At 44.5% G+C, this 72,089-nt stretch overlaps 1 protein-coding gene and 1 non-coding gene across 4 annotated transcripts; one reads left to right on the top strand and one right to left on the bottom strand.

The window, feature by feature from the left end:
* The first annotated feature begins 15,922 nt into the window (after window positions 1-15,922).
* On the top strand, window positions 15,923-51,862 carry LOC121581254 (bromodomain-containing protein 1-like). Of its 3 annotated transcripts, none has more exons than XM_041896756.2 (14): window positions 15,928-16,451; window positions 19,881-20,455; window positions 21,712-22,535; window positions 24,047-24,212; window positions 24,507-24,638; window positions 28,619-28,747; window positions 29,446-29,758; window positions 31,658-31,960; window positions 38,994-39,545; window positions 41,366-41,504; window positions 41,829-41,959; window positions 43,137-43,246; window positions 49,815-49,969; window positions 50,233-51,862. In XM_041896756.2, the coding sequence occupies exons 2-14, from the start codon at window positions 19,898-19,900 to the stop codon at window positions 50,414-50,416; spliced, it is 3,696 nt and encodes a 1,231-aa protein (XP_041752690.2). In that variant the 5' UTR covers window positions 15,928-16,451; window positions 19,881-19,897; the 3' UTR covers window positions 50,417-51,862. The 3 variants fall into 3 exon arrangements, with proteins under 3 accessions (XP_041752691.2, XP_041752690.2, XP_041752689.2); XM_041896755.2 differs by having other exon boundaries at window positions 15,929-16,451; window positions 41,826-41,959; XM_041896757.2 differs by lacking the exons at window positions 43,137-43,246; window positions 49,815-49,969; window positions 50,233-51,862 and having other exon boundaries at window positions 15,923-16,451; window positions 41,801-41,890.
* Window positions 51,863-69,923: 18,061 nt separating this feature from the next.
* Window positions 69,924-69,999, bottom strand: trnae-uuc. The gene has a single exon. It is a non-coding gene; the product is annotated as a tRNA-Glu (tRNA).
* Between the last annotated feature and the right edge of the window lie 2,090 nt (window positions 70,000-72,089).

Genomic DNA, 72,089 nt, shown 5'->3' on the forward strand with positions numbered 1-72,089 from the left:
CGCTCGAAAGTCGCACCAAAATAATAAGTCCCAGAAAAAAGTATTTATTACTAAACAGGGAATTTCTTATTTTTCTACCATAGGAAATAAATATTCTAAAGAGGTCCGTGAATTAACGGGGGATGAAAGATATATGTTAGGAAGGGATTGAATAAATATGTTTTATGGATCCATTTGGGAGAAGAGGTATGGATTTATTGGGCATCTCGATGTGGAGAAGTTAGAGGTTATGATTAGGAAGAAGCATATAAACTGTGGAACGGATTTAAAGAAACAGCGAGGGGAGGGGCTAGAGACAGCGAGGGTATGGCTTTTGGAGACTCGGAAGAGAGGAAGGACAGAAAAAAAAAAAAATATGCAGAGAGAAAATGAAGTTAAAATTGAGGTTTTAGTGCCTCCCCCAGAGCAGAGGGCAGAAAGGTTATATCTGCTCAGGCTCCGGACTGGAGCCGCTGACCGGAGCTGGATTGGGCACCGGTGGAGCGGACTGCTCTGGCTCCGGAGTGGAACAGCTGACCGGAGCTGGATCAGGCACCGGTGGAGCGGACTGCTCTGGCTCCGGAGTGGAGCCGCTGACCAGAGCTGGACTAGACCCCGGTGAAGCGGATTGCTCTGGCTCCAGAGTGGAGCAGCTGACCGGTGCCGGACCAGGCACCGGTGAAACAGGCACATGCCGTGCCGGACTGGACACACGCACCACTGCCTTGGTGCGAGGAGCAGGAACAGGCCGGGCCGGGCTGGCGACGCGCACCACTGGCTTGGTGCAGGGAGCAGGAACGGGCCATACCGGACTGGCGACGCGCACCACTGGCCTGGTGTGGGGAGCAGGAACAGGCCGGGCCGGGCTGGCGACGCGCACCACTGGCTTGGTGCAGGGAGCAGGAACGGGCCGTACCGGACTGGCGACGCGCACCACTGGCCTGGTGCGGGGAGCAGGAACAGGCCGGGCCGGGCTGGCGACGCGCACCACTGGCTTGGTGCGAGCAGCCGGAACAGGCCGGACCGGGCTGGGAACACGCACCACTAGTTTGGTGCGGGGAGCAGGAACAGGCCGGGCCGGGCTGGGAACACGCACCACTGGTTTGGTGCGGGGAGCAGGCACGGGCCGGGCCGGGCTGAGAACACGCACCACTGGTTTGGTGCGGGGAGCAGGCACGGGCTGTACCGGACTGTGGAGGCGGACTGGAGGTCTGAAGCGGAGAGCTGGCACAACCCGTCCTGGCTGGATGCCTACTTCTGCACAGTATGTGTGAGGCATTAGCACAGGACGCACAGGGCTGTGCACACGCACTGGCGATACAGTACGTAGAACCGGCGCAGGATATGCGGGACCGAGGAGGCGTACTGGAGACCAGGAGCGTTGAGCCGGCACACCCCGTCCTGGCTGGATGCCCATCTTCGCACGGCACGTGCGTGGTGCTAGCACAGGACGTACAGGGCTGTGCCGGCACACTGGCGACACAGTACGTAGCTCCGCATAACACGGAGCCTGCCCAGTCACACGCCTCCTCGCGTAAGTACGGGGAGTTGGCTCTGCTCTAACATTTTCTTGGGGCTGTCTCTCGGGCTTCTTCCTCGGCCGGCGCCTTCTGCGTTGCCGCTGCTCGTCTCTATACCGCGCCTCCACTGTCTCCTCCCAAGGACGGCGATCCATCCCGGCCTGAATCTCCTCCCATGTCCAGGAACCCTTTCTTTCCAGGATCTCCTCCCATGTCCAGGCTGTCTGCTCCTGGACACGCTGCTTGGTCCTCGTTTGGTGGGATCTTCTGTCACGTTCGTTCATAGACGGGTCAGACCAAGGCGCAGCGTGATATGCATACATGCTTATTTCCACGAATAAACACACGACAAAACAATAAACTAACGACACGTGAAGTCCTAAGGTAACACAACAAACCTTATACAGAACAATATCCCACAACTCAATAGTGCCCATAGGCTGCCTAAGTATGGTCCCCAATCAGAGACAACGAGCGACAGCTGCCTCTGATTGGGAACCACACCGGCCAACATAGAAATACCCATACTAGAACCTATAACATAGAACAACACAACATAGAATATACACACCCTGACTCAACATATAAGCGTCCCCTGAGTCAGGGCGTGACACCCTGTGACTTTACAACATGAAGATTCAGGGGGAGAGGTATGCATACCTATACTTGTATCAAGCCTGTGTCCAGTCAATTTACTAGGAAGGGATGCCATGACTCAGTTGAACGTAGCTGTGAAGCCGACCATGAGGGGTATGAAGGCATATGTAGTAAGGGAATATATGGTAGTGAGCGGAGAGGGAGAACCATGCTATTGGTATAGCCAGGATCTGCTAAGAGGGGGACTTACAGACATACCGAAATCACTAATAGACCTAGCAAATGATTTAGTGATTGGATCAACCAAGATGACAGTAGATTACTTACACTGTACATTATGGTGTAATGAGCACCCGGGCCCTAACCCAGATTATGAGGAAGAATTGTTAAAAACCACAGAAAGAACAATTGGGTTAAAATGGGTTCACTATGATAAAAAACGTGCAGCTGTAGAGGTGGAGTTGGGACCACAGAGCCAGAGACTGTACAGAGAAAGGTGGAGCCCCCATGTTTCCCTAGTGAAATAACCTTCAGAGGAATGGTTATCACTAGGTAAATGGGTAAAACAGGGGAAAAACATCACTGACCAGCAGAATACACCAAATGGGGATCAGTATAGCCACTCCACTGGAAGATACAGTAGAAAGTTGAATTGGAGAGCAAAAACCCAGCCCGGGGTCCACCTGGAGACAAGTTTTAACGAATGACAGGAAGATATTTTCTTAACTCAGGAACAGGAGGATGAGTTAGCAGCAATTCCGTTCAAATTATGGTCACAAGGACCAGCCGATGTGGGACTAATTAAGGGGGTAACTCCAGTACAAGTGGTTCCTTGATCCGATCACAGACCATACCAAAAGCAATATCCTATGAAACCAGAAGCAATAAAAGGGATAACACCTACATTTGAGCATTTACTTAAGGGAGGGGTGATCATTCCTGGAGATGAGGCACAATGCAACTCTACAGTATTTCCTGTTAAAAAGGCGGCACCTAGCGCCGACTGGAGGATGGTCATGGACTTGCAGGGGGTTAATAGAAATATAATTCCCAGAGCTCCATGTGTACCAGATCCACATACATTGCTGAACCAATTGAAACCAGAGAACTCCTATTTTACGGTGATTGATTTAGCTAATGCTTTCTTTAGTATCCCAGTTCATCCAGATAGTCAGGGGTGGTTTGGCTTTACATTTCAGGGAAGGAAATGGACTTACGCTAGGATGCCACAAGGCTACTCGGAAAGTCCTACAATCTTTGCCCAGGCTATAACTAGGAATTTGGGAAAGTTTGAACCTCAGGAAGGAAGCCAAATGTTAGTTTATGTAGATGATATTCTATTAGCTAATCCCACTCAGGAGGGACGTTAGAGGGATACAATCCAATTGTTAACCTTCCTGGCAGAACAGGGACACAAAGTGAGCAAAAGGAAACTTCAACTTTGGCAGAGCGAGGTGATTTACTTAGGACACACCATAACTCAGGAGGGGATTGCACTAATTCGACGATTAAATCACGTCTGAGAAAAACGCACATGAGTACAGGAAGAAATTGGGTACAATGTCTACCAATAGTATTAATGACGATTAGGGTAACACCGTATAAAGATGGGTTATCCCCCTTTGAAAAAGTGTTTGGGAGACCATATAGAATGCCAGAGTTAGGCAGACTAGAGCAGGCAGATATAAAAGTAGAAGGGACGTTGGCAGGACATATGAGAAGACTGTTCATTAACCAAACACGTATGTCAAATATTTTGTGCCCCACAGGAGAACTAAAGGAGAGGGTAACCCACTCTATGCAACCAGGTGACTGGGTGTGCATACAATCCCTAAAGAAGAAAGACTGGAAGCAGTCCCGTTGGGAAGGCCCCTATCAGGTTTTATTGGTCACCGCCTTTGCCATTAGAATAGCAGAAAGAGCAACCTGGGTCCACGTTACCCACTGTAAAAAGGTAAGAACACATACAAGCACCACTGAACACATGCAGAGTTAGAGAGAAGAACTGCACCAATAGGGTCCGGGGATCACCTCTGTAAATGAAGATCTCCTACCCCGACCTATCATCACTGTAGTGTGTTCTTAGGGTGTGAGTATGGGGTGGTACCAAGCAGAAGGACTAAGGGCAGGAGAGGGTTGGCGGTTTTTGGGAATATAGGTGACCCTGAGCTGCATCATAGTCTCGGCAATAGTCTTGATATGTCAAGATCTACCACCACCCCGCACCAATTACACTATGCCCTTACCATTATTAAGAAATAAAATGGAAGCGACCCGACATACTGACCATCAAGGACGAGTGATCTATAAAATAGGAGTCAGAGAAGGGTGGGGAGTAAGATTCAAAATTAGGATTAGGGATCTTATCAGGGCGGGTAAGCAAGCATTGTGGGATTATAGAATCCCATTGTATTTATGTTCAGCTCCCTCAGCGGATTGTTCCTGGGCTCAGGTGTTTAGACATACTGGGGGACGGAGATATGAGATGGGGGGCTGGACGTCCAGATGGAGGATAAGAAGGTATAACGACATCCCCACGGAGATGGTAGTAACAATAGTAAAGGTCACTAAAGAGGACATGAAAATAACTTACTGGGCTTGCGCGGACGAATACGGACACGATACCTGTCTACGATTACATTTGGTGGAATCGAAAGAGATGGAGGGCCCAGGTCCTGTATTTAATCCATTAATAGCGATTGACCAAGTAAATCAGTCAAGGGATGACGGAGTCAATTCAACTAACCCGTCCACTATGAAAGATTTTCTCCTCCAAGAATGGAACCAAGGGGAAGTAGAGGGAGTCCCGGATGAAAATCTCTGGTTAAAGTGGATGAAGTACACTGCTAGGGCCTTGGGGGAGACCAATTGTTATGCATGCTCCATTGGGCGACCGACAATGTTGACCGCCCCAATGCCAAAGGCAATGTTTCCCTGTGTATTAGACCTGGGGTCCAATCAAAAAGAGCACAATTGCACAGGAATTGGGCTAGCAAAGTTGACTTACTCGGCTAGCCCACCTAGGTTCACTTTAACTCCTGGCGAATACCAGTGTTACAGACATAGAAATGGCACCCGTAACTTGGGTGATTTTGATGGCTGTAAGGAGATAATTAATGTGACTGATTTAGATAGGGGGAATTATGAACCTTACCATCCCTCTGACTGATGTGTGGTGGGCATGTACTAACAAAGGGAGCATTCGACAGACATTACCAGAAGGATGGGTGGGTACTTGTGCCCCAGTATTGTTGGTCCAACCTGTAAGAATTAGTCATCAAAGACCAGTGACAGGAAGAATAATCAGGAGGAGAAGAAATATAGGTCAGGAAGGAAATAGCCCAATTTGGATAGATGGTATAGGCATCCCCAGGGGTGTTCCAGACGAATACAAAGCTATGAATCAAATATGGGAGGGTTTTACCACAACATTTTTTCTGGTGGGTGACAATAAACAAGAATGTGGATTGGATTAATTATATATATTACAACCAACAACGATTTATTAACCAGACTAGAGATGCAGTAAAGGGGATCTCCGAACAATTATCTGCCACTTCACTCATGACTTTGGAAAATCGGTTGGCTCTGGATATGTTGCTGGCAGAACGGGGCGGAGTCTGTAAAATGGTGGGGTGCCATTGTTGCACATTTATCCCTAACAACACCACACCGGAGGGGATGGTAACCAGAGCTCTTGCAGGATTAACTGTTCTAAGTGAAGAATGGGCTGAAAACTCAGGAGTTAGTACATATTGGACAGGGTGGTTTGATACCATGTTGGTAAATGGAAAACCATAGCAGCCACCATCTTAGGGGCAGTCAGCGTTTGTATGAGTATTCTTGTATTATGTGGTTGTTGTTTTGTTCCCTGTGTCCGAGGATTGGTGAGTAAGGCTTTGATGAATGCAGTATCTCACCAAATGATGAGAGATGGACCGACTCCGGACTCTGACGAGGAGAGTGGGAAATGCGATCCTCCAGGCTTGGGGGATAACAAGGACTTTGACCCTGAAAGACCGCAATTGGATGAAACGTTTATTGGTTCTGACGTATGAAGGTCATAGGGAAAATCTTAAAAAGAAGACCTATGATTGGAAGTAGATAAATATAACTAATCTCTGAGATTAAATCATACTTGTATATACATTTATTCTGAGTGTGAAAACATTTAGTCAAAGGGGTGGATTGATAGATTAATTTGTATTTTAAGAATAATGACTAAAGGATTTCACCCCAAATACAGTATAAATGTGTGAACGGTGTTAGTTATAATGTAGTGTCAACCCACTAACAGAGGGGGGAAGTTAGAAACTGTTGAGAAAGCATTCCAGGGTGAAGGGGACTAAGAAACGGTTTAAAGGTGGGCGGAGCAAAGTGCCTTTGTGTGTCAAGGGATGTAAAAGCCGTATGTTTTTTGGCGCCAGAGCTCTCCATGATTAAAACATACAGATCATTCTTGTTGGTTGCGGACCTTCGTTTAATTCATGATTAAAACCAGAGCCTTACACCCTCTGGGAATTATTTTCGTGACACTAATCCTCTCCTCATCACCCCCCTGCATCCTCATTAAGAGTGGTGTGGTAACCTCCCTGATTAGACCTGACCCTAGCGGGCGACCATCTAATGCGTGGACATGGAAGGGCACCTTAACACGAACAGTAGGAATCCCTAACCTATAAGAATATTGACGATCAATAAAATTCCCAGCTGCACCTGAATCTACTAGCGCCTTATGCTGGGAATGAGGAGAAAACTCCTCTATACACAACTGACCACCAGGGAGCTCTGGGTGAGTCGGGTGCCTACTCACCTGAGATGGTCGACCAGTGCTCTGCTTACTGCCTCGACTCCCTGGGGACCCTCCCCAGCACCGGCCCGCAGTGTGTCCTCTGCGTCCACAGTTGGTGCAGGGGACGGCCCCTCTCCTGGTCTCCCTAAGCGCAGTACCTCCGAGCTCCATGGGGGTAGAGTCGGAGGTGCTGGGGGATGGAATGAATGGGCCCCGATCAGAACATCCGCGGGTCTCCAACAGGTTATCCAGCCTGATGGACATCTCCACCAGTTGGTTCAGGATGAGATTGGTATCCCTGCAGGCCAGTTCCTTCCGAACGTCCTCCCGTAGGCTGCACCGATAGTAGTCGATCAGGGCCCTCTCATTCCATCCGGCGCTGGCTGCCAACATCCTGAACTCCAGCGCAAATTCCTGGGCGCTCCTCTTCTCCTGTCGTAGGTGGAACAGACGCTCGCCCGCCGCTCTCCCCTCCGGTGGATGATCGAATACCGCCCGGAAGCGGCGGGTGAAATCCTCGTAGCGGACCGATGCAGCGTCAATTCCTCCCCACTCGGTGTTGGCCCACTCGAGCATCTTCCCCGACAGACAGGAGATGAGGGCGGACACGCTCTCGTATCCCAAGGGCGCCGGGTGAATAGTTGCCAGGTAGAGCTCTACCTGGAGAAGGAAACCCTGACACCCGGCTGGTGTACCGTCATATGCCCTCGGGAGCGAGAGCCGAATCCCACTGGGTCCAGGTGGCGAAGGGGTGGACTGTGGTATGGGTGGTAGAGTGGTTGGAGGAGGTGTGGGCCACCTCTCTCCCAACGGTCCATAGTATTCATCACCCTCTCCATTGCAGTGCCGAGAGCCTGGATGATACTCTCCTGTCGTTGAAATCGTTCCTCCATCGATTCGGACTGACTGGCTGTACCTGCCAGGAGTGTCAGTGTAATGCGGTGGGTCGAAATCAGGCGTAGAACACAGAACTCGAAGAAACGTACTTTACTGAGAAATGAGTAAAGAATACAATACAGAAATCTCTCCACACAGGGAGGAACTAACCCGCTCAAAAACGACACACGAAACGAAAACAACCACGCACAAAACACATTGGGAGCCACTGGGTTAAATAGGGAAGGCGTGATTACAATAATGGGCAACAGGTGTGTGACAATTGACAACAGGTGCAACATAGAAACATAAAACATAGATCGGCAGCAGCTAGTATTCCGGTGACGACGAACGCCGAAGCCTGCCCGAGCAAGGAGGAGGGGCAGCCTCGGCAGAATCCGTGACAATGGGGAAAAGTACTCAATGAAACTGGCATTAAATGTGGAGAATGATACATTTGCATCTGTTGGCCACCAAGAAGCCTATTAATTTATATGCCATTGTAGGCTACTTTAGGCTACCATTTGATACAATAAATATGTTGATGTTGAAATGACTATATCACTGGAGTCATTGCAAATCAATTTGTGCCACTTGTGTAGCCTACCTGGAGCTGGGAAACGGATTAAATAAATTGCCTATAACATCAGTGTATTGTTGTTGTAGCCTTGTGTTATTATGCAATTATTAATAGCCATGTTTAGTTAATTAAATTGGAAGTTATCAAAGCTCTATGGCAATTGCCGATCAGTTGTTAGAACTCATTAGATTGACGGTAACAGTCAGTCAGATTAGGCTACAGATAAAACAAATTACACACTGGCTGTTGTTGACAAGCATATTCAGTTCATATACATATTATTCATATTTAATTCAGTTATTGAAATTACGACCCCATCCTCAGTAGCCTATTCCAGCAGGCTATTGAGAAACACGAGCACTTCTTACCTCGAAATCGCCAAACTGTTCATGTTGAATAAACTAGTCTGTTAATTTGAACTAAGCAAGCTGCTAAATCGTTCAGTTTACATCTTGCCTACATTTTGCTTAGGCTACTGTAGACCATCTGAAAAAAGATGTAGGCCTATAAGGGGCTATAGGCTACCTGCTTCTACACTATATACAGTGCATTCGGAAAGTATTCAGACCACTTCCTTTTTCCACATTTTGTTAAGTTACAGCCTTATTCTAAAATTGATTAAATTGTTTTCCCCCCTCATCAATCTACACACAATTCCCCATAATGACAAAGCGAAAACAGGTTTTTAGAAATAAATATAAAAACAGAAATACCTTATTTACATAAGTATTCAGACCCTTTGCTATGAGACTCGAAATTGAGCTCAGGTACACCCTGTTTCCATTGATCATCCTTGAGATGTTTCTACAACTTGATTGGAGTCCACCTATGGTCAATTCAATCGATTGGACATGATTTGGGAAGGCACACACCTGTCCATATAAGGTCCCACAGTTGACAGTGCATGTCAGAGCAAAAACCAAGCCATGAGGTCGAAGGAATTGTCCATAGAGCTTGGAAACAGGATTGTGTCGAGGCACAGATCTGGGGAAGCGTACCAAAACATTTCTGCAGCATTGAAGTTCCCCAAGAAAACAGTGGCCTCCATCATTCTTATATGGAAGAAGTTTGGAACCACAAAGACTCTTCCTAGCTAAACTGAGCGATCGGGGGAGATGGGTCTTGGTCAGGGAGGTGACCAAGAACCCGATGGTCAATCTGACAGAGCTCCAGAGCTCCTATGTGGAGATGGGAGAACCTTCCAGAAAGACAACCATCTCTGCAGCACTCCACCAATCAGGCCTTTATGGTAGAGTGGCCAGACGGAAGCCACTCCTCAATAAAAGGCACATGACAACCCCCTTGGAGTTTGCCAAAAGGCACCTAAAGGACTCTCAGACCAAAAGAAACAAGATACTCGGGTCTGATGAAACCAAGATTAAACACTTTGGCCTGAATGCCAAGCGTCACGTCTGGAGGAAACCTGGAACCATCCCTTACGGTGAAGCATGCTGGGGGCAGCATCATGCTGTGGGGATGTTTTTAGTGGCACGGACTGGGAGACTAGTCAGGATCGAGGGAAAGATGAACGGAGCAAAGTACAAAGAGATCCTTAATGAAAACCTGCTCCAGAGCACTCAGGACCTCAGACTGGGGCAAAGGTTCACCTTCCAAAAGGACAATGACCGTAAGCACACAGCCAAGACAACACAGGAGTGGCTTCGGGACAAGTCTCTGAATGTCCTTGAGTGGCCCAGCCAGAGCTCGGACTTGAACCCGATCAAACATCTCTGGAGAGACCTGAAAAAGCTGTGCAGCGACGCTCCCCATCCAACCTGACAGAGCTTGAGAGGATCTGCAGGAAATAATGGGAGAAACTTCCCAAATACAGGTGTGCAAAGCTTGTAGCATCATACCCAAGAAGACTCGAGGCTGTAATCGCTGCCAAAGTACTGAGTGAAGGGTCTGAATACTTATGTAAATGTGATATTTCAAAAAACTGTTTTTGCTCTGACATGCACCGTCAACTGTGGGACCTTATATAGACAGGTGTGTGCCGACCCAAATCTTGTCCAATCAATTGAATTTCCCAATTGAATTTAAATGGAAACAGGATGTACCTGAGCTCAATTTGGAGTCTCATAGCAAAGGGTCTGAATACTTATGTATATAAGGTATGTCCGTTTTTTAATTTTTTTCTAAAAACCTGTTTTCGCTTTGTCATAATGGGGTATTGTGTGTAGATTGATGAGGGGAAAATAACAATTTAATCAATTTTAGAATGAAGCTGTAACATAACAAAATGTGGAAAAAGGAAGAGTCTGAATACTTTCCGAATGCACTGTATACAAAAGTATGTGGACACCCCTTCAAATGAGTGGATTCGGCTATTTCAGCACACTCGTTGCTGACAGGTGTATAAAATCGAGCACACAGCCATGCAATCTCGATAGGAAAAGATTGGCAATAGAATGGCCTTACTGAAGATCTAATTGACTTTCAACGTGGCACCATCATAGGATGCCACCTTTCCAACAAGTCAGATTCGTCAAATTTCTGCCCTGCTGAAGCTGTCAACTGTAAGTGCTGTTATTGTGAAGTGGAAACCTGCCCCGGTCAACTGTAAGTGCTGTTATTGTGAAGTGGAAACGTCTAGGAGCAACAACGGGTCAGCCACGAAGAGGTAGGCCACACAATCTCACAGAACGGGACCGCAGAGTGCTGAAGCACATAGTGCGTAAAAATCGTCTGTCCTCAATACCGAGTTTCAAACGGCCTCTGGAGGCAACGTCTGCACAATAACTGTTTGTCGGGAGCTTCATGAAATGGGTTTCCATGGCCGAGCAGCCGCACACAAGCCTATGATCACCATGTGCAATGCCCAGCATCGGCTGGAGTGGTGTAAAGCTTGCCACCATTGGACTCTGGAGCAGTGGAAACACGTTCTCTGGAGTGATGTATCACGCTTCACCATCTGGCAGTCCGACGGACGAATCTGAGTTTGGTGGATGCCAGGAGAACGCTGTCTGCCCCAATGCATAGTGCCAACTGTGAAGTGTGGTGGAGGAGGAATAATGGTCTGGGGCTGTTTTTCATGGTTAGAGCTAGGTCCCTTAGTTCCAGTCAGTGGATGCTCCTCAGAGGAGGAAGGGGAGGACCATCCTCCTCAGTGAAATAAATAAAACAATTTACACATTTAAAAAGTTATCCTTTTTAGATACAACTATACTGAATATATTCACGTCATCAAATAATTGATTAAAATACACTGTTTTGCAATGAAGGTCTACAGTAGCCTCAACAGCATTCTGTAGGGTAGCACCCAGGTGTAGCCGGAGGACAGCTAGTTTCCGTCCTCCTCTGGGTACATTGACTTCAATACAACACCTAGGAGGCTCATGGTTCTCACCCCCTTCCATAGACTTACACAGTAATTAGGAACACTTATGGAGGACGTTCTCCAACCTATCCGAGCTCTTGCAGCATGAACTGACATGTTGTCCACCCAATCAAAGGATCAAATAATGAATCTAGTACTGAAAGCATAAACTACAGCTAGCTATCACTGCAGTGCATAAATGTGGTGAGTAGTTGACTGAAAGAGAGAGAAAGACAATAGTTGAACAGTTTTGAACAAATAAATGTATTCCAAAATGAAGAAGAAGCAAGAGAGTTTCACTTACTTAGCTAGCAAATGCAGCTAGCTAGTTTAGCCTACTCAAACACCCTACTCAAACAGAGGGATGCTATGTTAGCTAGCTGGCTATGACTATCCAACAAGCTTTTGGTTTTACTAATTTATTGCCACAGGGGCCCACCGTTGTAAGTGCTAAACTGCTTACTGACTGTACACTGTAACATTACTGCATGATTGTAGCAGATTTACTATTGCATTAATTCTATTAGCTATGTTGACCATGACGTTACGTTAGCTAATATGGTGACAACGATGTAGGCTGTGTGTAGTGGTTTGGCTTGGAAAGTTTTTTTTGCCTGGTCACATACAGCTGATGTGTTGTGCATTGAAGTCCACAAGAGAAGGGAAGAGGTGAGAGGAGGAGAGTGCATAGATGTGAGAAGGAATACAACGTGGCTGCTATGAAAGTGAACTGTGTTTATGTGTGATCAGGGGTGTATTCATTCCGCCAATTCTGTTGAAAAACATTTCTTAAACGGAAGCAAACGGAACAGAACGGGGATAAACATACTGTACCTGAATTTGTCCAACGAAAACTATTGTTTGCAACTGTTGGAGTAATGATTACACCATAGATCAGCTAGATGCAGACAAGAGTGTGCAAGGCAGTATTGAATGTGTCACTGTCTGTCACCTCACATTTTTCTCTCAACCTGTGTACACGTACAGCATATTGTAAACTTTCATTCATAGGCTGTTACATTGAACTGGGTGAATGGAATATGAATGACAGTCATCCAATATGCTGTAATAGAAATAAGGCCATGCTTATGAGAAAGAAAAAAAACGTCCTCTCTCATCTTAAACGGCACCGACCACCACTGGTTCCAGTGAAGGGAAATCTTAATGCTACAGCATACAATGACATTCTAGACGATTTTGTGCTTCCAACTTTGTGGCAGCTGTTTGGGGAAAGCCCTTTCCTGTTTCAGCATGACAATGCCCCCATGCACAAAGCGAGGTCCATACAGAAATGGTTTGTCGAGATTTGTGTGGAAGAACTTGACTGGCCTGAACAGAGCCCTGACCTCAACCCCATCGAACACCTTTGGGATGAATTGGAACACCGACTGCGAGCCAGGCTTAATAGCCCAACATCAGTGCCTGACCTCACTAATGCTCTTGTGACTGAATGGAAGCAAGTCCCTGCAGCAATGTTCCAACATCTAGTGGAAAGCCTTCCCAGAAGAGTGGAGGCTGTTATAGTAGCAAAGGGGGGACCAACTCCATATTCATGCCCATGATTTTGGAATGAGATTTTCGACGAGCAGGTGTCCACATACTTTTTGTTGAATTTCGCAAATTGGCCATTTATAACTGTTTTTAGTCTTAATATCTGGCACATAATAACTGCTAAATTTTCTGAAAATAGCCTAACATTTGTTTTTTAAAGTTTGTCCAAGTGTTTGTTTCTCAGAGCTTTCGAGATCCTCTGTCCATCTTTCATCACTCAAACTCTCCTGTCAGATTTATCTATAGTTATGCACATGTGCAAAAGGGATTTATTTACAATTATAAACTGGGTTCGAACCCTGAATGCTGATTGGCTGAAAGCCATGGTATATCAGACCGTATACAATGGGTATGACCCCAAAAAATGTTTTACATTGGTAACCAGCTTATAATAGCAATAAGGTACCCTGGGGGTTTGTGGTATTTTGCCAATATACCACAGCTAACAGCTGTATCCAGGCACTCCGCCTTGCATCATGATTAAGAACAGCCCTTAGCACCATACCCTCTCGTTCCTTATTGCTTAATCATAGCAGTCAAACGACTTAAATCGACATCCATTGATGGAAAATGATCAGGGAAATTTATTAAATGCAAATTATATTTTCTCTTGCGACATATTCAAATTAGTTTATTATGTCATAGTTCGCAATTATTATTATTTTGATGAAAACCAAATGTTGCGTCTAACGTAGTTACAAGTTACGTCGATATTCCTTCTTAATTTGCTCCATAACATTATGTAAAACATTTTTTTTTGTATAAATGTGGCAACACCTCTCTTGCTGGGAATAAAAAAATTGGGCTAGTTTTCAGGCCATTTGGGCTGGTTCTGAGTGGTCATTGGGCTAGAAATTGTAGGTCATTGGGCTAGAAATTGTAGGTAGACCTGACAACCCTGAGGCCTAATGACAATCGCACAATGTCCCGAGTGGCGCAGGTCTAAGGCACTGCATCGCAGTGCTAGCTGTGCCACTAGAGATCCTGGTTCGAATCCAGGCTCTGTCGTAATTGGCCCAGCGTCTTCCAGGGTAGGGGAGGGAATGGCCGGTCAGGGATGTAGCTCAGTTGGTAGAGCATGGTGTTTCCAACGCCGGGTTGTGGGTTCGATTCCCACGGGGGTATGATTTTTTTTTTATGTATGCACTCACTAACTGTAAGTCGCTCTGGATAAGAGCGTCTGCTAAATGACTAAAATGTAAAATTACAATACACGTAGGTGTTTTGTAACTGATGCCTCATTCCATTAATCAAATTGCGGGTGCACAGTGCACTGTTGGGGTTTGGATGCTGAAATTATTTAGTGAGTGAATAAATGTTCGCAAGCACCTTAGTTAAGAGATTTTTTGACAATTAGTTGAAAACATCATGACTGGTTATCTCCCGAGTGGCGCAGTGGTCTAAGGCTAGCTGTGCCACTAGAGATCCTGGTTCGAATCCAGGCTCTGTCGTAGCCGGCCGTGACCTGGAGACCTATGGGGCGGCGCACAATTGGCCCAGCGTCGTCCAGGGTAGGGGAGGGAATGGCCAGCTGGGATGTAGCTCAGTTGGTAGAGCATGGCGTTTGCAACGCCAGGGTTGTGGGTATGCACTCACTAACTGTAAGTCGCTCTGGATAAGAGCGTCTGCTAAATGACTAAAATGTAAAAGTAAAATGTTTCTGCCACATTAAAAGGCATAAGCCTTCCCTAAAGTAAATGTATTAGGCCTAGCCTAATTAGCTTACTCCTGTCTATAGATAAATAAATAAAACCATAAAAAATAGGCTACTACACCAGAAAGCATGATTTGGCAACAGAGGATCATTAGCTTTATTTTTTTAAGCTGTGGATTGTTTTAAATGGCATAGCCTACAGTCGGAAGGGCCCGCATTTTGGGCAGCACGCGCTGCAAATACCAAATTGATGATTGAGTTGCGATTGCCAGTGAAACGCAGAGAGACACAGCCAGGCATATCTCAATATTTAAAAATACAATCGCGGGAAAACTGTTTGGAAAGCAAATGGCTATTGCTGTAAAGAGATGACAATGAAAATACTCCAATCTGTATTTTAGTTATCAAAATTCTTAATTTAATTGAGCAAACAGTAACCAATCTTATTGGCACCAGCGGAGAACATCTGCCATATTCCCGGTGAGTGTGCATATTCACTGTATTTTATCATTGGGTCAGTACCAATGTGCCAGAGTGGCCCCGATCAGAAAGAATGAGGAGGTGGTGTCTCGCTGACCCTTCTGTTCGTCATTAGTTACCACAGCCACAAAGTAGGAAGACCCGCCTAATAGACCAATCAGATTACCAATCACACTCCCTAATTTGATTGGTCGACTAGGCGGGCCTTCTGACTTTGTGACTGTGTTAACTAGTGACGACCTTCTCTTCTGTCATGGATAACAAAGAATTGTATAACTAACCCAAGATAGACCAGAGCCTGTCGTTGCCAATGGGAGCTGGGCAGAACAAGCAAGGAGTTGGGCAGAGCCAAGCACGAGCTAGTGAAATCTTATTGGCTCGTTCTAGCATTTATTTGCATATTTCAGTTAGGGAACGCCTATCCTGTGAAATGCGCGTGTGCAATAACTAAATTCGCCCTTGCACTCCTAAACAACACAATTTTTTAAAACTTTGGCAAAGGCTAAAGTCTACAAAACGCAGTCCACTCTGTTTGTTACAGATTCTTGAAAACGGAAAACTTTATGGAGATCAAATGTTTCATCGATGAGCAAATGTGCAGAATGTGGCCAAAATCCATATCGCTCCATCTTTTTAAACGCCAACCGGATGCGTCACATTCATACATTTGTGAAATATCTGGCTCATTGTTCTATTTGTGTGTATAATTTGTGGACCCATGCCACGACATGACCTTTAGCGTTAATAGTTGCGTTGTGCGTAGCGGGTGGGACAACGCTCGTGCACTGCATTGTTGTTGGGGGAAGCGCTCGAGCTCGCAGTTGCAGCCTCGGAACGGTTCTAGGCTATAGGGAGGAAGCAAATTCAGATCCGTGAGCAAATACTTTTATGCTCAGGATAGAATCCAATCTAGTATTTATCAAGACGCAGAGTGCTCCCAAATGCATTCTTCTCCTTTATTACTGAAAAAGCCTAATCATTTCCTGTTGGATGAGAACATTTTGTACGGAATTACAGCCATTGAGCAGGCCACATCGCCATTGCTTTCAAAGGCTGTTGACTAGCTTATATCTTCAACCAGCAAAGCTGTTTCTAGTTCTGGGGTATGTGGTTTTTTTGTTTATTTTTCCGATGTATTTGATCATGGATTATGAAGAGCATAGTCGGTCAGTAACTGATTAATTCTGCGTGTGTTGTAGGAAGCACAATACATGTTTAAAGGGCTCCGTTGCCTTGTTTTGTTTGACGCCATTTGCTAGCGTTAGGTTGTTAGCTAACTGTAACTAGCATTAGTAGCTACAGTAATGTTATTGTTAGCTACTAGCCCACACTGGCTTTCTCTGTTTGAGCTATTCGTTGGTATCGCTGTTCTCTTTCTTCAGCCAGCTGCTAGTTTACTAGAAAGAACCATGACGTCCTCGGAACGGACCAAATGTTAAATGAAATGGTGCAATTTATCATGGTGCAGTTTATAGTTTGGTGAGTGGGGGGCTTGGCTCAGTTGGCTGCCACTCCTAGGCGCAACAAAGTTAACACAATTTTAAAAGGCTAAAGTAAACATTCCCCTTGTTTTACGCAGACCGTGTGAACAATTTGTCCTCACTGGCATAGCAAACGTTATTGATTAGACATTTCGATTGTCTCTAGCAACCCAACACATTTCCTGTGTCTGTCTTGTGTTGTAATGTTTAGGCCCTGTGTTATTTAATGCGGGATATTGGAGCTCAAATCTTGAATGATCCATAAGAATAACCAGACAGTATATATTATATATATATATATATATATATATATATATACACACACACAAAAGTTTGGGGTCACTTAGAAATGTCCTTGTTTTCAAAAGAAAAGCAATTTTTTTGTCCATTAAAATAACATCAAATTGATCAGAAATACAGTATAGACATTGTTAATGTTGTAAATGTCTATTGTAGCTGGAAACGGCTGATTTTTAATGGAATATCTACATAGGCGTACAGAGGCCCATTATCAGCAACTATCAGTCCTGTGTTCCAATGGCACGTTGTGTTTGCTAATCCAAGTCTATCATTTTAAAAGGCTAATTGATCATTAGAAAACCATTTTGCAATTATGTTAGCACAGCTGAAAACTTTGTGTGGATTTAAAGAAGCAATAAAACTGTCCTTCTTGAGACTAGTTGAGTATCTGGAGCATCAGCAATTGTGGGTTCGATTACAGGCTCAAAATGGCCAGAAACAAATAACTTTCTTCTGAAACTCGTCAGTCTATTCTTGTTCTGAGAAATCGAACCAACAATTGCTGATGCACCAGATACCCAACTAGTCTCAAGAAGGCCAGTTTTGTTGCTTATTTAATAAGCACAACAGTTTTCAGTTGTGCTAACATAATTGCAAAGGGGTTTTCTAATGATCAGTTGGCCTTTTAAAATGATAAACTTGGATTAGCAAACACAACGTGCCATTGGAACACAGGACTGATGGTTGCTGAATCATGTAGTAACCAAAAAAGTGTTAAACAAATCAACATATATTTTTTATTTGAGATTCTTCACTCTTGGCATTCTCTAAACCAGGTTCACCTGGAATGCTTTTCCAACAGTCTTGAAAGAGACTTGCTGAGCACTGCTTTTCCTTCACTCTGCGGTCCAACTCATCCCAAACCATCTCAATTGGGTTGAGGTCGGGTGATAGTGGAGGCCAGGTCAGCTGATGCAGCACTCCATCACTCTCCTTCTTGGTCAAATGGCCCTTACACAGCCTGGAGGTGTGTTGGGTCATTGTCCTGTTGAAAAACAAATTATAGTCCCACTAAGCGCAAACCAAATGTGATGGCGTATCGCTGCAGAATGCTGTGGTAGCCATGCTGGTTAAGTGTGCCTTGATTTCTAAATAAATCACTGACAGTGTCACCAGCAAAGCACCTCCACACCATCATACCTCCTCCTCCATGCTTCACGGTGAGAACCACACATGTGGAGATCATCCGTTCACCTACTCTGCGTCTCAGAAAGACACGGCGGTTGGAACCAAAAATCTCACATTTGGACTCCTCAGACAAAAGGACAGATTTCCACCGGTCTAATGTCCGTTGCTCGTGTTTCTTGGCCCAAGCAAGTCTCTTCTTCTTATTGGTGTCCTTTAGTAGTGGTTTATTTGCAGCAATTTGACCATGAAGGCCTGATTCACGCAGTCTGCTCTGAACAGTTGATGTTGATGTGTCTGTTACTTGAACTCTGTGAAGCATTTATTTGGGCTGCAATTTCTGAGGCTGGTAACTCTAATGAACTTATCCTCTGCAGCAGAGGTAACTCTGGGTCTTCCATTCCTGTGGCGGTCCTCATGAGAGCCAGTTTCATCATAGCGCTTGATCGTTTTTGCGACTGCACTTGAAGACACTTTCAAAGTTCTTGAAATGTTCCGCATTGACTGACTCGTGTCTTAAAGTAATGATGGACTGTCGTGTCTCTTTGCTTATTTGAGCTGTTCTTGCCCTAATATGGACTTGGTCTTTTATCAAATAGGGCTATCTTCTGTATACCCCCCTACCTTTTCACAACACATCTGATTGGCTCAAACGCATTAAGAAGGATAGAAATTCCACAAATAAACTTTTAAGAAGGCACACCTGTTAATTGAAATGCATTCCAGGTGACTTCCTCATGAAGCTGGTTGAGAGAATGCCAAGAGTGTGCAAAGCTGTCATCAAGGCAAAGGGTGGCTACTTTGAAGAATCTCAAATAAAAAATGAATTTGATTTGTTTAACACTTTTTGGGTTACTACATGATTCCATATGTGTTATTTCATAGTTTTGATGTCTTCCCTATTATTCTACAATGTAGAAAATAGTAAAAATAAAGAAAAACCCTTGAATGAGTTGGTGTCCAAACTTTTGATTGGTACTGTGTGTGTATATATATATATAATATCCAACCAACCACTCTAAAGTGGAACACATTTTTCATACATACCCATGCAGAGATATTTCTTGTTCAAACTTTTAATTAAACTCTTATCTTGTTAGCAGTTATCGAATACTTTTGCTGTCATGGGAAACCTGAGTATCTTTTTTTAACACAAGCCATGCCTTTCCCTCTAATATCACTAATATCCCCTTGTCCCTCATGCTTTTTAGTGACACACTTTTTTATTAATATGTCTTAGCAGATGCTCCACTCTCCCAGTCCCCATTTCCACTCATTATTATTATAGTTTTTAATGTAAACAAATGAAAATTCAACAATGCTATGGAAATGGAAATCCTCAAACTGATATCACACATTGTCGATCAACAGATAGGCCAACTTCCAGCTATCTTTTCAAATACCTTCACCAGTTGATGCTTGTTTACATTGTCCTCGTGTTTGTCTCCGTTACCACACCCGTAGGAGGTAAAACCTGTCAAAAATACTATTTTTTTACACAGTTTTTTAACTTAATGACATTGTATTGTGATGGTAATCTGTCTGCTTCTGTCTTCCCCATGCTTGTTTACTTTCTCGTGTTATGATATAGACTCATCTATGTACCTGCTTTGCTTCTCCTTGCAGCTGTTCAGGTGTCGAGGATGAGGAAGAAGGCTCGGCACCACAGGGTCCCCGTGCCCCAGCGGCCGCCCTCCCCCATCCGTCCGTCCCCCAACAAACAGACTCTGACCTACGCCCAGGCCCAGCGCATGGTGGACATGGAGATTGACGGCCGGGTGCACCGGATCAGCATCTACGACAAGCTGGACGTGATCGCGGATGATGACCCTACGGCCCAGGAGATGATGGAGTGCACCAGCAATAAGGAGAACATGGAGAAGCCTCAGCAGACGCCGATGCGCTCCGTCCGGTTAAAAAACAGCCAGGAGAAGAGGAGTGCAGCTGCGGTCGCACAGAACCACACAACACATGGATCTACAGCAGCACAGGCAGCACCAGCACAGACACTTCCAGAGGCCAAGATCCGGACTGTGGAGTATAACCTTCCAGCTGTCCCCGGGAGGCCCCCAGTGTATTATAAGTATGTGGAGAAGACGTCGGAGGAGCTGGATGAGGAGGTGGAGTATGATATGGATGAGGAGGACTACGCTTGGCTGGAAGTAGTTAACGATAAGAGGAGAAGTGAAGGCGTCAGTCAGGTAGGCCTTTTCTTTATAAATTACGCCTTTTCAGAATTACAAAACTTCATGGTGAGGCTGCTCCCCCGTAGCCTGTGTGCCAGTCAATCCTTTTTGCCTTGTTTTTTTTTACTGTGTATTTAAATACTCTATTCTCAACGGCTTATTCTAAGATTTCTACTACTGTACATTGCATTTTAGTTACACTCTTTATACACCACATATTTATTTATATACTGGATTCTTGACATAGCTCACTCTGAGACACTCCGTGAACAAAACATTAGGAACACCTGCTCTTTCCAGGACATAGACTGACCAGGTGAATCCAGGTGAAAGCTATGATCCCTTATTAATGTCACCTGTTAAATCCATTTCAAATCAGTGTAGATGAAGGGGAGGTGACCTGTTAAAGTAGACTTTTTAAGCCTTGAGACAATTGAGACATGGATTGTGTATGTGTGCCATTCAGAGGGTGAATGGGGAAGACAGAATATTTAAGTGCCTTTGAACAGGGTATTGTAGTAGGTGCCAGGCACACCGGTTTGAGTGTGACAAGAATTGCAATGCTGCTGGGTTTTTCACGATCAACAATTTCCTGTGTGTATCAAGAATGGTCCACCACCCGAAGGACATCCAGCCAAATTGACACAACTGTTGGAAACATCCCTGTGGAACGCTTTCGACACCTTGTAGAGTCCATGCCCCAATGAATTGAGGCTGTTCTGATGGCAAAGGGGGGTGCAACTCAATATTAGAAAGGTGTTCCTAATGTTTTGTACACTCAGCGTATAGCTACTGCTGTACATATACTAAGAATGATATCTTGTGTAAATTTAATCAGGTGTATATACGCATAGATTGCATTTGGATAACTGTTACAGTGGTATTTGGGTTGTTAATTGGATTAATTCTGGCATTTCTAGTTGTTTTTTATTATGTATTTATACATTTTTTATTATTTGTGAACTTTGCCATTATACTGCATTGTTAGGAGCTAGTAACATAAGCTTTTCGCTGCAGCCGCTATAACATCTGTTAAACTGTGTACACGACTAATAAACTTGGATTTGATTTCAGTCTGTTTCTACTCTTTTGCCAACTAGACAAGAGAGCAGAAACAGACTGACACTCAGGCTAGCTCCCCCCTCCCCCAAAGAAACAAAAACAAATGGATCACAGGCTAAGAAAACAATACAACACAACAATAGTCAACAAAGTATAATTAATACTACAATAAATGTGCAACTGTTTGCTGTTCTCCCTCCCACCACCAGGTGTCCTACAACGTGTTTGAGTTCCTGGTGGACCGCTTTGAGAAGGAGACCCAGATGGAGATGGAGAGCCAGGGCCAGGACAAGCTGACCATAGACGAGGACGCTGTCTGCTGCATTTGCATGGACGGAGACGGCCAGGACAGCAACGTCATCCTCTTCTGTGACATGTGCAACCTGGCCGTGCACCAAGAGTGTTACGGCGTCCCTTACATCCCAGAGGGACAGTGGCTGTGCCGGCACTGCCTCCAGTCGCCCACCCAGCCCGCAGGCTGCATACTGTGTCCTAACAAAGGCGGAGCAGTGAAAAAGACTGACGATGACCGCTGGGGTCACGTGGTGTGCGCCTTGTGGGTGCCGGAGGTAGGGTTTTCCAACACGGTCTTCATCGAGCCCATCGACGGAGTCGGCAACATTCCGTCCGCCCGCTGGAAGCTCACCTGCTACCTCTGTAAGGAGAAGGGGGTGGGGGCCTGTATCCAGTGTCACAAGGCTAACTGCTACACCGCCTTCCACGTCAGCTGTGCTCAGAAAGCCGGACTCTTTATGAAGATGGAACCCATCAAGGAGGTAACGGAGACCGGCGAACCAACGTTTTCGGTGAAGAAGACGGCTTACTGCGGGGCTCACACCCCAAACAGCTCGGTCAAGAGACCCCTCACCATCTACGAGGACGCCAAACCCCAAAATGGATTGTGTTCCCCTCTGAAAGGGGAGAACACGAGGGGCGCCAATGCACTGGCGAAAGGCAGGAAGAGGAAGAGGAAGAAGGTAGCGCCAGAGGAAGAGGTCCCACCCGTGTCTGTGCCTAGCTTTCCTCCCCAAAGGTAGATTCACTCACCATTCATCTAAGCGTAATTTTCATAATTTGCAGATGACCAGACGTATCAGTAAATGTACAATACACAACATACAGTGCCGTGAAACTATTAGCTCCCTTTCTGATTTTCTCTATTTTCATATTTTTGACACTGAATGCTATTAGATTTTCAACCAAAACCTAATATTAGATGTAACAAATAATACAAAATGTTCATAATTATTTAATTTAAATAACAAAATTATGCAACACCCAATGCCCCTGTGTGAAAAAATGGTTGCCCTCTTACACACAATAACTGGTTGTGCCACCTTTAGCTGCAATGACTGCAACCAAACACTTCCTGTAGCTGTTGATATTAATATTAGATTTTGGTTGAAGATCTGATAACATTCAGTGTAAAAAATATGCAAAAACAAACTCGCTGTTGGCTGGGCTCCCCACTTGTGCCATCAAACCACTGCAACTTATCCAGAACGCAGCAGACCAGCTGGTTTTCAACCTTCCCAAGTTCTCTCATGTCACCCCGCTCCTCCGCACACTCCACTGACTTCCAGTTGAAGCTTGCATCCACTACAATACATTGGTGCTTACCTATGGAACAGCAAAGAGGAACTGCCCCTCCCTACCTTCAGGCTATGCTCAAACCCTAGACCCCAACCCGAGCACTCTGTTCTGCCAACTCAGGTCTCTTGGCCCTCCCACCCCTACCGGAGGGCAGCTCCCGCTCAGCCCAGTCCAAGCTCTTCTCTGTCTTGGCACCCCAATGGCGGAACCAGCTTCCCCCTGAAGCTAGGACAGCAGAGGCCCTGCCCATCTTCCGAAAACATCTGAAACCCTACCTCTTCAAACAGTATCTTATATAATCCTCCTCCTCACCTTGACCCCTCCCTCCCCCCCAAAAAAATTGTAAGGGCTCCACGGTGCAAGCATTTCACTCGCATTCGTGAATAAAAATAGAGTTAGAAGTAAAGTATGAGCACATTTATAGAAAAATAAATGCTGCTGTAGCTGTTTCTGCTGTTTCATAGCTGGTAGCTAATCACACAAAGAACTGCTAGCGAAGACCACATTGGCTACTAGTCAGATTCTCTATCTCACAGGCACACTGGACTCAAGCAGTGTCCTCGTTACCATGGTAAACTCCCACCCTTAAAGGGACAGCTGAACATTTTTGTCTCATCTGTGATATTTTGGTTAAAAGACTCCAGTCACAAATAATGAAATAACATTGAGCAATATACCACATCACTTCTTACTAGTAATACATTTATTGTGTTTAGAAACATTACAAAGCATGCTCATCCATCTTGTGGTGTAATTATGCACCCCCAAAAAAATATCTGGTAAGAAAGATTTTTAAATCTACCTGCCACAGTGGCTGGTGGACCAACAAGTTAGTTTCAGGCCCTGTTCAGCAAAAGAGAAGGTCAGGACATAAAGTGAAAAAATGGACATTTTCCTTAGTTCAATAAGCAACATTTAAAAATCGTTCCTATCTTCTCCATCTGTTCCCAGGTTAAACACCATCCTCAACCGGGTGTCTATACAGAAGAAGAAAGCATTTGTGGAGCTGGCTCTAAACTACTGGACTCTAAAGAGACAGGCGAGGAACGGAGTACCCCTCATCAGACGACTACAGTCCAGCCAACAGTCCCACCAGAAGACCCATGCTGCACAGCCGGTCAGTCAGACTCTTGTCCCCCTGTTTCTGACACAATTCTCGTCCCCTGGCTGGTACACTCCATTCTCTCTCACACTCCTATCATTATAACATTCCACTCTCCTTATTACCGTAGCAATGTCAACGAGAACTGGCCAAAACTACCCAGAGGCATATGATTGTTTATATAAATGAGAGCTCCACTGTTGGATTACAATTCTACTGTTTTCTAACCCTAATATTGGTGATATTGTTTTTTAACTGTACATGTCTGCGATGTTTTCTAAATCCTGATGTGTGTGATTCCCACCACAGAAGGAGAGTGAGGAGGTGAGCCGGGCTCTGAAGGAGCAGCTAAAGGAGTGGCATCGTCTAAGACATGACCTGGAGAGAGCCAGGCTATTGCTGGAGCTCATACGCAAGAGGGAGAAACTCAAGAGAGAAGAGGTAGGTTAGATAACTGAAGCTGTCCCTGCAAGCCAACAATACATACATAAACAGTACCAGTCAAAAGTTTGGACACCATCTCATTCAAGGGTTTTTATTTAAATGTAATGTTTTCTACATAGTAGAATAATAGTGAAGACATCAGAACTATGAAGTAACACATATGGAAGCATGTAGTAACCAGAAAAGTGTTAAACAAATCAAAATATATTTTACATTTTAGATTCTTCAAAGTAGCCACCCTTTGCCTTGATGACAACTTTGCACACTCTTGGCATTCTCTCAAGCTGCTTCATGAGGAATGCTTTTCCAACAGTCTTGAAGGAGTTCCCACATATGCTGAGCACTTGTGGCTGCTTTTCCTTCACTCTGCGGTCCAACTCATCCCAAACCATCTCAATTGGGTTGAGGTCGGGTGAATGTGGAGGCCAGGTCATCTGATGCAGCACTCCATCACTCTCCTTGGTCAAATAGCCCTTACACAGCCTAGAGGTGTGTTTTGGGTCATTGTCCTGTTGAGAAACAAATTATAGTCCCACTAAGCGCAAACCAGATGGGATGGTGTATCGCTGCAAAATGCTGTGGTAGCCATGCTGGTTAAGTGTGCCTTGAATTCTAAATTAATCACTGACAGTGTCACCAGCAAAGCACACCCACACACCTCCTCCTCCATGCTTCATGGTGGGAACCACACATGCGGAGATCATCCGTTCACCTACTCTGCATCTCACAAAGATATGGCGGTTGGAACCAAACATCTCAAATTTGGACTCATCAGACCAAAGGAGAGATTTCCACCGATCTAATGTCCATTGCTCGTGTTTCTTGGCCCAAGCAAGTCTCTTCTTCTTATTGGTGTCCTTTAGTAGTGGTTTCTTTGCAGAAATTCGACAATGAAGGCCTGATTCACGCAGTCTCCTCTGAACAGTTGATGTTGAGATGTGTCTGTTACTTGAACTCTGTGAAGCATTTATTTGGGCTGCAATTTCTGAGGCTGGTAACTCTAATGAACTTATCCTCTGCAGCAGAGGTTACTCTGGGTCTTCCATTCCTGTGGCGGTCCTCATGAGAGCCAGTTTCATCATACAGAGGGTAGTGCGTACGGCCCATTACATCACTGGGGCCAAGCTTCCTGCCATCCAGGACTTCTATACCAGGCGGTATCAGAGGAAGGCCCTCAAAATTGTCAAAGACTCCAGCCACCCTAGTCGTAGACTGTTCTCTCTGCTACCACACGGCAAGCGGTACCGGAGTGCCAAGTCTAGGTCCAAAAAACTTCTCAACAGCTTCTACCCCCAAGCCATAAGACTCCTGAACAGCTAATCATGGCTACCCGAACTATTAGCACAGCCCCCCCACCCCCACCCCATATTTTTACGCTGCTGCTACTCTGTTAATTATTTATGCATAGTCACTTTAACTTTACCCACATGTACATACAGTGGGGAAAAAAAGTATTTAGTCAGCCACCAATTTAGCAAGTTCTCCCACTTAAAAAGATGAGAGAGGCCTGTAATTTTCATCATAGGTACATGTCAACTATGACAGACAAAATGAGGAAAAAAAATCCAGAAAATCACATTGTAGGATTTTTTATGAATTTATTTGCAAATTATGGTGGAAAATAAGTATTTGGTCAATAACAAAAGTTTCTCAATACTTTGTTATATACCCCTTGTTGGCAATGACACAGGTCAAACGTTTTGTAAGTCTTCACAAGGTTTTCACACACTGTTGCTGGTATTTTGGCCCATTCCTCCAAGCAGATCTCCTCTAGAGCAGTGATGTTTTGGGGCTGTCGCTGGGCAACACGGACTTTCAACTCCCTCCAAAGATTTTCTATGGGGTTGAGATCTGGAGACTGGCTAGGCCACTCCAGGACCTTGAAATGCTTCTTACGAAGTCAATCCTTCGTTGCCCGGGAGGTGTGTTTGGGATCATTGTCATGCTAAAAGACCCAGCCACGTTTCATCTTCAATGCCCTTGCTGATGGAAGGAGGTTTTCACTCAAAATCTCACGATACATGGCCCCATTCATTCTTTCCTTTACACGGATCAGTCGTCCTGGTCCCTTTGCAGAAAAACAGCCCCCAAAGCATGAAGTTTCCACCCCCATGCTTCACAGTAGGTATGGTGTTCTTTGGATGCAACTCAGCATTCTTTGTCCTCCAAACACGATGAGTTGAGTTTTTACCAAAAAGTTATATTTTGGTTTCATCTGACCATATGACATTCTCCCAATCCTCTTCTGGATCATCCAAATGCACTCTAGCAAACTTCAGACGGGCCTGGACTTAAGCAGGGGGGACACGTCTGGCAATGCAGGATTTGAGTCCCTGGCGGAGTAGTGTGTTACTGATGGTAGGCTTTGTTACTTTGGTCCCAGCTCTCTGCAGGTCATTCACTAGGTCCCCCGTGTGGTTCTGGGATTTTTGCTCACCGTTCTTGTGATCATTTTGACCCCACGGGGTGAGATCTTGCGTGGAGCCCCAGATCGAGGGAGATAATCAGTGGTCTTGTATGTCTTCCATTTCCTAATAATTGCTCCCACAGTTGATTTCTTCAAACCAAGCTGCTTACCTATTGCAGATTCAGTCTTCCCAGCCTGGTGCAGGTCTACAATTTTGTTTCTGGTGTCCTTTGACAGCTCTTTGGTCTTGACCATAGTGGAGTTTGGAGTGTGACTGTTTGAGGTTGTGGACAGGTGTCTTTTATACTGATAACAAGTTCAAACAGGTGCCATTAATACAGGTAGCAGTGGAGGACAGAGGAGCCTCTTAAAGAAGAAGTTAGAGGTCTGTGAGAGCCAGAAATCTTGCTTGTTTGTAGGTGACCAAATACTTATTTTCCACCATAATTTGCAAATAAATTCATTAAAAATCCTACAATGTGATTTTCTGGATTTTTTTTTCTCAATTTGTCTGTCATAGTTGACGTGTACCTATGATGAAAATGACAGGCCTCTCTCATCTTTTTAAGTGGGAGAACTTGCACAATTGGTGGCTGACTAAATACTTTTTTCCCCCACTGTATTACCTCAACTACCTCAACTAGCCGGTGCCCCCGCACATTGACTCTGCACCGGTACCCCCCTGTATATATAGCCTCCCTACTGTTATTTTATTTTACTTCTGCTCTTTTTTCTCAACACTTTTTTGTTGTTTTATTTAACTTTTTTTATTAAGAAATAAATGCATTGTTTGTTAAGGGCTGTAAGTAAGCATTTCACTGTAATGTCTACACTTGTTGTATTCGGCGCATGTGGCCAATAAAATTTGATTTGATTTGATCATAGCGCTTGATGGTTTTTGCGACTGCACTTGAAGAAACTTTAAAAGTTCTTGAAATTGTCCATATTGACTGACCTTCATGTCTTAAAGTAATGATGGACTGTCGTTTCTCTTTGCTTATTTGAGCTGTTCTTCCATAATATGGACTTGGTCTTTTACCAAAAAAGCCTATCTTCTGTACACCACCCCATACCTTGTCACAACACAACTGATTAAGAAGGAAAGACATTCCACAAATGAACTTTTAAGAAGGTACACCTGTTAATTGAAATGCATTCCAGGTGACTACCTCATGAAGCTGGTTGAGAGAATGCCAAGAGTGTGCAAAGCTGTCATCAAGGCAAAGGGTGGCTATTTGAAGAATCTCAAATATAAAATATATTTTGATTTGTTTAACACTTTGTTGGTTACTACATGATTTCCATATGTGTTATTTCATAGTTTCGATGTCTTCACTATTATTCTACAATGTAGAAAATAGTAAAAATAAAGAAACCCTTGAATGAGTAGGTGTGTCCAAACTTTTGACTGGTACTGTAGCTCACAAGCCAACTATAAGACAATTAGTAGTATAGTATAAATTGGAGCTGTAGCCCCCTCATCCTCTCTCTGTCTCAGTCTCTCTCCCTCCATGGTTCAGCAGCCATATACAGTACATGATGATGCTAATGGTCCCCTGTGTGTCCTCAGATGAAGCTGCAGCAGAGCCTGTTGGAGGTCCAGCTGACTCCCTTCAGTATCCTGCTCAGGTCTGTGCTGGAACAGCTACAGGAGAGAGACCAGGCCAAGATCTTTGCCCATCCTGTCGACATCAAAGAGGTAAGGCTTACTCACCATGGCTAGGAGAACAGCTCTTACTATAACATGTACGTACGGCCTGAGATGATGGAGAGTTGAGATATCCTTGTTGACGTGACTCGTGTGGTGCACAGCGAGGGAGAGGCGCTGGTCTGGACAGGAGTCTGTTTGATAATTAATATTCGGCCAGAAATTGATCAAGCTTTTATTGGTTCTCTCAAATGTTTTTTTCCCCCCTGGAGAGTTTAAACCTCTTGTTGTTTTGGATTTAAAAATCCAACAGTTATAATGGAAGGGGGCGGCGCTCAGGGGGGTGTGTGTGGCTGTACATGTGGGTGTTTGAGGAAGAAGGACACAGAGGTGAACCAAGCAGTATAAAGCACAGTCGCCTTCATTATCAACTTCATTAACCCGAACATCAAACAGCCTCTCCAGACTCTGAAGTCAGAAGTATGGTGTCAGCCAGACTAGAGTTGAGATGCTGCTTATACCCTTTCACGTTATTCTTTTTTAAACTTTCATGATTCTGTTTTGTTTTCTTTACTAGATTTATATCTACATTCTTCATTCTCCTCCTAGCATAGCATCTGGCCCATCTCATTTGGGCTGATTTTAAAATCCAAAAATATCAGACTGTGGATTTTACATCTACATCTCAATGCCTTGTAGGCGCCGACTATCAGATGTTTTTATATCTCTGTCTATCATTAAACCTGTAGGTGCCTGACTACCTTGACCACATCAAGAACCCCATGGACTTCTCCACTATGAGGAAACGCATTGACGACCAGGCCTACAGCAACCTGGACGACTTTGAGTCCGACTTCAACCTCATCATCTTCAACTGCATGAAGTACAACAATAAGGATACCTTCTTCCACCGGGCGGCCGCCCGTCTCAGAGACCAGGGTGGTGCTTTGATCAGGAAGACGCGGAGGGATGTGGAGCGAATCGGCTTCGAGAAGGACAGCGGGATGCACCTGCCCGAACCGCCCAAGATCGAAGCGCCTCCGCCGTTTTCCTGGGAGGATGGTAAAGAGAGACTGAGAGGGCCGTAGAAGTATTTGTAGAAATATAATGGATAAATGAGTCAATATAGAATACTGGAACGGACAGCAGTGTTTGCACAGATCCACATTTACAGTGAGAGGAAAAATGTATTTGATCCCCTGCTGATTTTGTACGTTTGCCCACTGACAAAGACATGATCAGTCTATAATTTTAATGGTAGGTTTATTTGAACAGTGAGAGACAGAATAACAAACAAGAAAATCCAGAAAAACGCATGTCAAAAATGTTATAAATTGATATGCATTTTAATGAGGGAAATAAGTATTTGACCCCTCTGCAAAACATGACTTAGTACTTGGTGGCAAAACCCTTGTTGGCAAACACAGAGGTCAGACGTTTCTTGTAGTTGGCCACCAGGTTTGCACACATCTCAGGAGAGATTTTGTCACACTCCTCTTTGCAGATCTTCTCCAAGTCATTAAGGTTTCGAGGCTGACGTTTGGCAGCTCGAACCTTCCGCTCCCTCCACAGATTTTCTATGGGATTAAGGTCTGGAGACTGGCTAGGCCACTCCAGGACCTTAATGTGCTTCTTCTTGAGCCACTCCTTTGTTGCCTTGGCTGTGTGTTTTGGGTCATTGTCATGCTGGAATACCCATCCCCGAACAAATTTCAATGCCCTGGCTGAGGGAAGGAGGTTCTCACCCAAGATTTGACGGTAAATGGCCCCGTCCATCGTCCCTTTGATGCAGTGAAGTTGTCCTGTCCCCTTAGCAGAAACCCCCCCCCAAAGCATAATGTTTCCACCTCCATGTTTGACGTTGGGGATGGTGTTCTTGGGGTGATAGGCTGCATTTCTCCTCCTCCAAACACGGCGAGTTGAGTTGATGCCAAAGAGCTCCATTTTGGTCTCATCTGACCTCAACACTTTCACCCAGTTCTCCTCTGAATCATTCAGATGTCCATTGGCGAACTTCAGACAGGCCTGTATATGTGCTTTCTTGAGCAGGGGGACCTTGCGGGGCGCTGCAGGATTTCAGTCCTTCACGGCGTAGTGTGTTACCAATTGTTTTCTTGGTGACTATGGTCCCAGCTGCCTTGAGATCATTGACAAGATCCTCCCGTGTAGTTCTGGGCTGATTCCTCACCGTTCTCATGATCATTGCAACTCCACGGTGAGATCTTGCATGGAGCCCCAGGCCGAGGGGAGATTGACAGTTCTTTTGTGTTTCTTCCATTTGCGAATAATCGCACCAACTGTTGTCACCTTCTCACCAAGCTGCTTGGCGATGGTCTTGTAGCCCATTCCAGCCTTGTGTAGGTCTACAATCTTGTCCCTGACATCCTTGGAGAGCTCTTTGGTCTTGGCCATGGTGGAGAGTTTGGAATCTGAATGATTAATTGCTTCTGTGGACAGGTGTCTTTTATACAGGTATCAAACTGTGATTAGGAGCACTCCCTTTAAGAGTGTGCTCCTAATCTCAGCTCGTTACCTGTATAAAAGACACCTGGGAGCCAGAAATCTTTCTGATTGAGAGGGGGTCAAATACTTATTTCCCTCATTATAATGCAAATCAATTTATAACATTTTTGACATGCGTTTTTCTGGATTTTTTTGTTGTTATTCTGTCTCTCACTGTTCAAATAAACCTACCATTAAAATTATAGACGGATCATTTCTTTGTCAGTGGGCAAACGTACAAAATCAGCAGGGGATCAAATACTTTTTTCCCTCACTGTATAAAGCATATTCCTGGTCTAAGAAGCACTATCAATTGACTCGCTCCTTTGAGCATTTTTGTCTAGGAGTTTGATTAATCTGGATCTTCAATATAATTCTACTTACCTAGGCTACTCATTGTTTAGTTAACATCAAGCAAATGTCTCCCAATGACTGTGTTATCTTGTTGTCATTTCCCAGTGGACCGGTTATTGGTCCCAGCCAACCGGCAGCACATGCCTCTGGAGGAGCAGCTGAAAGAGCTGCTGGAGAAACTGGACCTGACGTTCTCCATGAAGTCCAGCCCGTCACGCTCCAAACGCCTCAAACTGCTCAAGAAGAGCATCAACGACGTGCGCATCGAGATGAGCCTCAGCCTGAGGAGGGCCTCCCACCACTCCCATTCTCACTCCTCTTCCTCCCTCTGGTCCTCCCATCCAGAAAGGAGTAAAGCTGGGGAGGCAGAGGGGGTGAAGACCAATGGACAGAGCCCTGATAACGAGGGTAGGTTTTTTCAAGTTGTTACTTTATCTGCATTGGAGAACCCAATATATAATAATAATAATAATAATAATAATAATAATAATAATAATAATAATAATAATAATAATTTAATTTAATAATTAATAATAATTTAATATTTATAGCGCTTTTCATTACATAGTTATGTCAAAGCTCTATGTGTTATATCTAGCCTAGTTGTAAAAGAACGGACATCTGCACAGTTTCACATTGAACATCACTCTGTCGTTTAATGACATGTGCCACGCATTCTGACAACCCATTCATCCGTAACGCAGCACACTGTCGTAAACCATAACAACGTACAGTACGACGTACAGCCACGTCGTACCATACATAACATTTCCCCCCTTTCCAAAACCAGGGACTGGTACCATATATAAAATGTCCATAGGGCAAGAACCTAGAGTGATACCTGTAAGAAATAAACATTAACCCTTAAACGGATGGACTCTCCAAACTAGCCAGTTCAGTCCATTAACCTGGAGGTTGACTAAGACACCTAACGGAGCCTAAGAATGAAAAGAGGTTAAGTAGTCCCCCAGATAAGCAGGGCGAGTTCGTGCCCGCATAGGCCTTTCTTCCACCGTCACCGCTTGTGGCTCTGGCCCTTGGGGAACCCACAGAGGCTGGGGCTCAGGTGGTAGTGGTGGAGGAGGTCCATCCGGTGGCGTCTCTGGCCTGCATGTCTGTTTTGTGTGCCTTCGTGTTCCTTGAGGGGCAGGGACTTTTCTGAGGCGGCTGGCGTGCCAGCGTGATCCATTGCTCATCATGAATGTGGCGGGCCCCAGTTGTCGACTGACCTGCAAGGGGTCCGACCAGAATGAGGCCATTTTGTTGCACCGCTGAGGCCGTCGGGCTCGGACCCAGTCTGACACTTGAATGATCGACTTCTTCACCCTGTGTGCCTTGTCAAAACGCTGTTTCATTGCTCTTTGGTGCCCGGTCACTGCCTGCTGTTCTTGGGTGCGCCTAGTCGCCGGTTCTGCTACTCTCTGTGTTCTGAGTCTGTCCAGTGGCAGTTCCATCTCACGACCTAGCATGAGGGATGCCGGGGGAGACCTGTGTTGTTGTGTGTTTGCTTGCTCTGTAGTGCATTAGCGTTTGATTCAAAGCAGTTTGGAGCGTGCACCCCTGGACCAGGTGCGCTCTGATGCCGTTCTTCAGCGTTTGGTTGAAGCGTTCCACCCCTCCGTTAGCTTGTGGGTTGTAGTAGGCCGTTGCGGATGTGTTTGATTCCCTTGTTGCTGAGATATGAGGAGAACTTCGGCAGAGGTTAGCTGGGGCCCATTGTCCGTGGTAAGGGTGAGGGGTAGGCCCCACCTTGTGAACAGGCTGTCTAGGATGTCCACGATGGCCTGTGCTGTGACAGTTCCGACAGGAACCACTTCTGGCCACTTAGAGTGGAGGTCATACACCACCACCAGGAAGCGCTGATGGTGAGGGACTGCGTGTCCATGGATCTCGCCACAGATGTCCAGTTGGATGTGCTCCCAGGGGTGGGACGGCCATGCGAGAGGCTGCAGGGGGGTGGGGCGGACTGTCCTGTTTTCCCACTGAGGAGGCATGCAGCACAATCCCTGACCAGGGCTTCAATGTCGTGGTCGATGCCTGGCCACCACACAAGGTCTCGACATCGCTGTTTGACCTTGACTATGCCCAAGTGACCCTCGTGCGCCATGGATAGAACACGCGCACGCAGGCCACTCGGGACCACAGTGCAAAACCCTCGAGAGACACAGACTTCTTCCCAGCAAGAAAGTTCGTGCTTCACTCTGGCGAAAGTCGCCAGCTCTTCCGGCACATGTGCTGGCCATCCAGTGCGTATGTAGGTGCGCAGGGTAGACAGTGTGGGATCCTGTTCCGATGCTTGCTTCAGCTCCTCCAGTGAGACGACTGACTGAAGAGGAGCGTAGAGCATTTGTACAAGCTCTGTTTCGTTGTCGTCTGGCAAGACGGTTGGAGTAGGAGCGTCAAAGGAGCGTGAGAGGAGGTCTGCCACCACGTTATCCCTCCCCGGAGTGAACTTCAGCTGATAGTCATACTGTCTGAGGCGGTCGGCCCATCTGTGCAGCCGAAGTGGCTTGTGGCCAGTTCCTGATGCTGACAGTAGCGTTGTGAGGGACTGGTGGTCGGTTCGGAGTGTGAACAGACGGCCATATAGGTAGAGGTGCCACCTTTCGCACGCCCAGACACAGGCCAGTGCTTCTCGTTCGCCCACAGAGTACCGTTGTTCTGTGGGGCTCAGGGCCCCCTTGAGGCGAAGGCGACGGGCCTCTCAATGCCATTCTGCAGCTGTGAGAGGACAGCTCCTAGTGCTCCAGCTGAGGCGTCACATGTGACAATGGTGTGGCAGACGGGGTCAAAGTGAGCCAAGACTGGGGCTGTGGTGAGCTGGCTCTTCAGTGAGCGGACCGCGTCTGAGCAGGCTGCCGTCCAGGCCCATGGCTCATCCTTCTTGAGGAGCTGGCGAAGGGGCGCTGTGGTCTGAGAGTAGTGGGGCAGAAACCGGAGGTAGTAAGCTGTCATGCCCAAGAATGAGGCCACCTGAGAGGCTGAGGTCGGTTCCGGGGATCCGGTGGACGGCTTCAATGTTCGACATGAGTGGGGCAATGCCTTTGGCGACAGGCGGAAGCCCACAAACTCGACGGCTGGAGCTGCAAAGGTGCACTTTCCACCGTTCAGGGTCAGGTTGTTCCGCAGTAGAGCACTGAATACTCTGTGGAGTCGATAATCATGGATGTGGAGGTCAGGGCCGTGGACCACGATGTCATCCAGATAGACCGCCACCCCAGGTATTCCAGCGAGGATGGTGCTCATCACCTTCTGGAAGCAGCTGGGGGCGGAGCTAAGTCCAAAAGGCATGCGTGTATATCTGAACACGCCAGCGTGTGTGACAAAGGCCGTGAGGTCTCTGCTAGCTGCATGGAGGGGTACCTGAAGATAACCTGACGAAGGTCAAGCTTCGTGAAGATCGTGGGAGCCATGGAATTGTGCGGTCAGCTCCTCAGCTGTAGGCAAGGGGTACTTATCCGGGACAACGGCCTTGTTCACAGCACGGAGATCCACACAGGTCGGATTCCACCGGACTTTTTGGTTGCAATGACCAAGTTTGAAATCCAGGGGGCAGCGTTGACTGGCTCAATGATGCCTGCATCCAACTGTGACTGGAGATCTTTTGTGACATCATCACGCAGTGCAAAGGGAATGCGCCGCAGGGGCTGCATGACTGGGGTCACTTCGGATTCACTAGGGGCCTGTGAGTAAAGGCTGTGAGGCAGCCCAGTCCATCAAACAGAGTCGGCCAGTTCTGTTGCCATGTGCAGGTAACCTGGTAGATAGCTGACCCACTGTCATCTCTCAGTGTGAATCCCAAGCCTGTGAAGAGGTCGAGGCCCAGGAGGTTGGCACCCCGCTTTGCAACATGAAATGTGAATGATGGCAGATGTTTGGTGCCGTAGTGTACTGGGACCTGGAGGGTGCCTACAATGTCTATCTTAGATCTACCGTACCCACACAGGGCAGTGGAGGGCTGTTGGAGTGGTAGGTGACTGAAAAACTTGTAGTAAGTGGCAAGGTTGAGCAACGACACCGCAGCGCCAGTATCCAGCAGCAAAGGCAAACCCACCTCACCCAGCTGCACAGTGCATGTCCTGAATGACACATGGTTGGTGGAGACGGTTCGGATTTCCGTGTGTTCATGTTGAGAGTGAGATGAAACGAAGGGCCTGTTCTGGGTGGAGCTAGTAGCAGGGGCAGAACGACACACTTTCGCAAAGTGATTGTATTTTGAACAGTTCTTGCATATTTTCCCACGGGCTGGGCAGTTTGAAGCCCTTGAATTGTGAGAGCTAGCCCCACAGTTGCCACAGCTAGTTCTGTTTGTTTGTCTGTGTGCCTGCTGCACGGGCATGTCGGTGTCTGTGTCCATGCAGCTATCGACGCGGGAGGGCGTGCGCAGCGCGTGATCGTTGTAGTGCGCCTGCTCGGGCTGAAGCTGCTGTGTGAGAATGGCTGGGGGCCGAGTGTATGCTGCAGAGCTGTCTGTTAGCATAGAAGAGCATTCCAACGCCGCTTCAACCTGGAGTGCTATTTTAATAGCTCCATCTAGTTGTAAATTATCCGATTCCAAAAGCAGTTTCTCCCTTGTCTTTTCACATAACGTCCCCTCTATCAACTGATCCCTGATGATCTCGTCCTGAAGTGTCCCGTAGTTACAAGAGCTAGCCAAATCCCTCAGATTAGCCACGTAGCTTTGAATGGACTCACCCGCCGTTGGTGTCTCTTCCGTAGCCGGTAGCGTCGGAGGAGCACTCGCTCTTTCCCGGCGAAGTGGTTCCGTAAGAGGCTGACTGCAGCAGTGAATGTAGGAGCCGATCCAAGCGCTCTGAAAATCCTCTGTCCCTCTGTACCAAGGCAGTGACGGAGCAGTGCTGTCCTCCGCTTGTCGGAGATTGTAGAAAAGTCCATAGCTTCTAAATAAGTGTTAAAACTATCAAGCCAGTTATTCCACGGGACTGGAGGTTCGCCAGGCACGGCGAGGAATGGTGCTGGCGGTGGTAAACTGAATTCAGCCATCTTCGTCGCCAATGTTATATCTAGCCTAGTTGTAAAAGAACGGACATCTGCACAGTTTCACATTGAACATCACTCTGTCGTTTAATGACATGTGCCACGCATTCTGACAACCCATTCATCCGTAACGCAGCACACTGTCGTAAACCATAACAACGTACAGTACGACGTACAGCACGTCGTACCATACATAACACTATGGAGGAAAAAAATAACATTATATACAATACAAATGTACAACATATATTTAGAATCAAGGCAGGTAAAATAGCAATAGTGGGTACATTTTAGATTGGCACTAAGACTGTTAAAAAGAAAGTCTGTAGAAGTGGGTCAGGGAGAGCATTCCATAGAGGCAAGGGAGCAGAAGGCTCGGTCCCCCATAGTTCGGAGATGTGTCTTGGGGACTTGAAGTAGTAGGGAGTGGCTTGAGCGGAGAGTCCGAGGTGGCTCGTTGATTGAGATGAGGTCGCTGATGTAGGTGGTGCTCAATCCATTCAAGGCTTTAAATACAAGCATGACGATTTTGAAGTCGATCCTGTAGTTGATCGGTAGCCAGTGGAGTTGGGCCAGGATCGGGGTGATTTGGTATGACTTCTTGGTCCTGGTCAGGACCCTGGCAGCACTGTTCTGGATTTCTTGGAGCCTCTGTAGTGATATCTATGGCTTCTGGCAGGGTGGCTCTCTCTTCAGCATGGCCAAGTCAGACAGTAGCTAGGTTTCCATCTAATTTGTGACTGATTTTCATGCAAATATTCTAAAATCTGCATAAAGAAAATATTCAAATTTTCCACCAGTGTGTTTCCATCAAACTGACGTTGTGGGGGGAGGGGGGGAATGTGTGTGACGATGTAGTGCACATAAAAGGCACTTTTCATGTACCGAATAAAAATCAAAAGTTCAATGTGTTTCTATCGCATTTTAAAATCGACTGATGGTTTTGTCACAAAAACTGTTGCGATATTAAGCAAACTTGTTTTGGCACATGCTCTCTAAACAACAGTTCACTGATAGTGTACAGGTTAGGTTATATAATGAGATATGAATAAGAGCAATATCATTTTTATTTGATAATTGGCAGCCAAGCATCGATCATCATGTCACCAGCATTCAAATAAAACCCTCGATATTTGTTGGAAATTTGCATCAGGCTCATCAGCATCCAGCATCTGCCTATGCTTTTCCACGTCGTAGTGGTAGTACAACATAGCATATCATCGGTTTATAGTATCATCGGTTTATTATATAAATATTTGCCATAAAGGAGGGGTAGACCCTGTCAAAGAGGTGGTGCTTTAGGAGGGACTGAAAGATGGTGATGGACTCAGTCACGGATGGCTGGAGGGAGTTCCAGAGCCTAGGAGCAACCCTGAAGCAGGCCTTTTCGCTGAAGCTCTCTAGTTTTGACCTGGGATGGCAAGGTGGCCTGTTGTGGTGGAACGGATTGCGCGTGTGGTTTGGTAGGGGAGAAGAAGGTCTGAGAGGTAAGAGGGGGCAGGGTGGTGAAGGGCTTTGTAGGTCAGAGGAAGGATCTTGTAATTAATTTGTTGGGAGACAAGGAGCCAGTGGAGTTCACAGAGGACAAGGGTGATGTGCTACCAGGGCTTAGTGTGGGTGAGAAGTCGGGCTGCTGAGTTTTGAACCATTTGGAGTTTATGGAAGGCGCTTGAGTTGATGCCGGAGAGTAGTGAGTTGCAGTAGTCAAGACTGGAGGGGATGAATGTATGTATGAGGGTTTCAGCATCAGGACGGGAGAGGGAGGACCTGACTTTGGCCAAGCACTCGGATATCCCCAGTGACCTGGTGTCAGGATGTCATGTGCTTCTCAGTCCTTTGTTTTATTGGCGGAAACTAGATTTAAACTCAAGCTAGATCAGGATTTAACTGTAACCTCTAACCCCAAGTAAGTCATGCTATCATACCATATAGTGTGCTTAGCCATGCTAACCTGCTACTACGTAGTCTGGTGTTCATGCTAGGTCATATGATATCCCTTGCCTCAGGACATCCCTTTGCCTGGTTAATGAGTGTGCCTGCTGAAGTGGGATACTATTGTAGTTATACATTATATCTGCGTGGCTTTCTCTTTAACATGGTCATGGTACAGTGGAGTTGATATGCTAAGAGCCTGAATTGATTCACAGTAAACCTACACTGACCTACACTTCTAGAATGCAGAATACTTTGCGTGCTGTAATTTAATATATTTTGCTGTCTCATTGGTTATTTAGCTATGCATTCTAGAAGGCAAGATAATTTGTATTGAAGTCTTGTAATTCTGAAAGGAATAAGTCTTCACCCTGAGGATGATGTGCTTTAGGAATGGTTCTGGTGTTTTTATGCAAGATATACAGTACTTATTTTCATATTACATTGTGATCTATATAATGTTATGCTTTCTATGCGTTTTCTCACTGTATTCTCTCCTATTCTTCAACAGGGGACAAATCATTACCTCCCAAATTGGAACCCTCTGACTCCCTACCTCCTCTCCTGCATTTCGAGAGCAACTCAGAACCCCCTACCCTCAAACCCATCCACCCCAACCCCACCCTGGACAGCAAGACCCACGGACAGGTCAAATTTGACCAGGAGAAACCCAACAATGCTTCCTCCACCACCCCCAAGACCCTTCTCAATGGCCACACTGACTCCCAGAACCCCCTGCTTCTCTCGGAGGGGAATGTGAGTGTGGTGGCCACCTCCACCATAGCCCAACCCTCGGGGATGACTGTCAACCGCCGCACTGCTGTGCTCTTCAGGAAGTCCAAGACCTCTAGCCCTGGGAAGAACCAGGGGGGCAGAGGAGGAGGCGAGGCCCAGACAGGGTGCCCTCAGCTGGGCACCAAGGCCTTCCTGTCGGTGATGATCCCCAGGCTGGAGACCCTCCTCCACCCCAGGACCAGGAAGAGGAGCCACAGTCCAAGCGGGGGGGACAGCGAAGGGGGCGGAGACGGGGAGGACGAGTCCCCTGTCAAACGCATTGACACAGGTAAATAGGGTTCTTCTCACTTGTCAGAAAATAAAGTACTTATCTTAATGGGACTGTTAAATAGAGCATGAATAAGTAGAAAATAATTTTCACAGACTTGCGAATTAAGAGATCAGGTTCCCCCTGTCCATGTAATCTTATTAATTATAATCTGAAAGGCTTAACTGATTCTAGATCAGCACCCCTACTCTGAGACGCTTTAAGAAAAAATGTCAAAAGTTGAGAATGACACCAGTATTCGTCTTCACAAAGTTTGCTGCTTCAGTGTTATGAGATATTTTTGTCAGATGTTACTATGGTATACTGAAGTATAATTACAAGCATTCCATAAGTGTCAAAGGCTTTTATTGACAATTACATTAAGTTTATGCAAAGAGTCAATATTTGCAGTGTTGACCCTTCTTTTTCAAGACCTCTGCAATCCGCCCTGGCTTGCTATCAATTAACTTCTGGGCAGCCCATTCTTGCATAATCAATGCTTGGAGTTTGTCAGAATTTGTGGGTTTTTGTTTGTCCACCCGCCTCTTGAGGATTGACCACAAGTTTTCAATGGGATTAAGGTCTGTGGAGTTTCCTGGCCATGGACCCGAAATTTCGATGTTTTGTTCCCTGAGCCACTTAGTTATCACTTTTGCCTTATGGTAAGGTGCTCCATCATGCTGGAAAAGGCATTGGTCGTCACCAAACTACTGTTCTTGGATGGTTGGGAGAAGTTGCTCTCGAAGGATGTGTTGGTACCATTCTTTATTCATGGCTGTGTTCTTAGGCAAAATTGTGATTGAGCCCACTCCCTTGGCTGAGAAGCAACCCCCAACATGAATGGTCTCAGGATGCTTTACTGTTGGCATGACACAGGACTGATGGTAGCGCTCACCTTGTCTTCTCCAGAGAAGGTGTTTTCCGGATGCCCCAAACAATCAGAAAGGGGATTCATCAGAGAAAATGACTTTACCCCAGTCCTCAACAGTCCAATCCCTGTACCTTTTGCAGAATATCAATCTGTCCCTGATGTTTTTCCTGGAGAGAAGTGGCTTCTTTGCTGCCCTTCTTGACACCAGGCCATCCTCCAAAAGTCTTCGCCTCATTGTGCGTGCAGATGTACTCACACCTGCCTGCTGACATTCCTGAGCAAGCTCTGCACTGGTGGTGCCCCAATCCCGCAGCTGAATCAACTTTAGGAGACGGTCCTGGCACTTGTTGGACTTTCTTGGGCGCCCTGACGCCTTCTTCACAACAATTGAACCTCTCTCCTTGAAGTTCTTGATGATCCGATAAATGGTTGATTTAGGTGCAATCTTACTAGCAGCAATATCCTTGCCTGTGAAGCCCTTTTTGTGCAAAGCAATGATGACGGCACGTGTTTCCTTGCAGGTAACCATGGTTAACAGAGGAAGATCAATGATTTCAAGCACCACCCTCCTTTTAAAGCTTCCAGTCTGTTATTCTAACTCAATCAGCATGACAGAGTGATCTCCAGCCTTGTCCTCGTCAACACTCTCACCTGTGTTAACGAGAGAATCACTGACATGATGGCAGCTGGTCCTTTTGTGGCAGGGCTGAAATGCAGTGGAAAAGTTTTTTTGGGATTACGGTCATTTTCATGGCAAAGAGGGACTTTGCAATTAATTGCAATTCATCTGATCACTCTTCATGGCATTCTGGAGTATATGCAAATTGCCATCATCAAAACTGAGGCAGCAGACTTTGTGAAAATTAGTATTTGTGTCATTCTCAAAACCTTTGACCACGACTGTAGGTCTATGCTATAGTTGTTTTATGTATAGTACACTTACTGTACTGCTCTGTGTTTCTCGCCTCAGGCCTGTCTAATGGTTTTGTGATGGAGGAGGTAATTGATGAAGAGAAGGAGCTAGGTACCAGCAAGCCTCTAGAAACCAGGAGACGGTGTGCCTCAGAGTCCAGCATGTCATCTAGTGGTAGTCTGCTGGGCAGCACCAGGTAGGTACATGCATATACCTCACAGCAGACCTGGGTTCAAATATAATTAGTTGTCTTTCAATTACTTAAACTGAGCTTAATTGAGCCCGCCTGGCACAATGGAACCACTAGAGTAGTCCCAACTGTAGAAACGCAGGCAGGCTCAAATCAAACGCTCAAATCAACATAGGCTTGGCGTCTCTAGCTGCTGCACTTTTCACTGCTGAACATGGTTGGTGTTACTTGGTAGTTCAACTATGTAGTCTGGTAATTTCTCTGTAGTGTGTCATGTAGAAGGCAGTCTGACTCACATACAGTGTGGATGTCTTTTCCTGATTTCAGCAGCACCCTCAGTCTTCCAACATGTGGTAAGGGCAAACCGGCCCTGGTCCGAAGAAACACTGTGGATGATAAGAATGAGCTCATTGCCTCTATAGAAACCGGGAACTTTGCCAGAGCTGCTAGGATTGCTGCAGGTAAGTTGGCTGTCTTGATGTTAATCATACAGGAAAGTGGAGATTGCAGACGGAAATGTGTTTGTATGTATTGTATCAGATGAGGTCTGGCTGAGAGTCAGAGGAGTAGATGTACTGCTATAGGGCCAGGAGTTTTGGGGCAGCTTTTGAGGCACTGTTCCTTTACCGGTATTTCCAGCATGATCCACTAGGTTTGCTGCAGGTAGAAAATCCTAGGAAATGTTATTTAATTGACACAAACTGTCTCCAATCAATCAATGTCTTGTTGTGTGTTTGGTGGGGGATCGCCTAAGCCACGGGAAGCCATTGACAGTCGCTGGATCCAGGTTTGAGTCCCAGTCGGGGCTACCCCCCGAATGTTCTACACTATACTTCCATGGTTGGTTATTTTGACTCTCCCCTTTTGGTCCTTGTAGCTCAATTGGTAGAGCATGGCGCTTGTAACGCCAGGGTAGTGGGTTCGATCCCCGGGACCACCCATACGTAAAAATGTATGCACACATGATTTTAAGTCGCTTTGGATAAAAGCGTCTGCTAAATGGCATTATTATTATTATTATTATTATTATTATTATTACTGACCCTAATTGACCCATTTTTAGCTACAACTTCCAAGTCCGTTGGAGAGGATCAGCTTGAGCAAAGTGAGGTGTAGAATCACTGATCTACAAATAGTATTCTCTGCAAATAATAGGTTTTGTGCGATTTTAATATTCGCAGAGCTATTCCTCCCCTGGCTTAGGCAATCCCCCCTGCCAAACACACAACCAGACATTGATTGATTGATTGGAGACAGCTTGTGTCAATTACAGAACATTTCCAAGGATTTCCTACCTGCAGCAACACTAGTGGACAATGCTGGAAGTACCGGTAAAATCACAGTACCTCAAAATGTGCCCCAAAACTCCTGGCCCTAGCTTTAGGATATAACCAGAGCCCAGAGTTTTCCTGAGTAGTATACTACGATGCAAGCTAGATAAACATAAATTAAAGCAATTCTATTCATGATTTACGGTCCAAATTGTATTATTTTTGTAATGTCATGTTTTTCAGTGAGTTGTGATGTATTTAACCTGTGTGTGTTGATGCTGTCACTATTAGCATGGCTCTGGAAGTGTTTTGCTCTATTTACAGTGAACCCCTCCTTATTTGATTGTTGTTATTCCTGCTTCCATAGAAGTTGGCAACAGCAATATTTGGATGCCTGCTAGTGCTGCAACAGTTGTTCTGGAACCACTAAAGCTAGTTTGGGCAAAATGTAGCGGATACCCTTCCTATCCTGCCTTGGTGAGTGACAGTGAGCATGTGTATGACACCTGACTATCTCCTTCTCACTTCTCAGTGCTTGCTACCAGGGCCAACAACTAACTTTTTTGTCTACCAGCCACTCAGATTTTTTTTAGGAGCCAACATTCTTTTGCTGTTGCTTTAATTACACCAAAAAACACAAATCAAAATGGATGAGTATGCTTAGCAATGTTTCTAAATCAAGGAATGTATTACTAATAAGAAGTAATGTGATATATTGCTCAATTTAATATTTTGTGACCTGAGTCTTTTAACCAAAATATCACAGATGAGACATGTTCAGCTTCCCTTTTTAAGCCTACCGTGGTAACGTGGCCGCTCAAGTCGTCACATGTGCCCTAAGGCATCAGCATGCTCGGCTAGGCAAACCGAACGAGTGTGCTCGCATACTCCCCTAAAAGACCTTCGCTTGAAAAACTAGAAAAAAGCAGCAATCGTACTGTTTGTCCATTTTGAGACGCCGTAGCCAGTATACGCTTCCTCAAAATAGTCAGAATTAATCCAAGATTAGTCAATAAATCTGTCATTAATTTTGAAGTTTTGCAGAGATCTTAGTTGCGCAATTTTGCATCTGACTAGGATGTTTTGTGCAGTATTTTTCAAGTGGAAACATTTGAATGAGGACAAGTTGTCTCTTGTTGAATGACTACAGGCACTTTATTGAAGAACACCTACTTTTGACCAATCGCAGACGAGGGGGCGTAGACTTCGGCTACCGACTTCGGCTACCGACTTCGGCTTGCCTTGTGAAAATGTTTTGTGTGCTCGAACATCACAAAATGTCATCATAATATATGCACAAACTATTTCGGAAGGGAAGCATGCGGATGCCTTTAGTGGTGCACGACTCCAGGATTTTAGGAGTCGACTCTGACTTCTGTGGTTGGAGTTGGAGTCGACTCTTGCTCGACTCCCAAACAGACGCACACACACATACACACCACCTCATTATTGCAGCGTCCTACTAGGAAGACTACGTTTGCGTTCTAGAGGACTGACATGAACATTGCTGCCCATTTGTTCATTAACTTAGCCTATAAAAGTCATATTTTGTTTGAATATAGAAGGTGATGTGTAGGAACTAGAATATTTCAGTGATATTTCTGCTGTGCGCAGCCTTGACGGATCCCATGTGATGATGCTGCGCATCCTACGCTGATAAGGACATTCTTTGCCATGTTATAGCCCTATTCGGACGGGTATTACTAGAGACCTTGGTTATGTAATTATTATCCAAGCATGTGCGTTATTCCAGAGGATGATTCACACAGGATTACTTTTCCCAACTGCCCCCTGTAAATCTTTATTTTTCCAAATGTAATTGATTCATGACGGAAACCTGGAGGTTTTTGTTCTAGGTGTGAAGATATTTCAATGTCATGTCTAGACCATAATAGGCTACACTGATAACTCATGCTTGGCTGCCAAATGTATACAGTGACTTCAGAAAATATTCACAACCCTTGACTTTTTCCACATTTGTTGTGTTATTTTTTATTTTTTTGATGTTGCGCCGGAGGGGATTGCTGCCGTTTTATGGGCTCCTAACCAACCGTGCTTTTCTTTTTTCACATTGTTTGTAACTTATTTTGTACATAATGTTGCTGCTACCGTCTCTTATGACCGAAAAGAGCTTCTGGACATCAGAACAGTGATTACTCACCTTGAACTGGACGAATAATTTTTCTTTAATGAGTCGGACGAGAGGGATTTGCTCCAGACACCCGGCACGGCCCTCATCCCCTTCATTCGCAGTAGAAAGAGACAGAGATATCGCGGAAGGAGATCGGAGTGCCTGGTAAGGAGCCGGCGACGAGTGGCTAATCTGCCTTTGCCATCGGTACTATTGGCCAACGTACAATCGCTTGATAATAAAGTGGACGAACTACAAGCATGTATATCCTACTAATGGGACATTAAAAACTGTAATATCTTATGTTTCACCGAGTCGTGGCAGAACGACGACATGAATAACATACAGCTGGCGGGTTATACACTGTATCGGCAGGATAGAACAGCAGCTTCTGGTAAGACAAGGGGTGGCGGTCTATGTATATTTGTAAACAACAGCACGATTTCTAAGGAAGTCTCAAGGTTTTGCTCGCCTGAGGTAGAGTATCTCATGATAAGCTCTAGACCACACTATCTCCCACGAGTTTTCATCTATATTCTTCGTAGCTGTCTATTTACCACCACAAACCGATGCTGGCACTAAGACCGCACTCAATGAACTGTATACGGCCAGAAGCAAACAGGAAAACGCTCATCCAGAGGTGGTGCTCCTAGTGGCCGGTGACTTTAATGCAGGGAAAGTTAAATCCGTTTTACCTCATTTCTACCAGCATGTTAAATGTGCAACCAGAGGGAAAAAAACTCTAGACCACCTTTACTCCACACAGAGATGTGTACAAAGCTCTCCCTCGCCCTCCATTTGGCAAATCTGACCATAATTATATCCTCCTGCTTACAAGCAAAAACTAAAGCAGGAAGCACCAGTGACTCGGTTAATAAAAAAGTGGTCAGATGAAGCAGATGCTAAGCTACAGGACTGTTTTGCTAGCACAGACTGGAATATGTTCCGGGATTCTTCCGATGGCATTGAGGAGTACACCACATCAGTCACTGGCTTCATCAATAAGTGCATCGATGACGTTGTCCCCACAGTGACTGTACGTACATACCCCAACCAGAAGCCATGGATTACAGGCAACATCCACACTGAGCTAAAGGGTAGAGCTGCCGCTTTCAATGAGCGGGACTCTAACCCGGAAGCTTATAATAAATCCCGCTATGCCCTCCAATGAACCATCAAACAGGCAAAGCGTCAATACAGGACTAAGATGGAATCATACTACACCGGCTTCGACGCTCGTCGGATGTGGCAGGGCTTGCAAACTATTACAGACTACAAAAGGAAGCACAGCTGCGAGCTGCCCAGACAAGAGCCTACCAGATGAGCTAAATTACTTCTATGCTCGCTTCGAGGCAAGTAACACTGAAACATGAATGAGAGCATCATCTGTTCCGTACGACTGTGTGATCACGCTCTCCGTAGCCGATGTGAGTAAGACCTTTTAAACAGGTCAACATTCACAAGGCCTCAGGGCCAGACGGATTACCAGGACGTGTACTCCGAGCATGCGCTGACCAACTGGCAAGTGTCTTGACTGACATTTTCAACCTCTCCCTGTCTGAGTCTGTAATACCAACATGTTTCAAGCAGACCACCATAGTCCTTGTGCCCAAGAACACTAAGGTAACCTGCCTAAATGACTACCTACCCGTAGCACTCACGCCTGTAGCCATGAAGTGCTTTGAAAGGCTGGTCATGGCTCACATCAACACCATTATCCCAGAAACCCTAGACCCACTCCAATTTGCATACCGCCCCAACATATCCACAGATGATGCAATCTCTATTGCGCTCCACACTGCCCTTTCACACCTGGACAAAAGGAGCACCTATGTGAGAATGCTATTAATTTACTACAGCTCAGTGTTAAACACCATAGTGCCCTCAAAGCTCATCACTAAGCTAAGGATCCTGGGACTAAACACCTCCCTCTGCAACTGGATCCTGGACTTCTTGACGGGCCTCCCCCAGGTGGTAAGGGTAGGTAACAACACATCCACCACGCTGATCCTCAACACGGGGGCCCCTCAGGGGTGCGTGCTCAGTCCCCTCCTGTACTCCCTGTTCACTCATGACTGCATGGCTAGGCACGACTCCAACAACAGTATTACGTTTGCTGATGACACAACAGTGGTAGGCCTGAACAACGACGAGACATCCTATAGGGAGGAGGTCAGAGACCTGGCCATGTGGTGCCAGGACAACAACCTCTCCCTCAGCGTGATCAAGACAAAGGAGATGATTGTGGACTACAGGAAAAAGAAGAGGACCAAGCACGCCCCCATTCTCATCGACAGGGCTGTAGTGGAGCAGGTTGAGAGCTTCAAGTTCCTTGGTGTCCACATCACCCACAAACTAACATGGTCCAAGCACACCAAGACAGTCGTGAAGAGGGCACAACAAAACCTATTCCCCCTAAGGAGACTGAAAAGATTTGGCATGGGTCCTCAGATCCTCAAAAGGTTTACAGCTGCACCATCGAGAGCATCCTGACTGGTTGCATCACTGCCTGGTATGGCAACTGCTCAGCCTCCGACCGCAAGGCACTACAGAGGGTAGTGCGTATGGCCCAGTACATCACTGGGGCCAAGCTTCCTGCCTTCCAGGACCTCTATACCAGGCGGTATCAGAGGAAGGCCCTAAAAATTGTCAAAGACTCCAGCCACCTTAGTAATAGACTGCTCTGAAAATGGTTGTCTAGCAATGATCAACAACCAAATTGACAGCTTTAATAATTTTTTTAAGAATAATGGGCAAATGTTGTACAATCCAGGTGTGGAAAGCTCTTAGAGACTTACCCAGAAAGACTCATTTGTAATCGCTGCCAAAGGTGCTTCTACAAAGTATTGACTCAGGGGTGTGAATACTTACATAAATGAGATTTATCTATTTCATTGTCAATAAATTTGCAAACATTTCTAAAAACATGTTTTCACCTCGTCAGAATGTTTTTAAAAAATCCATTTTGAATTCAGGCTGTAACACAACAACATGGAAAAAGTCAAGGGGTATGAATATTTTCTGAAGGCAATGTAGGTGTCCCCATAATATTTAAATTGATTAAGTGTGATCATAATCATTATTTTAGTGATCCATTGTAGGCGGCCTTCCTAATAACAATGCAAATCCTGTTGATTTGAGCTGCTGAACCGTATTTGCATTTGAGATGCATTTATGGATGAGAAAGTGAACTTGTCATTTCCAGGTTTAGTGGGGATGCCTTGCTTTGCGATCTATTGCCTAGGACAGGGCTCTCCAACCCTATTCCTGGAGAGGTACTGTCCTGTAGGTGTTCACTCCAACCCTAATCTAGCGCATCTGATTAGATAATTAGCTGGTTGATAACCTGAAACAAGTTAGTTACAACTGGCTTTTGATCGAAAACCTACTCTCAAGGAACAGGGTTGGAGAGTCTTGACCTAGGACATCAACAGCCAGCCAGGGTTTCATTAAATAAGCTATAGGCACAATACTTGTCATTGCACATTTAGGCCTAATTAAACTGATGCATTTGGCGATGTTCAACTTCATTTCACAGCCACAATGAAGAATAGCTTAGTCATAGTCATTGATAGACTAATATATACTTTATTGTACTTTTGGTGAATTTACAAGGCATTGCAAGACAAGACATTGCGATATACAGATTACCAAGATATAGCATATGCGCACGGTTCCGACAGTCTGCCTGCCCCGATCCACTCTCTCCCTCACTGGCTCGCCTGCTCTTTCTCTTCGCTATGAAAAACACTAGCGTGTGTTTGATCTTCAGTCTGTTTTGTGTAGAATAACTCAGTCTACTCATTTATTGCTCCTATTAGTGAATTTACGCAAGACATTGCAAGCCAAGAAATTGCAAGACACAGCATTGCGATAGCCTATACATCTTTTGATTACCGATGCACGATTCTGACTGTCTGCCTGGTGGCCAACATGCCTGGCTGTGCCCCTCTCGGAAGTAGACTACTGCAAAATACTGAATCTTAGGAGTCGATTCCTAGCGGAATCGAAGCTTGACACCCAGAAATGGGAGTCGACGGGCAAGGAGTCGAGGAATCGATTCTAGTGTGCCTGTTTGAATCTGACTAGTAGAGGCTGACTACGTCTCTTCGCTAGCAGTGGAAGCAAACTCACACATTGAAAAACAATCTAATTTGTGAACAAAACAATGTAAATGTCTTAGAAACACGAGGATAAAGTCTCACTGTAGTAGTTAGACCACCTTTTATGCCTGTTCCCATTGCTTCTAAAAACAAACCTATTCAGCTCTTCACTCGCAGTGCACACAGCCCTCCAGCCAGGCAGTGTTGCTTCGCGAGGTGAGATAGCTAAAATGTTAGGATTCCTATTTCTTTGTGCATTACCAGATATGAAACAAAACGGCAGAAATACTTTGAAAACAGCTACTGCAGCATTTATTTTGCTGTAAATCACTACTCGCACATGTGCCCATACTTGACTTTTGAACAATGTGGCTGGTGAATTAGAAATTCTTACACGCCAATGCCAAAATCGACCCTTATTTGGTGGGTGTTCATTTTAGGCCCTGCTTGCTACCCCTTTCATCGTATTGATTGAGTGACGTTCACACACACAAGACACACTAGCTGTTTGAGAGGTAACACACCCACACACACCCTACAATGTTTTGTCTTTCACTTAAAACCTAGGTCCATATCTTCCAAGTCCTCTAGATGGCGCCATTGTCAAATAAACAGGTCTGATTTGACCTTTAGTTTGAGAGGACTAAGTGGATGCACCTCTTTTCATCACAAGCACCAGCTGTGTGCGTTTGAGCGTGTGTGTGTTTGCGCGTGTGTGCAGTGCACGTCTATGTGTATGCAAGTATACTGTGTCATAACACCCCAGACACCACCCCCTAGTAACCCTGGTACACCTCTCCCACCACGTTAGATCGTCGACCCCCACATGCCCCGGGTGGGGTGCCAGCACAACGGGGTGTCTATCCCCATGCCCCCCCTCAACGTCCTCCGGGTCGGAGAACGGATGCAGTACAAGAACGAAGGAAAACTCTTCCTCGTCCTATTCTTCGACAACAAACGCAGCTGGTGAGACACATCTTCTCTGTTCTTCTCCAATACTAAATGCTATGAAATTGACTTTTTGTTGTTGTTGCTAGCAACATACATGGATACACCATTTTACTATCCACATTTGCAATATTAAGTGTTATTTCAATACATGCCATTTTCATACACAACCAACAGACAACACAGATAACTCAAATTTGTATTAGAAGTGTTACATTTTTGCAGATTTGTATCAGAAGAAATGTAACTGTGAATTTGATTTAATTCTTCTCTCTTCTCAGGCAATGGCTTCCTAAGTCTAAGATGGTCCCTCTGGGGATAGACAAGACCATCGACAAGATCAAGATGATGGAGGGCAGAACGTCCAGCATCCGTAAGGCTGTTCAGACGGCCTTCAAACGTGCCATGAACCACCTTAGCATCGTCCAGGACGAACCTGTCAGCGACATGAGCGATGTGGACTAACGCACACACACACGCACTTACTCTCCATTACTTACACACACACACACACACAACCCTGAATTACTGCTCATGGCCTTGTCCCGGACCTGAGCCTAGCCTACGCTCCTTCCTTCTATGCTGGCTGTAATTACCAGGTGCCTGGCTTCCCCCCTGGCTTGGTATGGTACCCCCTTCCCCGTCAGCCCCCGCCCGCTGGTCTGACGGCTGCTGCTTTAATGAATGTGCCCGAGTTAACCTCCTATCTACCTTTCTCCATGGTCGTGTTCATGAGGCACTAAATGGAAGAACACAGATTGAAACCGGGAGGGTTACATGGACTTGCCTAATAAGAAACGCTCATTTCGTTTTCTGTTTCAAAACATTTTGATACGTTTCCTGTTGTGTTCCATAATGAACATGAACCCATGACTGTGCTGCAAGACTGCTGCCATGATCCTCCTTCTCTATGCCCTATGACCATGCCACTGCCAAGATGGCTGCTTCTTCCTCGCCTCACTCATCTCACCATACGCCATTTATTTCCACTCAAAACTACCTACTATGTATTTAAATTAACTCTGTAAATAACGGCAATATTTGTCTGACACACTTAAGTTATTTTGTAGATTGAAATAAATTGGTACTGTACAATGGATTTTCTTATTGGTATTTATCATTTTTGGTGAATTATGTAAGCACTACGGTGTGGTATTTCCAAGTGCTGTGAAAATAAGACCAGTGTAAAAAGCCTTAGCAGTGTAAAATAATGGGCCTAAAACTAACTTTTTTTCCCGAAAGTATTTCATTAAAAAAATTATATTTAATTTTTTAAGTTATTGGAGTTTATAAAATATAAGCTTCCCTTTGGCATTAGTCCTTTTGTAATGACATTTTTTTTAACGATAGTTGTACTATATTTTTGTTCGTACATAATTTATTTATATATGATTGAATATATATATCTGTAAACTTCAGATGCTTACTGGTTGGGAAGTGTTTTGTTGTTATGGAAACCAAAAGTGCGTTGTTCTCAAGAAACCAAAAAACTTGCCGCCCAGATTATTTTATACTTTGATTTGTTACAAATGTATTTTTTACATCATGAATTTGACTCTTACTTACTTCTAGGACCTTTATTGCAGACATAGGAAGATGTGCCTGTTATTTATTGTAAAGTATTTCCATTACTTTATATTTGGAGAATCATGTAAGCGTTTATAGTGGTTATTGGCTCATTTTGTGGTGAATCCTTGGGTTGCGTTTTTTCTTAGTTACTTCTGGGTAATTTTGACGGTTTAGACTTCACAACATTCTTTTTTATATTGTTTTTCTGGGTAGCATTTGGTCGTTTTGGATACTTTCTTTTATACTTAGTAGATTTCTTTTTTTTATCAGGTCTATTGCTGGGACTGTTTCCTTCCTTTTTATCAAGACACAGATAATAAAAAGACAAGGATATAAAATCAATATGAGCAATGTCGTCTGTTATTATGATACAATCTATCTTTCAACAGTACTGTACACATTACTGATGACATGCCTCTTTCATTTTACATTTGAGTCACTTTCAGCAGTATTGACGGCCAGAGATCACATATGGACCAGCTCAGGAGCGACACCAGATTGAAGGATGAGATTGCGTCTGCAATGGAGGACAGGCAGCTTTGGAAGACCCAGTTTCCATCCTGTCAACCCCAGATGACCAGACGATGCTTGCTTTCCTGACTCTTATGCAAGGTTAGAATCGGACAGTAATGCCTTGTTTGAATACTGTTAAAATTCTCTCCTTTTTACCTTAGTGCTGGATCAGTGATTCGAACCCACTACCCTGGCGTTACAAGCGCCATGCTCTACCAATTGAGCTATTTTGAGATCAGTGATAACTTCAAGGAAGGCAGGATGCTCATTCAAACAGACGGTTCGTCCCAATAATATTAACCTTTCTCCTGAAATGTGCACTCATTCACTACTTCCCACAAATCTAAAAGCATTGGATTTGTGGAGGCATGGGATATCGCTTGATTCATATGGGGTGTCATTCTAACACTGTTCACATAGGGGCGCTGTGGCTCCATAAAAAAATTAGAAGGCATGATCCCTGGCATAAGACAGATCCCTCAATCAACTATGTTAGGTGTGCTGGAGAGTCAGCTTGTTTAACGTGCAGCTTGTACAAATAGCAGACATGTCAACAGATGGTATACCATTTTTATAAATGTTGATGTATATTGGCACCCTATTTCCTACATCAAATCAAAGTTTATTCGTCACTTGTACAGGATACAACAGGACGACATAGGGTATAGGGTGCCATTTAGAATGCAGACTGAGGCTTACTCTACTCTCACATCATACTACACAGATGAAGCCAGGTCTAATCATAGGGTATATAATAGAAACCATTATATAGCTTTATGATATGTACATTTTAATTAAGACACTGCAATACCGTGCATGGATTTCACATAATATAATATCCAAAGCGACATAGTCATGTATGCATACCTTTTACTTATGGGTGGTCCCGGGAATTGAACCCACTACCCTGGCGTTACAAGCGCCATGCTTTACCAACTGAGGACCACATGTTCAGAGAAGATATTGTTGTTTTTTTACCACAGAATGAAAGAGCACAGTATTAACCTATAATTTTATGGTGGGTTTAATGGTATTTTTATGCAACATGAAGTATGTTGCCGGTGACATTGAGGCCAGAGGCATATTCCTCCAACCTCCTAATCATCAGGTTGCACAGTGAGACCTCTTCACTCAGTCCCCAACCATCAACAATCAGATGCTAATTGTGTAGGAAAGTAAACAACACAACAGCAAGCACTCAGGTGGAGAGAGAGAAGATGGGTGAGTCAAGCGTGAATATCAATCTCCCACATCATTGTCATCAAATGACTTTGACAGAGTTAAGAGCCCTCTAATTAGCCTAGTGGCATGTGGCTCCGCATGCACACACACACACACAGAAGCGCTCTCTCTCTCACACACACCTTACCGCCGCAGGCTGCCGAGCATGGCAGGGCTTTGGGCTCGGCGTGCTTGACATCACCCTGCCTGATACGTTGATAGGACGGCATGGAGGCAGCCAGCAGGTGAGACCATAGTGACAACTAGAGAGGAAGGGGATGAATGCATAATCTCACCAACATACAGATGTGTCACCAACCTGGTTTAGGGAGGAATAGGAAATGTCATTGATTTTATGCATTTCACATTGATGCGCATGGGTGCATGCACACACACACACACTTTTTGGTTTATGTCAAAATTCTGCAGCCGAACAACACTCAAATTGATGAGAGTAATCTCTCCTCAGGAACATTTGTGACAAGAACAAAACAGTATGAGGTGGGGGGTATTGTAGCACATTTAAATTAATTTATATTTTAAAACTGCATCTCTTGCATAAACATTAACACACAAACAGTCCAACTTTCAACTGAGAAACATGCAAACTATGGCAAATATTCAACATTATCCCCCAATATATTCCTCCTTCTCCAACCAATAGGCCCGTTCTCCAGTGGCTATGGTGAAAACACTAGCTAGGCCAGATAGGGGCCCTAGGTAGATTAATATAAATATTTATGCACCGCGCTTAAACATACCACAGAGGAGAAATAGAAATGGAATGTTTCCAAGGTAAGCCAAACAAACAACTTTAAAAGAATATAAATGCAAGTCTTATAATTTCATTCGGTCATACAGTACATTTCTATGCGGCCATGCATGTTGGAACTAGCTAATAAACATTTAATAACTTTACTTGATGACCTGATTACTATAGTCTGTCTCTGAGTGTGTTCCAAATGGAACCCTATTCCTTTTATAGTGTGCTACTTTTGACCGGGGCCCATAGGGTAGTAGTGCACTATATAGGGAATAGGGTGCCATTTGGAATGCTACTTTTTTCTCAATGTCATAGAACAGCTGAGAATTATTGGCAGGTGAGTAAATAAATTCAAACATACTGCTGTTGGCCTGATATTATGCCAACTCTGGATCCACATGCTTCAGTCAAACAACTGCGTTATTTATCCATTTGAGTCAACTGTGATTAGATATTATTCTACAATGTCATGGGATGAAAGGTGTAAACTGGTTTGAATAATAACAGATCATGTATGGTCTTTCCATACATTTATTACATTGATCCAATGGGGCATTATTCCATTACTCTCTCTTTCCGTCATATTGTAGCGATCCATAGTATGTATCTGAACAGTAGATACCTCGTTGAGAGGTTTGAACCTCTGGTGTAACGGCTTGGATGTTGCTCTGACAAACTGCATGGTTGTTCAGAAAAAGATGTTAATGTCCTCGAGTCAGTTCATTTTGCAGCAGTCAAAGTACATACAGACAAGATCACATATTAAAATGTAAAACACAACAACAGAAAAAAGAAACAAATATTTACAAACAAGTTGGCAGGATAGTGCAAGGGTCTAAAAATGTCTGAGTAAGCTGGGCCTATATTTGCATGTCAAAGTGCTTACTGCTTAAAGTGTATATTAGTCCAACATCTTGTACATCTGAGGTATTGCACTTGGAATAAAACAATTTCTGCCGCTGTTGGTTTATACTTTTGGCTGCCTGTACCTGCGGCCAGAGAGGATGGAATTCAGGGTGAAGTGGATGGGGAAGAGTCTGATGCGATTTTACTCGCTTTCTGCAGGGCTCTGCCCAGATAGACAGATATAGGTCTATAGCACCTTTTATTTATTTACGGAAGCGTGTGTGTCTGAGTGTGTGCATTTCAAATCAAATGTTATTTATCACATACACATGTTTAGCAGATGTTATAGCGGGTGTAGCGAAATGCTTGTGCTTCTAGCTCCGACAGTGCAGTAATATCTAACAATTTCACAACATATACCCAATACACACAAAACTAGTAAGGAATGGGATTTAAGAATATATACATATATGGACAAGCAATGACAGAGCGGCATGGACTAAGATACAGTAGTATATTATAGAATAGAATGCAGTATATACATATGAGATGAGTAGTGCAAGATATGTAAACATTATTAAAGTGACTAGTGTTCCATTTCTTAAAGTGGCCAGTGATTTCAATAGGCAGCAGCAGCCTCTAATGTGCTAGTGATTGCTATTTAGCAGTCTGATGGCCTTGAGATAGAAGCTGTTTTTCATTCTATCAGTCCCAGCTTTGATGCACCTGTACTGACCTCGCCTTCTGGATGATAGCGGGGTGAACAGGCAGTGGCTCGGGTGGTTGATGTCCTTGATTATCTTTTTGGCCTTCCTGTGACATCGGGTGTTGTATGTGTCTTGGAGGGCAGATAGTTTGCCCCCGGTAATGCGTTCGGCAGACCGCACCACCCTCTGGAGAGCCCTGCGGTTGTGGGCGGTGCAGTTGCCGTACCAGGCGGTGATACAGCCCGACAGGATGCTCTCATTTCCGTGTGTGTGTGTGTGATAGTGTTAATGCTTATGTGCGAGTGTGTGTTTAGTACCCAACCTGTAGGGGCTCTTCTCACATGTCCTTTCATCAAACACAGCAGCACCATGGTGATCAGCCAATTATCTGTGAATGTCATGCTTCAGTCTGCACAGGAAGCTGTGGGACCGGGCTTCATGGAGAGAGAGGGAGAGAGTCTGCGTCCCAAATGGTACCCTATTCCTTATATAGTGCACTATGTAAGGGATAGAGTGCTATTTGGGACGCAGACGGAGCCTTTGAAGTGAAGGATAATTACTTGTGTAGTTACTAAGATAATTAGCTAAAGTCCAGCACTAAAGTAAATAGACTTGTTAATGCTTTTTGACTGTACATTACTGTATGAGTGTTTCGCTCTGAAAGGTAAAAACCTAATCTAACATTGACTCGTCATTGCTTTTGGGTGGGTGTGTGTCATGTTTGTATGTGAGTGTGTATCATTTATCTGTGTGTGTGTCCACATATGTGTTGGATTTGGCACACAGTAATGTTCTCAGTGCGGCGTAATCTTGTTCCCAGTGTTTGATTGGCTGCGGTACGGTGCCTGGTGCGGGGGCGTGTTTTCGTTTGTGTGCGTGTTTGTCCATACATGCGAACGTGAGTTTTCACTCTTCATCTCTTGCTCCTAAGAGAGAAACTCCCCCTCCACCACCACCGGTAGTCTCATCAACATTCCTCTCTCTGTTCCGAGGGCAGCCAGTGTACTGCTGCTACTGATGGTGCTTAATGTGCATCTAGCCACAATTGGATTTGCCAGAGGCCCTGTTCTGTAAGAATTATTAGTTACACTCTTTTCTTTTCCATCCCCCTCTTCTCTTTGTAACATAATTACCTCTCTGAGAGCATTAATAGTGTAGGATGTCTGTCTCTAGATCTGTGTCACAGTGTGAGGTGTCTTTGTGGAGAGCTGCGTATGTCTTTGCATGGGTGGATGGGACAAGGAGTGTAAGGGCAAGTTGGGGATTATGTGTAAGTATGAGTAAAGGAGTGTGTGCATCATGTGCTTATGTGTGCGCATGCACATTCCTGTGTGAAATAATATATAATATATGCCATGTGTGTGTTTTGTGTGCACTACCGGTTGGCGTTTGTCTATACCTGTGTTTATCCATGTGTGTGTGGCATTGCGTGCCCGTTTATACCTGTGGATGCAGAGGGGATTATAGACAATTACATTTTACATTTTAGTAATTTAGCAGACGCTCTTATCCAGAGCGACTTACAGGAGCAATTAGGGTTAAGTGCCTTGCTCAAGGGCACATCGACAGTTTTTTCACCTAGTCGGCTCGGGATTAGAACCAGCGACCTTTCGGGTACTGGCACAACGCTCTTAACCACTAAGCTACCTGCCGCCCTGCAGTCGCTGAGCCATCATCGTTTTCATCACCGCTTGGTTTTTCCAGAGTAAACTGGCTTCGCCACTAATGTTTCTTGCATCAGAGGAGTGAACAAATGAAATGGAACGTTGATATGTGGCAGGCTTGTCACAGAACCCAATCACACTCTGTTCCCTGGTGGTAAACCACAGCATGAGTTTATTCAAAACGTTTCTAAGAGCTCAATTCGATCTATTCAATCATACTCTGAAGTGCAGGGTGAAGTTTGTAAACAAAGACACTGCATATACACTGCTCAAAAAAATAAAGGGAACACTTAAACAACACAATGTAACTCCAAGTCCACTTAGGAAGCAACACTGATTGACAATAAATTTCACATGCTGTTGTGCAAATGGAATAGACAACAGGTGGAAATTATAGGCAATTAGCAAGACACCCCCAATAAAGGACTGGTTTTGCAGGTGGTGACCACAGACCACTTCTCAGTTCCTATGCTTCCTGGCTGATGTTTTGGTCACTTTTGAATGCTGGCGGTGCTTTCACTCTAGAGGTAGCATGAGACGGAGTCTACAGCCCACACAAGTGGCTCAGGTAGTGCAGCTCATCCAGGATGGCACATCAATGCGAGCTGTGGCAAGAAGGTTTGCTGTATCTGTCAGCGTAGTGTCCAGAACATGGAGTCGCTACCAGGAGACAGGCCAGTACATCAGGAGACGTGGAGGAGGCCGTAGGAGGGCAACAACCCAGCAGCAGGACTGCTACCTCCACCTTTGTGCAAGGAGGAGCAGGAGGAGCACTGCCAGAGTCCTGCAAAATGACCTCCAGCAGGCCACAAATGTGCATGTGTCTGCTCAAACGGTCAGAAACAGACTCCATGAGGGTGGTATGAGGGCCCGACGTCCACAGGTGGGGGTTGTGCTTACAGCCCAACACTGTGCAGGACGTTTGGCATTTGCCAGAGAACACCAAGATTGGCAAATTCACCACTGGTGCCCTGTGCTCTTCACAGATGAAAGCAGGTTCACACTGAGCACATGTGACAGACGTGACAGAGTCTGGAGACGCCGTGGAGAACGTTCTGCTGCCTGCAACATCCTCCAGCATGACCGGTTTGGCGGTGGGTCAGTCATGGTGTGGGGTGGCATTTCTTTGGGGGGCCGCACAGCCCTCCATGTGCTCGCCAGAGGTAGCCTGACTGCCATTAGGTACCGAGATGAGATCCTCAGACCCCTTGTGAGACAATATGCTGGAGCGGTTGGCCCTGGGTTCCTCCTAATGCAAGACAATGCTAGACCTCATGTGGCTGGAGTGTGTCAGCAGTTCCTGCAAGAGGAAGGCATTGATGCTATGGACTGGCCCGCCCATTCCACAGACCTGAATCCAATTGAGCACATCTGGGACATCATGTCTCGCTCCTTCCACCAATGCCACGTTGCACCACAGACTGTCCAGGAGTTGGCGGATGCTTTAGTCCAGGTCTGGGAGGAGATCCCTCAGGAGACCATCCGCCACCTCATCAGGAGCATGCCCAGGCATTGTAGGGAGGTCATACAGGCACGTGGAGGCCACACACACTACTGAGCCTCATTTTGACTTGTTTTAAGGACATTACATCAAAGTTGGATCAGCCTGTAGTGTGGTTTTCCACTTTAATTTTGAGGGTGACTCCAAATCCAGACCTCCATGGGTTGATAAATTTGATTTCCATTCATCATTTTTGTGTGATTTTGTTGTCAGCACATTCAACTATGTAAAGAAAAAGGTATTTAATAAGATTATTTTATTCATTCAGATCTAGGATGTGTTATTTTAGTGTTCCCTTAATTTTTTTGAGCAGTGTACATTGCTATGGTGGGTTGATTGAAGTCCAATATGAAGGCACCAACCTTCTCTACAATCACCTTTAAATGGGATCATGTCAATATACAGTGAATTCGGAAGGTATTTAGACTCCTTGACTTTTTCCACATTTTGTTACGTTACAGCCTTATTCTAAAATTGATTAAATGTTTTTCTAAAATCAATCTACACACAATACCCCATAATGACAAAGCGAAAATAGTTTTTTTTAGAAATGTTGGCAAATGTATTATGTACAAAAAAAACAACCTTATTTACATAAGTATTCAGACCCTTTGCTATGAGACTCGAAATTTAGCTCAGGTGCATCCTGTTTCCATTGAACATCCTTGATGAAAACCTGCTCCAGAGCGCTCAGGACCTCAGACTGGGGCGAAGGTTCACCTTCCAACAGGACAACAACCCTAAGCACACAGCCAAGACAACGCAGGAGTGGCTTCGGGACATGTATCTGAATGTCATTGAGTGGCCCAGCAAGAGCCCAGACTTGAACCCGATCGAACATCTCTGGAGAGACCTGAAAATAGCTGTGCAGCGACGCCTACCCATCCAACCTGACAGTGCTTGAGAGGATCTGCAGAGAAGAATGGGGAAAAACTCCCCAAATACAGGTGTCCCAAGCTTGTAGTGTCATACCCAATAAGACTCAAGTCTGTAATTGCTGACAAAGGTGCTTCAACAAAGTACTGAGTGAAGGGTCTGAATACTTATGTAAATGTGATATTTCAGTTTTTCTATTTTTAATAAATTTGCACTCACATTTTTTTTTTGCTTTGTCATTATGGGGTATTGTGTGTAGATTGGTGAGGGGGGGGGGAACAATTTAATCAATTTTAGAATAAGACTGTGACGTGGAAAAAGTCAAGGGGTCTGAATACTTTCTGAATCCACTGAGCCACTTTCCAAATATATCCTGCATGGCTGGTGGGATCTGTCACTATTGACTCCCCGTGTCTGCTTATCCCCATCACTCATTGCTGCAGTGGCACTAAAATACACACTGCTTCCAATTTTAACAGAGAGAGGGGGAAGAGAGAGGGGGGGCAGGAGAAAGGGAATGAGGGAGATGGAGAGAGTTTGGTTTATTAGGATCCCCATTTAGCTACTGCACATACAGCAACTACTCTTCCTTGGGTCCACATAAAACGTATGAATACTCCAGTACTAACCAATTGACAGCGTGAAAAAAGGGAGCCTGTACAGAATAATCTTCCAAAACAAGGCACTAAAGTAATACTGCAAAAAATGTGGCAAAACAATTAACTTTTTGTCCTGAATACAAGGTGTTATGTTTGGGGCAAATCCAATACAATACATGACTGAGTACCACTCTCCATATTTTCAAGCATAGTGGTTGCTGCATGATGTTATGGGTATGCTTGTAATCTTCAAGGACTGGAGAGTTTTTCATTATAAAAAATAAATGGACAGGCAAAATCCTAGAGGAAAACCTGGTTCAGTCTTCTTTCCACCAGACCCTGGGAGATGAAGCAGGACAATAACTTAAAACACAAGGCCAAATCTACACTGAAGTTGCTTACCAAGAAGACAGTGATTGTTCCTGAGTGGCAATGATCAACAACCAATTTAACAGAGCTTGAAGAATTTTGAAAAGAATAATGGGCAAATATTGTACAATCCAGGTGTGCAAAGCTCTTAGAGACTTACCCAGAAAGACTCACAGCTGTAATTGCTTCCAAATGTTATTCTTTTAAAAGCTTCTCTGAAAATCCGAATTAAACAGCAGTTGGACTGATCCTACAGCCGTCTTACGCTCAACAACCCTGAAGCAATTGTCAGCACACAAAAAATAATCACTAAAATCAGAGATCACCCAAAAAGAAAGATTAGACACCGTTCAAACATTCGCGTGGAGAAAAGCACCAGGAATGGTTTTACATCTTCTGAGGGTGGTTTTAACCTTCCAGACATGGAATTGTATCAACACGCCACCCAAGGCTTTTACTTGCACTAAAGAGGAACAATGTGTACATATTGAAGATGCGCATGCTCATCCCTTAATCCTTTCACATGTCTATTTTCAAATGATAAAGCCAGAACATTAACAACTTTATAGTTAAGAACACTATAACAATATGGAACGAAATGAAACAACCAATATCACTCCTTGAAAACACAACCCTATGGAAAAAATCTTTGTATAGCTTTTCAGAATTCGCCGATTTAAATTGGTCCACATGGAAAACTAAAGGTATAGAAACCATAAATTACTTGGTAACAGGAAATACAATTATTTCCATGACAGAATTAAAAAGCTATTTTGGACTGACCAATGTAGATATTTTCAAATACATGCAACTTAAAAGTTTAATATCACGAAATTTCGATTTGAAATCTTCTGGACATCAGAGCAATCTTGAGGGAATCCTATTTTCTGTCAGAAAGGATTACAAAGTAAATTAACTTTTAATCCACCTGTCTGCATATTTCAAGACATGGCATATGAGGTTGCAGTGAGATACCCGATGGGTTGGACGATACTTTTCTTGTCAATTATCTTGAAAAAACGCATACTTAAAAACTGGAAATCAACCAATCCTCCATCGTTAACACAATGGAAAGCTCAAATGCTTTATCATCTAAATGTTGAAAGTGCATGGGAAACAGAGCGAAACAAAACAGTTTGAGGACAGTGATGCTGGAGATGGGGGGTGTGAGCATTGATGTTTGTGTGCGTTTGTATGTTGTTGTTTGTATGTGTATTTTCATCTATTGTTGAAGAAAAAAAGAATAATGGGCAAAGTTGCACAATCCAGGTGTGGAAAGCTCTTAGAGACTTACCCAGAAAGACTCACAACTGTAATCGTTGAGTCAGGGGTGTGAATACTTATGTAAATTAGATATTTCTGCATTTCATTTTGTCAATTAGAAAAAAAATCTAAAAACGTGTTTTCACTCTGTCATTATGGGGTATTGTGTGTAGATGGGTGAGAGAGAAAAAATATATTTAATCAATTTTGAATTCAGGCTGTAACACAACAAAATGTTGAATAAGTCAAGGGGTGTGAATACTTCCTTCACAACAACATTGTCATTATGATTTCACCATGATAAGGGACCATCCAATGTTACTTCTAGGAGTTCAGCTTCTTCAACTTGTTCAATGGTCACACCCTTTATGCACAACCCCAGTTGAGGTTTAGGTCTAAGATAATGCTTTGAACCAAAAACAATGCTTTTGGTTTTAGATGTTTTTAAGACCAGTTTATTGTTAATTACCCATTCTGTCTTTGACTGTAACTCTTTGCTAAGGTCTCAGTGAGCTCACTGGCTGTAGGTGCTGATGTGTAGAGTGTGCAATCATCAGCATACATAGTCATTTTAGCTTCTTATAAGACAAGTGGCAAATCATTTGTAAAAATGGATAAGAGTAAAGGCCCAAGGCAACTGCCCTGATGGACACCGCACTGTACATATCTGATGTTAGAGAAGCTTCCATTGAAGAATACTCTCTGAGTGCTATTGGATAAGTAACTCTCCAACCATGTGATGGCAGGTGATGCAAAGTTTTTTTCAATAACAAAGCATTATCAATAACATCAAAGGCTGCACTGAATCTAACAATACAGCTCCAACTATCATATTATTATCCATTTATTTTAGCCAATCATCAGTCATCTGAGTCAGTGCAGTACAAGTTGAGTGCCCTTCTCTATATGCATGCTGAAAGTCAGTAGTTAACTTGAAAAATAGCACTGTATTTGTTCAAACACAATTTCCTCCATCAGTTTGCTAAGAACAGGCAGCAAACTGATTGGGCAGCTGTTAGAGCCAGCAAAAGGGTGCTTCACTAGTTTTAGGTAGTGGAATTACTTAAGCTTCCTTCTATTCCTGTGGACACACACACTCCTTTACACTTTGGTTAAAGACATGGCAAATAGGGTTGGCAATACAGTCTGCTACCATTCTCCATAGTTTCTCATCTAGGTTATTACCAGGTGGCTTATCATTATTGATGGATAACAACTGTTTTTCCACCTCTTCCACACAAACCTGACCAAATTCAAAACAGCAATCCTTCTTTTTCATTATTAGATCTTCAATACACAAATACTGTATGATGGTTCACTGTTCAATGTTGTCATTTCAATTTTCAGATTGTCCACTTTAGCAGTGAAATAGTCATTGAAATTATTGGCTATATCAAAAGGTTTTGTTATAAATGACCCATCAACTTCAAAGAACGATGGAGATGATTTGGGTTTTCTGCCCATAATATCATTTAAAGTGCTCAAGTCTTTTTCCATTGTTTTCTATGTCATTTACCTTGTTTTGGTTATGCAATATCTTATGTTATTTTGTTAAGTTTAGTCACAATTTCCCAATTAACAGTATATCAGCCAATAATTTATTTGAACCATATCATTTTTCAATACATCCTCGATCCAGGGGGCTCAAATAGTTCTCACAGTTAGTTTGACAATCATTATTATACAAATACTCCTTCTGGATTCTTCTCCTTCTACACAAACCAACATAAAAACATTTACGTCTTCAACAAAAGGTTAATGAGAGCATTTCGTATGATTTCTTATAAATAACTTTAGGCCCTGCCTTTGGTACTTTGGCTTTCCTTGTTATTGCCATAATGTTATGGTCACTACAGCCAATGGGAACTGATATTGCTTTGGAGCAAAGCTCTGCAGCATTAGTGAAGATATGGTCAAGTGGATGTCACAGATCCAACACTATTGGTATACACTGTAGTTGGTTGAGTGATAACCTGGGTTATGTTACAGGCATTAGTCACAATAAAAACCTTCATCTTGAGAGGATAACTAGATTATAATCAGTCAATGTTCAGGTCACCAATATACACTATATAAACAAAAGTACGTGGACACCCTTTCAAATTAATGGATTCGGCTATTTCAGCCACAGGTGTATAAAATCGAGCACACAGCCATTTAATCTCCATAAACAAACATTGGCAGTAGAATGGCCTTACTGAAGAGCTCAGTGGCTTTCAACATGGCACCGTCATAGGATGCCACCTTTCCAACAAGTCAGTTTGTCAAATATCTACCCTGCTAGAGCTTCCCCGGTCAACTGTAAGTGCTGTTATTGTGAAGTGGAAACATCTCAGCCACGAAGTGGTAGGCCACACAAACTCACAGAATGGGACCGCAGAGTGCTGAAGCGTGTAGTGAGTAAAAATTGTCTGTTCTCATTTACAACACTCACTACCGAGTTGCAAACTGCCTCTGGAAGCAGCGTCAGCACAGGAACTGGTCATCGGGAGCTTAATGTAATGGGTTTCCATGGCCGAGCAGCCGCACACAAGCCTAAGATCATCATGCGCAATGCCAAGCATCGGCTTGAGTGGTGTAAAGTGTGCTGCAATTGGACTATGGAGCAGTGGAAACGCGTTCTCTGGAGTCACGCTTCACCATTTGGTAGTCCGACGGACGAATCTGGGTTTGCCAGGAAAACGCTGCCTGCCCAAATGCATAGTGCCAACTGTAAAGTGTGGTGGAGGAGGAATAATGGTCTGGGGCTGTTTTTCATGGTTAGAGCTAGGTCCCTTAGTTTTACAGTGGATGCTCCTCAGAGGAGGAAGGGGAGGACCATCCTCCTCAGTGAATTTAATAAAACAATTTACACACTTAAAAAGTTATCCTTTTTAGATACAACTATACTGAACATATTCACGTCATCAAATAATTGATTAAAATACACTGTTTTGCAATGAAGGTCTACAGTAGCCTCAACAGCACTCTGTAGGGCAGGGTTCTTCAATTCCGGTCCTGGAGGGCCGAAACACCTCTGTTTTTCATCCTCTCCTTCTAATCAGGGGCTAATTCAGACCTGGGACACCAGGTGAGTGCAATTAACTACCAGGCAGAAATAAAAAACAAAAGTGTTTCAGCCCTCCAGGACCGGAATTGAAGAACCCTGCTGTAGGGTAACACCAGGGTGTAGCCGGGGACAGTTAGTTTCGGTCCTCCTCTGGGTACATTGACTTCAATACAAAACCTAGGAGGCTCATGGTTCTCAACCCCTTCCATAGACTAACACAGTAATTATAACAACTTATGGAGGATGTCCTCCAACCTATCAGAGCTCTTGCAGCATGAACTGACATGTTGTCCACCCAATCAAAGGATCAGATAATGAATCTAGTACTGAAAACATAAACTACAGCTAGCTATCACTGCAGTGCATAAAATGTGGTGAGTAGTTGACTGAAAGAGAGAGAAAGACAATAGTTGAAGAGTTTTGAACAAATAAATGTATTCCAAAATGAAGGAGAAGCAAGAGAGTTTCACTTACTTAGCTAGCAAATGCAGCTAGCTAGTTTAGCCTACTCAAACACCCTGCTGAAACAGAGGGATGCTATGTTAGCTAGCTGGCTATGACTATCCAACACAACACTGGAACTCTTCCAAGTCAAGGTAAGCTTTTGGTTTTACTAATTTATTGCCACAGGGGCCCACCAGTGTAAGTGCTAAACTGCTTACTGACTGTACACTGTAATGTTACTGCATGATTGTAGCAGGTTTACTAATGCGTTAATTCTATTAGCTATGTTGACTATGACTTTACTTTAGCTAATATGGTGACAACGATGTAGGCTGTGTGTAGTGGTTTGGGTTGGAAAGTTTGTTTTAGCCTGGTCACATACAGCTGATGTGTTGTGCATTGAAGTCCACAAGAGAAGGGAAGAGGTGAGAGGAGGAGAGCGCATAGATGCGAGAAGGAATACAACGTGGCTGCTATGAAAGTGAACTGTGTTTACGCGTGATCAGGGGTGTATTCATTCCGCCGATTCTGTTGAAAAACGTTTCTTAAACGGAAGCAAATGGAATGAAACGGAACGAAACGGGGATAAACGTACTGTACCTGGATTTCTCCAACAGAAACTCTTGTTTGCAACTGTTGGACTAATGATTACACCCTAGATCAGCTAAATGCAGGCAAGAGTGTGCAAGGCAGTATTGAATGTTTCACTGTCCGTCCATGTGTCACTGTCTGTCACCTCAAATCTTTCTCTCGTCCTGTGTACACCTACAGTATGTTGTAAACTTTCACTCATAGGCTAGGTTGTAGCAACCTCATGATGGGTATAGGGAAGATTTGAGTATCACGTAGTAGCCTAAATCTATCGCTGTTACATTGAACTGGGTGAATGGAATATGAATGGCAGTCATCCAATATGCTGTAATAGAAATAAGTCCATGCTTATGAAGAAAAAATTTAAAAGTCCTCCCTCATCTTAAATGGCATTGAACGCCAGTGGTTCCAGTGAAGGGAAATCTTAATGCTACAGCATACAATGACATTCTAGACAATTCTGTGCTTCCAACTTTGTGGCAACAGTTTGGGGAAGGCCTTTTCCTGTTTCAGCATGACAATGCCCCTGTGCACAAAGCGAGGTCCATACAGAAATAGTTTGTCGAGATCGGTGTGGAAGAACTTGACTGGCCTGCACAGAGCCCTGACCTCAACCCCATCAAACACCTTTGGGATGAATTGGAACGCCGAATGCGAGCCAGGCCTAATCGGCCAACATCAATGCCCGACCTCACTAATGCTCTTGTGGCTGAATGGAAGCAATGTTCCAACATCTAGTGGAACGCCTTCACAGAAGAGTGGAGGCTGTTTAAAAAATATATAATGTAGGGGGAGGCTGTTATAGCAGCAAAGGGGGGACCAACTCCATATTAATGCCCATTATTTTGGAATGAGATGTTCAACGAGTAGGTGTCCACATACTTTTGGTCATTAGTGTATTTTCTTTCTCTATTAGCATCAGAGAACTTATCTAACATCATACACATATTTTCCAGATACAGACAGTTTGCACTTGGTGGCCTATAGCAGTACCCTAAAAGAAGAGACTTCAGATGAGGCAGGTGAACCTACAACCAAAGCACTTCTGTCACTGGTGTAGAGAGGTGGAGGCAGTCGCAGGTTTAGAACTACTGAATTTATTTAAGCACCATAGATCAAAGCGGGAAGAAACCAAAACGCTGTTTTCCTCAAAATATATCTTCATAAACAAAAAGGCACAGGGTGAACCCAAAATGCAAAATATAACATACTCAGGAAATAGTAGGCGAGATTTCTCTCAGGAAAACAAGTAACATTTACAATGACCGACAAAGACAAATGACAGAGGGAGTGTATATACAGTGATAGAGTGGGGATTGGAACCAGGTGTGTGTAATGATGAAGAGACAAGTCCGGGGTTGATGAGTGAGGGGCGTTTGCCAGCAGCAGGTTCGGCAGCATCTAGACGGCCGGCGACGCCGAACGCCTGAGCTGGACAGGAGGGGGAGCCAAAGCGAAGGCTGGTGTGACAACTTCTACTATATTCGAAATAAGATCCTCTCTGAGCTTTACAGGAATATGGCTCTGAATATATATATATATATATATATATATATATATATATATATATATATATATATATATATATATATACTACGGTAAAAAGTTTTAGAACAAGTTTTAGAACACACTCATTTAAGGGTTTTTCATCATTTCTACTATTTTTTACATTGCAGAATAATAGTGAAGACATCAAAACTATGAAATAACACATATGGAATCATGTAGTAACCCAAAAAGTGCTAAACAAATCAAAATATATTTGAGATTCTTCAAATAGCCACCTTTTGCCTTGATGACAGCTTTGCATACTCTTGGCATTCTCTCCACCAGCTTCATGAGGTAGTCACCTTTCCTTCTTAATGCGATTGAGCCAATCAGTTGTGTTGTGACAAGGTAGGGGGGTATACAGAAGACAGCCCTATTTGGTAAAAGACCAAGTCCATATTATGTCAAGAACAACTCAAATAAGCAAAGAGAAACGACAGTCCATCATTACTTTAAGACATGAAGGTCAGTCAATATGGAACATGTCAAGAACTTTGAAAGTTTATTCAAGTGCAGTCGCAAAAACCACCAAGCGCTATAATGAAACTGACTCTCATGAGGACCGCCACAGGAATGGAAGACCCAGAGTTACCTCTGCTGCAGAGGATAAGTTCATTAGAGTTACCAGCCTCAGAAATTGCCGCCCAAATAAAGGCTTCACAGTTCAAGTAACAGACACACCTCAACATCAACTGTTCAGAGGAGACTGTGTGAATGAGGCCTTCATGGTCAAATTGCTGCAAAGAAACCACTACTAAATTTAGAATTCAAGGCACACTTAACCAGCATGGCTACCACAGCATTCTGCAGTGATACGCCATCCCATCTGGATTGGGCATAGTGGGACACACCTCCAAGCTGTGTAAGGGCTATTTTAACAAGAAGGATAGTGATGGAGTGCTGCATCAGATGACCTGGCCTCCACAATCCCCCAATCTCAACCAAATTGACCGCAGAGTGAAGGAAAAGCAGCCAACAAGTGCTCAGCATATGTGGGAACTCCTTCAAGACTGTTGGAAAAGCCTTCCAGGTGAAGCTGGTTGAAGGAATGCCAAAAGTGTGCAAAGCTGTCATCAAGGCAAAGGTTGGCTATTTGAAGAATCTCAAATATGAAATATATTTAGATTTTTTTTTTACATTTTTGAGTTACTACATGATTCCATATGTGTTATTTCATAGTTTTGATGTCTTCACTATTATCCCACAATGTAGAAGATAGTAAAAATAAAGAAAAACCCTTGAATGAGTATTTGTTCAAAACTTTTGACCGGTAGTGTAGTAAGGAATAGAATTTAAGAATATATACATATATGGACAAGCAATTACAGAGCGGCATGGACTAAGATACAGTAGAATATTATAGAAAAGAATACAGTATATACACTACCGTTCAAAAGTTTGGGGTCACTTAGAGATTTTCATGTTTTCCAAAGATAAGCAATTTTTTTGTCCATTCAAATAACATAAAATTGATCAGAAATACACTATAGACATTGTTAATGTTGTAAATGGCCATTGTAGCTGGAAATGGCTGATTTTTTATGGAGTATCTATCTAGGCGTACCTAGGCAATTGTGGGTTCGATTACATGCTCAAAATGGCCAGAAATAACTTTCTTCTGAAACTTGTCAGTCTATTCTTGTTCTGAGAAATGAAGGCTATTCCATGCGAGAAATTGCCAAGAAACTGAAGATCTCGTACAATGCTGTGTACTACTCCCTTCACAGAACAGCACAAACTGGCTCTAACCACAATAGAAAGAGGAGTGGGAGGCACCGGTGCACAACTGAGCAAGAGGACAAATACATTAGAGTGTCTAGTTTGAGAAACAGATGCCTCACAGGTCCTCAACTGGCAGCTTCATTAAATAGTACATGCAAAACACCAGTTTCAACGTCAACAGTGACGGGATTCTGACCTAGACAGAGTTGCAAAGAAAATGTCCAGTGTCTGGACGAGGTCTTCAGTTTCTTGGCAATTTCTCGCATGGAATAGCCTTCATTTCTCAGAACAAGAATAGACTGATGAGTTTCAGAAGAAAGTTCTTTGTTTCTGGCCATTTTGAGCATGTAATTGAACCCACAATTGCTGATGCTCTAGATACTCAACTAGTTTCAAGAAGGCCAGTTTCATTGCTTCTTTAATCAGCACACCAGTTTTCAGCTGTACTAACATAATTGCAAAAGGGTTTTCTAATGATCAATTAGCCATTTAAAATGTAACTTGGATTAGCAAACACAACGTGCCATTTAAACACAGGACTGATGGTTGCTGATAATGGGCCTCTGTATGCCTATGTAGATATTCCATAAAAAATCAGCAGTTTCCAGCTACAATAGCCATTTACAACATTAACAATGTCTACACTGTATTTTTGATTTACATTTTAATCATTTAGCAGACGCTCTTACCCAGAGCAACTTACATACATTTTCATACTTTTTCATACTGGCCCCCCGTGGGAATCGAACCCACAACCCTGGCGGTGAAAACGCCATGCTCTACCAACTGAGCTACACGGGACCTGATAAATGTTATGTTATTTTAATGGACAAAAAAATTGCTTTTCATTCTAAAACAAGGACGTTTCTAAGTGACCCCAAACTTTTGAACGGTAGTGTACATATGAGATGAGTAGTGCAAGATATGTAAACATTATTAAAGTGACTAGTGTTCCATTTCTTAAAGTGGCCAGTGATTTCAATAGGCAGCAGCAGCCTCTAAATTTATTCAGCCTCCTGAGGTTGAAGAGGCTCTGTTGTGCGTTCTTCACCACACTGTCTGCATGGGTGGACCATTTCAGTTTGTCAGTGATGTGTACGCCAAGGAACTTGAAGCTTTCCACCTTCTCCACTGCGGTCCCATCGATGTGGATAGGGGGGTGCACCCTCTGCTGTTTCCTGAAGTCCACAATCATCTCCTTTGTTTTGTTGATGTTGAGTGAGAGGTTATTTTCCTGGCACCACACTCCCAGAGCCCTCACCTCCTCTCTGTAGGCTGTCTCGTCATTGTTAGTAATCAAGCCTACTACTGTTGTGTTGTCGGCAAAACTGATGATTGAGTCGGAGGTGTGCTTGGCCACGCAGTCATGGGTGAACAGGGAGTACAGGAGGCGGCTGAGCACACACCCTTGTGGGGCCCCAGTGTTGAGGATCAGCGAAGTGGAGATGTTGTTTCCTACCTTCACCACCTGGGGGCGGCCCGTCAGGAAGTCCATGACCCAGTTGCACAGGGCGGGGTTCAGACCCAGGGCCTCGAGCTTAATGATGAGCTTGGAGGGTACTATGGTGTTGAATGCTGAGCTATAGTCAATGAACAGCATTCTTACATATTCCTCTTGTCCAGATGGGACAGGGCAGTGTGCAGTGTGATGGCGATTGCATCGTCTGTGGATCTATTGGGGCGGTAAGCATTTTGAAGTGGGTCTAGGGTGACAGGTAAGGTAGAGGTGATATGATCCTTAACTAGTCTCTCAAAGTACTTCATGATGACAGAGGTGAGTGCTACGGGGCGATAGTCATTTAGTTCAGTTACCTTTGCTTTCATGGGTACAGGAACAATGGTGGCAATCTTGAAGCATGCGGGAACAACAGACTGGGAAAGGGAGAGATTGAATATGTCCGTAAACACACCAGCCAGCTGGTCTGCGCATGCTCTGAGGACGCGGCTAGGGATGCCGTCTGGGCCGGCAGCCTTGCGGGGGTTAACATGCTTAAATGTCTTACTCAAGTCGGCCATGGAGAAGGAGAGGTCACAGTCCTTGTTAGTGGGCCTAGTCGGTGGCACTGTGTTATCCTCAAAGCGGGCGAAGAAGGTGTTTAGCTTGTCTGGAAGCGAGACGTCGGTGTCGGCGACGTGGCTGGTTTTGCTTTTGTAGTCTGTGATTGTCTGTAGACCATGCCACATACTTCTCGTGTCTGAGCCGTTGAATTGCGACTCCACTTTGTCTCTATACTGATGTTTTGCCAGTTTAATTGCCTTGCGGAGTGAGTAGCTACACTGTTTGTATTCTGCCATATTCCCAGTCACCTTGCCATGGTTAAATGACTGCCATCTATCCATGGTTTCTGGTTAGGGTAGGTTTTAATAGTTCCAGTGGGCACAGCATCACCTATACACTTCCTGATAAACTCAGTCACCGTTTCAGTGTATTAGTCTAAATTATTTCGCAAGTTTCCTGGAACATATCCCAGTCCGCGTGATCAAAACAATCTTGAAGCGTGGATTCCGATTGGTCAGACCAGCGTTGAATAGTCCTTAGCACGGGTACTTCCTGTTTGAGTTTCTGCCTATAGGAAGGGAGGAGAAAAATGGAGTCGTGGTCAGATTTGCCGAAAGGAGGGCGGGGGAGGGCCTTATAACCATCCCGGAAGTATCGAATAGCAATGGTCGAGGATTTTAGCAGCGCGAGTACAACAGGGGATATGTTGATAGAACTTCGGCAGCCTTGTCCTCAAATTTGCTTTGTTAAAATCCCCCGGCTACAATAAATGCAGCCTCAGGATATGTGGTTTCCAGTTTGCATAAAGTCCAATTAAGTTCTTTGAGGGCCGTCGTGGTTTCGGCTTGAGGTGGGATATACACGGCCGTGACTATAACCGAATAAAATTATCTT

This window comes from Coregonus clupeaformis, chromosome 14, assembly GCF_020615455.1.
Source record: "Coregonus clupeaformis isolate EN_2021a chromosome 14, ASM2061545v1, whole genome shotgun sequence".
Lineage (NCBI taxonomy): Eukaryota > Metazoa > Chordata > Actinopteri > Salmoniformes > Salmonidae > Coregonus > Coregonus clupeaformis.

What these genes read in the sequence shown, in the direction of transcription:
- LOC121581254 (XM_041896755.2), top strand. Translation starts at nt 19,898, where the DNA reads ATGAGGAAGAAGGCTCGGCACCACAGGGTCCCCGTGCCCCAGCGGCCG. An exon ending in CCTAGCTTTCCTCCCCAAAG is followed by an intron (nt 22,536 to 24,046) that starts GTAGATTCACTC and finishes ATCTGTTCCCAG; the next exon opens with GTTAAACACCATCCTCAACC. An exon ending in ACCCTTCCTATCCTGCCTTG is followed by an intron (nt 43,247 to 49,814) that starts GTGAGTGACAGT and finishes CCACCACGTTAG; the next exon opens with ATCGTCGACCCCCACATGCC.